Here is a 72,089-nt window from a genome sequence, read left to right as displayed (position 1 = left end):
ATGCTTTCAAAGGCGTTATGGCAAGCCTCATCCCATACGAAAGGTACATCCTTCTTCAAAAGTCGACTAAACGGCTGACAACGGCCTGCGAGGTTTGATATAAACCGTCTAATAAAAGCAAGCCGTCCTTGGAGACTTTTTAACTCGCGCAGATTTCTTGGCTCAGGCATGTCTTGAATGGCCTTAATCTTTGACTGGTCCACTTCAATGCCACGATGTTTCACAATGAATCCAAGAAACTTGCCTGAACTAACTCTGAAAGCACATTTGAGGGGGTTCATCTTGAGCTGATACTTGCGTAGTCTATCAAACACCCTTCTTAGGTCTTGGAAGTGATCCGTCCTCCTTTTTGATTTGACCACTAAATCGTCGACATAACATTCCACATACTTGTGAAGCATGTCTCCGAAGATTTTCTGCATAGCACGTTGATATGTTGCACCAGCATTTTTCAACCCGAATGGCATGACTTTGTAGCAATAAATGCCTTTGGGAGTACGGAACGCAGTAAGCTCTTCATCTTCTAAGGCCATCCTAATTTGATTGTACCCAGATGACCCATCCATGAAGGAAAAAGCTTCATGCCCTGTTGTTGCATCCACCATGAGTTCAATGATGGGCAAAGGGAAGTCATCTTTTGGACACGCCTCATTTAAGTCGCGGAAGTCCACGCAGACACGGAGTTGTCCGTTCTTCTTCTTGACAGGAACAATGTTTGCAATCCACTTAGGATATTGAACCTCTCTAATGAAACCTGCAGCAATCAACTTATCAACTTCAGCTTCAATTTGAGGAAGGAGTTCTGTCCGAAAGCGTCGTTGCGTTTGCTTAATCGGTCGAGCCTCAGGCTTAACTGCGAGTCGATGAACCGCTACTTTTGGGTCAAGGCCAGGCATTTCTTTGTACGTCCATGCAAAGACGTCTTTATACTCAAGCAGAAGTTCATAGTATTCCTTTTCTTCTTCGGGACTTAGCGAAGCGCTCACGAAGATAGGTCTTGGATCTTCCTCAGTTCCCAAATTGAGCTTTTTAAGCTCGTCGACAGTAGCTTGCCCCCCGTCTTCGAGTTCTGGAGGAGCTTCATCTACTTCATCCTCGGAATGATCATGGTCATCTTCTTCAAAAGCCTCTGCTTCTGCTACCGTGATATGATAGGCAGACTGAACAATCTCATCTTCATCATTGCCATCAACATTACTAGTTCCGACTTGGCCAGTGAGTACGATGGTGTGCTCTTTCACTTTGAGTTGTTCACTTGAGCTCACCTCTAACATAGAGCGTCGCTTCATGCGTGACGGAATGAGACTTCGGATCTCTTTGTTGTTTCCTTGGTCGTCAATCTCCTTTCTCTTTCGCCTTTGCTGCTCTTTAGGTGCTTGTATCCTCTCAAGTACTGACTTTCGAGGGACTGACTCAGATTTCTTATTTCCTTCATCGGAAGATGTCAACCTATTGAACACGGAAGCTCGAATGGTCGTTTGGGTGATGCGGTTGAAAACTGAGACTCGGCCTGTTGACGTATCAACACGATCAAATACAGAAACTCGAGGCGCCAACTCATCAACTTGTTCAGGCACCGCACCTTGAGAATTAGGACGAATACGATCAAGTGCAGAAACGCGAGAGGTAGATTTAGATTCCCGAGTCTCTTCTTCTATTACTTCGACACTAATGTGTTGAGTGCTTGCCTTTGCAACTTTTCTTCTTCCTGATATTTTGATCGGTTTGCTTGGTACAAAACCAAGACCTGCTTTAGCAGAGTCAGTTGTGCATCCTTGCTCTCTCAACCTCCTTTGAGATTCATTAAGCTCATGCACCTTCTTACCAGGGATGACTTGATCACCTTCCTTGCTTGACGATCCGAAGTCATATCCAGCCTTTGCTAGCAGCTTGTAAGCGTTAGGGTCAAATCCTTCCTTCGTCCTTTTCTCAGGAAGGGTACCATGTTCTGCCTTGCCTTGAATCGGTTTGACAAATCCCTTTAGCGGTTGCTTGGTGGGTGTTGCATTGCTCAACTTCGTCAACGGTATGGTTGATGTTTCTTTTAGCAATTCTATGTCCTTCTCATCTAGCTTTCGCGGACGTTCTTGCTCATTTGCCTCTACAAAAGGAGATTCCCCTTCTTTTCGCCTAGACCTTGGCACGTAACGAAGAACTGGAGCAGAGGAGCTGATTTTGTTCTTTGAAGCTGTCACTTTAGTTTCGGACGAAACTTTATGTGGTTCCTCAGCGGAACTTCTTGCCATGTTGGATTCCACTTCCTTATTAGGCACCTCTGCAGTCTTCCCTGTAAAGGGTACTCCAACTGGGAGAACTTCCTTTACTGTTTCATCATCCATGTAGAACTTAGAATCCGCAAAGTAAGATTCAGCTTCAGTGAATGGCTTAGTATCACCTGCTACCGTTTTTACTCCGCCATCGTAAAACTTGAAGCATTGATGAAGAGTGGAGGGGACGACACCATTTTCGTGAACCCACGGTCGTCCTAACAACAAATTGTAGGAGGTTTTCGCTTCGATCACATGGAACAAAGTGTTCGACTTCATTTCTCCAATTGTCATGTCTACTCTGATCATGCCTATGGCTCTTTGCCCCCCTTGGTTGAAGCCTTGAATCATGAGACGACTTCGAGATAACTCTTCTACATTGATGCCAAGCTGATTCATGATCGACCTAGGCATAATGTTTACAGCAGACCCTCCGTCTACAAGCATGCGGTTTATCTTTTGATCTCGCACATACCCTGACACGAAGAGAGGTCTATTATGCGGCTTAGAGCCTAACTGAAGGTCTTCATCCGTAAAGTGAATGGCATCACAATCTGCAACACACGTGACGTATTCCTTCGGTTTCACCTTGTTAATGTCTGTGGAGTTCTTGCCCATGTCAATCAACACCTGTACCAAAGCACCTCTTGTCGATTTTGGTAGTTGCAGTAGATCAGGGATGCTAAAGTGAAGTGGTAAGTTTTCTAGCTGCTTCAACACCTCATTCTCCTTTGACGTTTGGTTAGTATTGACTGTGCTTGACTCAGCCTTGGCAGAATCCTTCGAACCAGATTCGTAACTTGTGGTCATGTGGGCAGTTCTCACTTTTTCTTGTTTGTTGCCTTTCTTGGGAAAGGCTCTTGTGGACGAAGCCACACCATGGGGTCTTCGAACAAAAGGATTGCCCCTTTCCTTGACAAATCTTGTCTTACCTTTCTCAAGACATTGACAATTTCCTTGTGACTGCTTGTATTTTGTTTGAATGATAAGTACACATGGCAATGAGCTCTTGCGTGCCTTCTTCCGAGTGACAAGTATCCATCCCTCGTCATCAACAACTGAGTCAACTTTAGGAGTAGCAACAGGCGCGAGGCTCGCTTGCTGGATTGGCTTGACTTTCTCTAACTTTGACTTCGTGCATGGCTTCCTCGAGAGCTGATATGGTGCTTTCATTGGAAAAGAAGGCAATGGAGCAGGCTCGAATGACCCAAACACGATGGTAGTGCAGTTTACCTCAGCAACATCGTCGACGTCCAGCTCAATCCTTCCTTGCCTAGCGAGATTCATTATGACATCTTTCAGAACGAAGCATTTCTCCACTGGGTGACTAACGAGCCGATGGTACTTGCAGTATTTCGGATCTTTAACACGATGCATTTCTTCAGGCCGCTTGCATTCTGGGAGCTCTATCACCTTCTTCTCAAGTAGATCTTCCAACATGCCTGCCACGTCAGAATCTGGGAAAGGATATGTCTTTTGTTGCCATTCCTTCAACGAACGCTTTGTTCTGTCGTAGGTGCGAGTTGGCTCTACTTTCATAACCTCCTTATCTCGTGTAGAGATTTTGACTGGGGCAATGTTGACAGCCATTGATTCTTTTGTAGGTTTCTTCGGTGCCTTATCAAACTTGCTTCCGAAGACCTTGTCTTTTCTTTGGTCAACAATTGACTCCTTCTTCCCTTTATGGCTAGCTATACTCAACTCCATGTCGTGTGCTCGCGTAGCCAGCTCTTCAAACGTACGGGGCTTGATTCCCTGTAAAATATATAGCAAATCAAAGTGCATACCTTGGATGCACATTTCCACTGCAGATACTTCTGACAGTCGATCTTTGCAATCAAGACTCAACGAACGCCACCTGTTGATGTAATCAATTGCGCGTTCATCCTTCCATTGCTTGGCGCTAGTAAGTTCCATCATGCTCACTGTACGCCTAGTGCTATAGAAACGATTCAGGAACTCACGCTCCATCTGATCCCAACTGTCGATTGATTCAGGTTCCAGATCAGTGTACCATTCGAAGGCGTTGCCTTTTAATGAACGTACAAACTGCTTAACAAGATGATCTCCCTCCGTTCCTGCATTGTTGCAAGTCTCGACGAAATGAGCAATATGTTGTTTTGGATTGCCCTTCCCCTCGAATTGCTGAAACTTGGGCGGCTGGTACCCATAGGGCATCCTCAGGCTATCCACCCTTTTTGTGTATGGCTTGGAATACGTGAGAGAATCACGAGAGGTACCTCCATACTGAGCTCTAATGGAGTTGTTGATCATGTCTTGCAGCTGCTGGATGGACAAAGAACCAAGTTGGCCATCACTATCCTTGTCATTTGCCTTTGACGTTTCTTCTTGTTTGTCTTTGTCATCCTTGTACGGAATCCTAGCAGAATCCTCATCATTTTGTTTCTCAAGCCTACTCCAAAGTTGAGCAATCTGCATATCCTTTTCTTCGACGGTGTTGGTGAGCTTTTGAACCGCCTCCATCAGATTAGCTACTTGCTCTTCAAGCGTGGTTGCCCCAGTCATCATGACTTGCATTGCTAAGGGAAGAGACGCACTGTCTGACTGCATCTCAGAAGCGTTCTTTTCTTCAGCATTAGGACTTCCATGGTATGATCCGGTGCTTGAGTGATCATCTGAGGCAGGTGAGAATGATCGTTCCCTTGGTTTTGTGTTTGGAGCTTGTCTCTCTTCACTTCGAGGGACATGCTTCCCTGCCCCTAGACTTTCTAGGGTGATGATTGGTTGGCGAGGCTTAGATGGCAAAGCCACAAATGTTGTAGGCTGAATCTTTGCCATGCTTCGAGTGACGTGACCAGATGAGCTGCTGCTCGATTTCGAGGTCGTTGTCTTGGATTTGTTCTTCGGGATGACTTGAATGTTCTTGGAAGCCATTGCTCGAACGGATTTGTTTGAAATCGTCTTACGGAGAATGAGATGAGAGGCAAAGAGGTCCCACTGGGCGTGCCAATTTGTAAACACGAAAATCTGAAAGCAAACAAGATACAGACACGTGTACAAAAATAATATATTTTATTAATTCAAGTGCGGGTTACAATCTTTGGTAATCCTCTGATTCGATCTCCGACGATGAACTTCACTCAAGGGCTTGACGCTTGATCTTGAGTTGGAAGATGGTCACGAGAGTCGACACGTGACGAGTGCTTTGGCTTGAGGTTGGTGACGAACCGGCTATTTGGCAGCTTGAGGGTTCTTCACACGAGCTTGGGAGGCTTTAGGAATTTTGAGAGTATTTTCTTCTCTTTTCTGGCCGAAGTCCTTCTCTTGATTTGAGAGGGGGTATTTATAGTGTCGGCGTCTCTCTCAATTTGGAATGCCTTGATGACACGTAATTAATTGTATTTTCCTTAATTACGTAATCAAATTAATCAGCGTTAATTAACTGATTTAATCACTATCATTAAGGAATTAGCCAATCAATTTAATGGCTGATTTTAATCACATTTTCCTTAATAACATAATCAAATCAATCAGCGTTAATTAGCTTATTTAATCACGACTATTTAAGGAATCAGCAAATTAATTTGATGACTGATTGCCGTCTTGATTATAAATTGATATCTAATCAGCAGACGAGATTTAATACTTGATTTGACTTGGAATCAATTTATTTAATTTGATTGATCCGCTTTAATATCAATTGATTTAGCCGGAGCAAATTCATTTATTGCCGTCGGGCCTTTCATGTGTCGCCAAGTGTCATTCTCTGAGTCTGTGTGATTTTGCTGACTCACAAGCCACGTGGACATTTTGTGGGACCCACATGCAGACTAATATTTGTTCAGTCATAATTTTGAGTGTTGACCGAATTATTTAATGAATTTATTTTCATTAAATTTTTGGTGTCTACAGTGTCTCGGCCCAGCCTGGGTTTCCGGCCCTGTTTCTTCGGCACTCTTTTCATCTGGTAGTCGGAATCTGTGAAGTTCGGGTTTGGGTTCGGAGCTCCGTTCTTCTTCTTGCTAGAACCAAAAACATGTTTCTTGTCGTCATTGTACGAGCTGTGATCCTCTTCCTGCACGCCGGCAATGATGCCGATGTCAAAAATGGAGAAGTTCCGGTTGATGAACTCGAGCGGTCTTGTTTCCAGGTCGGGCTGATCCGACCCGAACAACGACTTGGCTTGCTGGATAAACCCCAAATTCTCTCTGATCAAACCGGAGGAACCCATTTCAAGAACACTGTCGGAAGTTGGGATGCAGATCAAGGTCTCGATCCAGTGAATTTGGGCCTCTTTGGCTCTCTCGCAGTTGTTGAACTGAAGCTCGGGGGCCCCACTCAGCCAGATTGAGGTCCCGGAGCCGAAGGCCTTGCAGGGAACAGAGCTGTCCCCGACGGCGAAAGATCGAGTGAGGGAGTGAGCCCGGAAGAAGGAAGAAGAAAGAGATAAAAACGAAGGAAAAAAAATAACAGAAAAAAAAATTATTAAAAAAAAAAAGAACTGAGGGTATAATTGATATTTTGGTGTCAAAAATTGACTTCGTGTACTGATAGTGGGTCGAGTTTCAGATTTCGTGTACCGAAATGTTTGGTTTGAAATTTTGTGTATAAGAATTATTAGTAGCCTTTACTTGGTGTACTGTTTGCAAAATTTTCCCTTATTTAAAATAAATTTTTCACAAAAATACACAATGGAAGCTCTTAAATTCTTTTGAGGTGAAAACTTTTCTAAAACTTTAAATTCAAATGTTCGTCCAGGACTCAACGTTGCAAACAATTGAGGAATAAAGGATTAAGCATGCAACAAACAACTTTCAACAAGTTCATGAAATACAACTTTTAGAATCAAGGATAAGATTTGAAAACCGTAACTTGGTTTCAGTAAAGATGTATTATCAAAATCCACACACCAAGCTCCATCCGCTCCAATCCTGTTACCAGTGCATAGTACTTACATCCACATTGTTGTAGGGGTGAGCTCTCGTCCTCGCTGCTCAATAGGGGCTTCACCCGACTAGGTTTGAAAACCGACACATAAAATAGAAATTTTGGATACCCAGTATGAAAAGTTGAAAATGTACTTAAATCATTTCATTTAAAGAACGACAAATTTAAAATATTTTTCGGACTCAAAATTCAATGCACAGAACTTAAATGAATATATAATCCCTTATGGCCAGTCTCGCAGACCAACTACACGACCTTACCTCAAATAAAGTCATAACTAGGTAAGCGTAGTGAGAGTGTCCACTCACGCGATATCACCTTGCCATACCTCAAAGGATGTTAGCCACTATTCCATCCGTATGGCCCCTTCGGAGGTTTAGGGGATCGAAGCCCAAGGAATCACTATGTTCTTCTCACTCTCAGGCCATCAACAATCTCTCATGGAATGGTTATCATATGATACATTTTAATAAACCAAACCATGCAACTCAGACATGCATTATCATTTAATTAAAAATAGAAAACAATTAATCGAGTGAGTCCCCAGTCCCCTACCTGAATTATGATGCTCTAACCTTTTACCATGTCCAAGATTCACGAACATTCTGTTTCTCGGGTAACTGGAGTCCCTAGATTCCGACATAACAATCGTTAGTAATCCATCGAATAAATATTTAGTGTCTCGACGATTAACTAATTATCCAACCGACATTTCCTGATTTGACAAGGATTGATCAAGTTTGACCAATCACAACCAACTTCTCATATGGTCCCGATTATTGAACATTTTTCGTGAACTTGGAATATAAATCAATTCGTGCCTTTAACATATCTCTTCTAATTTCATTAGTAATCATTTCGCGTAGTAATTTTGTCAAATTACTATGGGCACCAAACATAATTTTAAACCCTTTCTTAACCATACTTCACTTCTTAGTTCCAAACTAATCAACACCATTAAAGACCATAACAGAACATTCAATTTCCAACTCCAATACCAACACCAGCCTTGAACACAGGTTTGATAACAATTTTACTCAACAAACTGCCTTAGCAACATTGACAAAATGTCGAGCTTCCAAAACCCCAACGTAATCACAACATAAGTTTTCAATTGTCAATAGCCAACAACCGGCTTCAAATCTTCTGTCCCCAAAATCCTCTCTCTCTCTCTGTCTCCCTATAAAAACTTGACATTTGGCAATTAAACTGGACACCTGGCCATTTCATTGACGAGAGATTCTTAGGTGGGGAACCCATACCAACTAATTTCTTCAACCAACCACTCAAAATTTAACACCTCTGTAATTTTTTTCCACACTGGCATCTGATGGAAAAAGGCTCCAAAATTGAAAATTAAAATCAATCATCCCACCCAAAATTTTAGCTGAATTAGAATTTCTAGGTTGTTTAATGACTTTAATCTGGGAAGAGCAAACACAGTCTCTTTTCTCCCACCCAATTCATCGTCTTCCCTTCCATTTCCAAATTCACCAAAATCAACCTTTCTCGACTCTTTACTTCATTCTCATCGGTAAGGTAGAGCGCATGGCAAGGAATTGGGGGCCTTATGACTCGGGGAAGAAGCAGGTGGCAAAGGCGATGATGACGGAGATGGTGAGAGTTTTGGTGGATGAGAATAGGCTGAAGAGTGTTCCTGCGGAGATTGTTAGGGCCGCAAATGTTACTGGGCAGCTTTGCTTCTTAAAGACCCCAGGCCTAATTTCTGGTTCGGTTCAGATACCCATAATTGCTTGCTCAATTTGATCAATGCAAGATTCCTCTCAATAAATGCCGCTTGGCAATTTGATCCAGGGTTAGTTTTTCACTATTTCATTTTCATATTTCTCCTCTTTTTTATGAATATTTGGGTTCAATTTTGTTCTGGGTTGTCCTGATATTCTCTGCTGGTATGAACTTTATGCAAGGAATTGATGAGTTTGTTCATAATCTTGTAGACAAGGCTTAAGGTTACAATTTCTTCATTTTATGTCAATTGTGATTAATGAAGTTTCCCTTTTCGATTTGGTATAAGATGTTGTGTATAAACTGATATGACCATGACGTAAGTGATTCAATCTTTGTGATTGTGAATGATTTGGTGCTTGAATGAGTGGTTCTTGTAATCAAGTAGTTTTGATCATAGTAGTGTCCTTGGGATAAAGGCAAATAACAAGTAATGTTCTATGAAAGCCATGCCAAAATTTTCAATTTTGTTCATAGTTTGTCCTGATTTTCTATGCTGGTGTGAACTTGAGGCAGGGAAAGAAGAAGAGTAATTCAAAAACGTGGATAATTGTTGGGTCTGTACTCGGTGGACTACCACTATTGGCGTTCGTGCTACTCTAGGTACATAAATACAAGGAAATGAAGCATTTGGAAGAGATGGAGAAAGCCGCAGATTTAGAAGAAGCTCTACATATGACAACAGTTGGGCATACAAAAGCACATTGAGCATTGGTTACTCAAACACAACCGTCAATTGAGAGTGAATACGTGCCTTGACTTCGCCACCATCTGTACAAGCTACAAGTCCTTTCCAAACCACCATTCATATTCAAGTTTAACTATCTGAATGGCACAAATTTTTTTTGGTTGTGTCATCTCCTTTTCCACTTTGCTTTTTCTACCTAGATTCTCTGTTTCACTATGAGTACATTAGGATTTTTGTGTAAATGTTATCACTCACCAATAGTTTACTATGATTCATTGTGGTGAAGTTTAGCGCAAAGTGATTCTATATTGTGATAAATTTAGTTGTTTCATTGACAAGAAATCATAAGCTTCATTTGGCACCTTTTTTCATTCTCTTCCATTTAATTTTAATAGAATGTTCCTTTCAGATATCATTGAGTTACAATGATCAAAATCTGATCATGTCAAGCTTGGCTTGGCTTCTTGTTCTGGTTGCCAAATTCACCTTCCGTTTTCTCTTTGATTGATTTTTATTATTGATGTTGTTTGTGGCAAAGAATAAAGATTCGGGAGAGGAATAAGAAAGATATTCATTGATTGAGTGTAATAATATACATACAGCAATCTTGAGTTAATGACTCATTTAACTAAAAAGAATCTGGGAAGTTACATGGAACCTAACAACACAAACTTGCAGCACATGTTTGGTAAGAGAACCTTTACAAGATGAAATGTTGGATGCTACATGTCTCATGAACTAGGTTTCAAAAATGGTTTTCTACTACAGTATACCCATATCAGAATCAACAAAATTAATTTCATCTTCTCCAAACCATATCTCACAGAGATTAAATTACATGCAGCACAGATGGGGAAAAAGGTTCAATCAAAATCAGTTCTAAACATGTCTTCATCATCTCCAATAGTTTCCTCCATTCCTTTACAAGCCAATTGAACTCTCTGAAACAAAAAATTTACAACGTAAGAAACAATTACAGCCTTATCAAGTTGAATACCGTATGAAGTTGAAATCAATTTTTTTTTTTTTAGCTTACTGAACTCAAAAGGCAAGCACTTTTTATTGACAAGGGAAAATCACTACGACTAAGCAAGGAAGCCTTAAAGAGACATACAATTCCAATTCAAGTATTCAACCATCAAACCAAGCAACATCCCAGTGAAACCGAACAAGGAGTTGAAATGCCCAGATTGAATCCCAATTAAAGCCACCTGCCAAACCTTAAAATGATTTATATTCCAACAAAACCCACCTCCAAAACCTCAAGTATACTTCTTCCTTTCACAATACTCTTCTATTAGTACTTGCAGAGTTGTAAGAGTTCTGTACAAAATAGGGAACAAATTAGCTTCAAAGTTATAATGTAATCAATGTTTCATGACATCAACTTGAAGAATATAATATGAAAACACATACCTACCAAGATTGTATAAATATATAATTAAATGTTGAACAATACCTGATTTGAGGAAGGCATAACACCATAATTGAAACAGAAATTGGGATTCCCAAAAGTCCAACTTAAATTACCCTAAAAGAAAGATAAAATGTTACAGTGCTTATTTATATATCATAAAACTCTAACATGTACAGTCTAAAATGCATACCTGATTATGAAATGGGGTGTGAGGTACACCAAAGTGAGGATTAAATGCTGGCACATGAAGTGGAGCTCTTGGTATAAAAGAAGAATCAATCATGTTTTCTTGATTGTCTTGGCTTGCATCTATGGTCCATAATCCAATTATATCAGACACACAACAGCAACAAAATTTAAAGTTTCTAAAATGTAAGTATTAGATATGTAAGTGTACCTTTTGTTTTCTTATTCTTCCGTTGTTTTTTCTCCCTTATGTCTTTGATTCTTTCATTTGTCATTCCTTTAGTCTTGGCACATGGTGGATCTAAAACATGACCTGAGTTTACTGGAATGTCAAGATTGAAGGAAGGGATGGATTTCAAAACTTTTTAATTAGTGTGGAATTAGTTTAACCATTAAACTACTAACTAAACATAAAACTCATTCATTTAACCTATGATCTTGGCTTATTATGATATGTATATAAACAAAGCATGCTTAGTAAGCAAGAACAAAGAGTGAGTTTATGCTCTACTGACCCTTGGAGCGTGATCTCAATCCGATCCAAGTGAACCACCAAAGCTCATCTTCTTGATCTCTCTTTGTGTGTGTTTTCTCCACCTTGAAGCACCTTGGATTGAGAACTCCTTCTCGTGCTTGTAGACTCCTCCTTGATGTTGCAAGTAAAGCCACAAAAGGATGTGGCCTCTAAGGATCTTCACCAAGTGAATCAAGAGATGAAGAAGATGAAAGGAAAGGAAGAAGATATGCAAGTGTTCTTCCTTCCTTGTGATAACACCAACTTGTGCTTGGACAAAGGGAGAACTCTCTCTCTTTTTCAACTAAAAGATGATAGTGTGAAGACACAATCTTCTCACTTACTTGTGTTATTACACCCCTTGTCCATGCTTTCACCTTTTATAATAGGAAATAACTCCAACTACTAAAAGTGAAATATTGACTTTCATAAAGACAATATGTTGGCTGGTCTTTACATGCTATTGAGCACTAAAAATGTGTTTTGGGCTTTCATTCAAGTCTCACTTAGTGAATCCCGAGTCCACACCAAAATCCGACAATCGTTTAGGCTCAATAGATTCGGTTTTACCCGAAAGACCTAATTTTTTCCAAATAATAAATCTAATTAATTATTTGGTTATAATCAACTCTTGTTTAATCTTCTTCATATACAATCTCAATGATCCACTTATATGGTGTGCGATCTCTTAGGTTCTAATTAACAAGGCAGTGAAGTTTATAGAACGATTCTATTTCGTTTACGAATCAAAACTCCATTTTAGGGCTGGGCACGATCCCAGACCGGCACCGGTTTTACAGGGACCGGGACCGGGACCTATAATCTCACTTTGGGCCGGTTTTGCAGTTGCACAAAACAGGGACCGGGCTAAGCCCGGACAGGTAATTGTTTTATAGGGACCGGGACCGAAAATCTTACTTCGGTCCGGGATCATAGTTGCAGATAATAGGGACCGGGATAAACCCGGACAGGGACAAAACCAATCTATTTTTCGGGTTTCCGGGTTCCAGTCAATCTTTGATGCTTGACCTGCTTCTGTTTAGAGAGTATAAAGAGTAATGCAATATGATTCTATGAACTAGCAACAAGGCTGCAATGCTGAAAAAAAAAAACCAATAAACCATTCTGCAAAGTGCAGTCAACACTAGCAGTAAGGCTGCAAATAACCATTCAATGATTTCAATCAACACAATTACACAGCAAGTTCACCAACACATATTGTCTTAACAACATAACAAATTAAAAACCAAAACAACGTTCAACAAGACAACAAGTGAACAACCAAACTTCCATAAGTTCCATGCTATTGCTGCCATGCAGCTGCTCCTCCAGTCCTCCATCTTCAAATTTTTTTCCCTACACAATTCAGTTTAAAAAGACATTGTATTACACATTTATACATTATATAGTTATATACACATTTATACTTTGCACCAATGCAACATCATAGAAACAAAAACCAAAAAAAGGCAGCAAGGCAATAAATTGATATACCTTTAGCTTTTGTTGGTGGCAGCAGCCCTTGTTTTGGTGGTTTTGCAGATTTTGAGGTCCCAGCAGCGGCACTTGTTAAAGGAGTTGCAGCTGCAGCTCTTTTGGAGACTTTGAGCTTGAGGTTCCAGCTTTGGCAGTTGGTTCTTCTTCATCACTTTCAGCAGCTACTGCTTTTCCTTTTGCTACATCTGCAACAACTCAAGAAGTAATGACTGAGACACATAAAAATTAAAAGTGTAAACTGCAAACACCTCACCTAAAGCAAGAAACTACAACAAATCTGCAAATGCAAACATTAACACATGTACCTCTCTCCATTTTTTCATAAAACTCAAACTCTTCTAGGCTTGGATAATACTCCATGTCAGATTGATCTCGTTTTTTGATCCAGTTTTGCAAGCAAATCAATGCTCCCACCTGTGCTGAATGAGGACTCGGATGCAACTGTACTAACTTGGATTGCAAGTACATCCCTTGCAACAAGAGCAAGGTTTGGATATTTGCAGCCGTTTATCTTCCACCATTGAAGCAACTGCCAATCTTCATCTTTGGGATTCTCCATTGGATCTAATAGATACCTATCAACTTCACTCTCAACAACCACTTCGTCTGATTCAGCTAGGGCTCTTTGCCAACCTGCTAAGATCTCTACCATTTTTCCGGACATTTTCTTGCTCTTCTCCTTGGCCTTGGACTTGGACTTGGAAGATGTGGCTGTTGCTTTTGTGCTGCTAGAAACGATGCAGCTTGTACCAGTGCTTCTCCTAGAACTTTTACTCTTTGAAGAGGCATTGGTTGATGATCTATAGAGATCAGTTAAGCATACTAACAGCTCCTTCACATCATTGGCCTTGGCCTTTGCTTCGGTAGCATCAAACTAGAGGTGAGTTAGACATATGTGACTAATGTTTTTCAACTTGAACCTAGGATCCAAGACAAGGGCTACTAATAGCAGTTGGTTCATATCATCAACCGTTCCAAAATACTTCCTAAACTTTGCTCTCATCTTCACTGCCATCTCCATCATTAGCTTTTCAGTTTCACTTCCAAAACTCTCATTCGGAGGCACAAAGAGTGCATTAATCTCAGCCTCGATCGCTATAATGTTGTGAAAAGCTTTATGAGCAATGGGGTGTTTGGTTGCACTAATTATCATTGTCACATCGTAGAAAACCCTCAGCTTTTTCCCAATCTGCAGCATCTGGTGGCCCGACTCTTTTTCTTGGTTGAACTGATTTTTTTTGAACTTTTATTTCACCCTCATGTTCCTCTTCAACCTCTTCATCTTCATCAAAATAGTCTTTGTACTTATTGTCTTCTTCATCAGCCATCCGAGCAAAAGCTGGCTTCACCTCCAAAGCTATGTTAAGCATCAAAAATGTGGAATTCCATCGCGTTGGAACATCCAAAGCTGGAATTCTTTGAGAAACTATATGGCCTTCCTGCGTCTCCTTTTGAACACACTCTTTGAAGCAGTCCAATCTATTAGAACTACTTCTAATATATTTCACGGCATTTTGGATTGCAGCACAGCTTCTATCCATAATTGTCAAACCAGCCCTAACTATAATGTTCAAGATGTGAGCCAAACACCTCACATGCATGAACTTGCCACCAAGCACTGGGGGGTTCTTCCATCCAGCCATTTTCTTTTGTAGATACTCGATTGCCACCTTCTTTGCACTAGCATTATCAACAGACACTGTCAACACCTTGTGTATCCTCCATTGGAGCAAACATGTTTCTAACAGCTTCCCAATTGTGTTGCCTTTGTGATTGGGAATTACACCAAAGTTCAAGATTCTCTTGTGCAAATTCCAACTACAATCTATGAAATGCGCTGTCAACACCATATAATTGATGTTCTATACAGATGTCCAAGTATCTGTAGTTAAGCACACTCTATGGTCCCTTAAAACCATCTGAAGTTCCTCTTTCTTCTCCTCATACATCTCCAAGAAACACCTCACTATTTTTCTCCTAGAAGGCACCTCAAATCGAGGAATTGCTACTTTGCAAAACCACCTAAACCCTTCATTCTCAATGTGGCTAAATGGTAGTTCATCAATAACTATCATTTCAGTCGCAGCTTTGACACAAGCTTCCTGTGACCACCCTTTATTCACCTTCAAGCTAGCTTCAACTCCACCATCACTAATCAATACTTGCTGTGTGTCTTCTAAATTCTCCCTCCCAGGATACTTTTTTCACACCTTCTCGACATGTCTACGCAAAGTACTTGTACCATTAAATGAAGAACCAGTTGCGAGATCAGTGGAGAAATACTTGCATTTGGCCCTTTCTCAAATCCACATTCTTCTTTCTTCCCATGTTTTTCAATGTAGAGTGTTCTGTCATACTTCTCGTAATGATTCCACACATTTGACCTCGGGGCAGCCCTCTTTGTTTTACTTTCTCTTCTTCTCTTTTTCAAGTTTTTCGGCGAACCTCGGGATGCTTGAGTTGGTGCTTCATTTTCTGTTTGTAATGCAGCTTCTATTTCCCTGGCTGATTCCTTGTCCTCACCTTTCTGAGACACATCATTCCCAACAACAACCATTTCATCATTATCACCATCATAATGAGAACTGACTGTATGACTTGAATCTGATGAGGTTGCCATCAATTTTCAAGGTGTAGAATTTACTGAGATCTTCTTATTCACGTTTGAACTTTGATTTATTCATTCATAGCTCTACCTCAAACACAAAAACAAATATAGTATCATTATTCGAACTTTTATTCATCATCTACAATACAGTGACAAATGTAGACTACTAAACTCTTAATTAAAGACAAACAAACTCTATTAAGATGGAATAAGTGTCAGTATAAATAGGTTTTCATCAAGTCTGCTGTTCTTCAGTCCTAATGTCACTATGATGTTAAAGAATTTCTGAGTTATGAATTGCATATATCAATATGGGTGCCCCCAATATGTTATAAATTGCATGAACTCTGATCAAATATCAATGAAAGAGTAAAACTATAAAAACACATTTTGAAATCGATTACATAGGATCAAATGTTTTAATTACCTGGTTCAAGCTGAAGAACGATCGATGAAACCTTGAGGCCTCTGCAAACCCCAATCCAGTTTGAAACTCCCCTTGACAAATCGAAAAACCAGAAATCTGAACACCTGAAAAGAATGTATGAATTAAACCACAAATCGACAAAAACCAACTATATAAACCTTTACTCAATCTGACACCAAATTTTCTTGCTGATTTAGATGTACCACATTGAGTCATTGATATTTAACACAAAAAAAAAACATGACAAATTGACAGGTCATATAAATTTTGACCTGAAGCTAAAGATTAAGTGCCTCCGGAGAAAAACAATAAACATAACTTGAACATATAAGTATGATTACCTGCAATGTAAGTATGATTACCTTCAATTCAAAAGACTTAAGGTCCCGGGCAAGCTGCTCTGCGTTTAATCCCTCATGAGCAAGAAGCCTGCAATGAATTGATATGGATAAGTGAACACATATACTTTATAAAAGTTAATAGCAGAAACGACACTTCCAATATTTAAGACAGGTCTGAACCAAAGTTCCAATTTACTAGTTTTGTATGTTTTGTGAGCAACCCGATGAAGTAAAGTAAAATTATCAATAACATAAGAGCTTTATTTCGTAAAGTAAATTTGAGAAGCATAATATATTTTGAGACATTAATCATTCTGGTACCTCGTGGCAGCAATGGATTGTTGAGGAGCCTCATTTCGAAGAGTTTTCGCCTTGAGCTTCTTAGATAATGTTTCCAACTGGTTCAAATTTCTCTGAAACACCAAACAGAAAATGAATTCAGAGATGGCCTAGATCTCTGTTTGCATGGTGAAAGAATATCATACAACACTCTTTGATGTGTTTCATCGTTTTTGGGTTCTTGGGCTGAGGAGGAGGGGTGAAGAGGTACCCTGTTCTTCGGTTCACGAAGAAGATGAAATCCATGGAATTTCAAAGACAGAGAGGGTTTTTGAAAGAGGAAAGAGAGGAGGAGGTACCTCAGCGCTGGCGTCGGCCCAGGCTTGCTCGAAGGCGTATCGGACGTCGGCGATAGCCGGATCTTCGTCGAAGGTCAGGACTATCGTCGACTCGTAGTCATTGTTGAAGGCTTGAAGCTGCGATCTTTCTCTTTCTCTGTGCAGCCGGATTTTTCTCTCTCTCTTTCTTTGTGCAGCAGGATCTTTCTCTTCCTGCAGAAAAAAGGCAAAGAATGAGAGAAAGAGACTGAAGAAACCAAGAATGAGACACTGAGAGCTGAGAGGCCGGACCGCCGGGGGCGACGTCAAGGAGAAGACCAGAGGTGAGGAATACCGATTTCTGGGGGCTGAGGAAGACCGATTGTGAGGAACAGAGGGGCTGACCGGTTGACTGACTAAGGGCTAAGAAAGATCGATTTCTGGGAGAGACTGAGAGAGTTGGAGGCGGACTGGAGGAGTCGCAGAGATCTGAGGAAGATTGACTTGGGATTTTAGATTTTAGCTTTTTAGGTCTATTCACTAATCACATGTGATGGTGTCCATACTAACACAATATACTTCGAAAACAAACCTATAATTGGACTACACGTACATAAGCTCGGGTTTTCCTGTCCACGCAGTCACCTCTAGTCAAGAACCGAACCCGGACAGCCAAGTTCAGTTTAGGGACCGAACCAGCCCGAACACACTTATTTTCCTGAACCGGGACTGGACAGCCACGCTGTGTATAGGGACCGAACAGGCCCGAACCGGCCGGTCCGGATCAGTCCCTTCCGGCCTTTCGGTTTTTCGGTCATTTTTGCCCACCCCTACTCCATTTTGATTCTCCCTTGTTATTAGGATCATAATACTTTATCAATCCTTGGGGACTTCACAAGTCATGAGTGACGTCTTGCAACATATCATGACTACCCTAGTTAATATAGAATAACCAATTCAATTGGAATTACAATACAATACGGTCATTCTCTAACACGATGTTCTCAATCACATCATTGGGGTATGGAATTGATATGTCAACCCCCTAATGTGATTTCCTTTCTTATGTGATTCGTAGAATGTGATTAGAAACTCCTTTTTAATCTCATTCAATGCTTTGGCCAAAGACTCATTGAATCACATCTTTGAACATACACCTTATTTACTTAAGGTTAGAGATTCCTTATTGTACACTCACATGTCTCTATGACCGAATTGATTACACCAATGAATGCATCAATCATATCCATTAAGGGACATAATGTTATTGCATCATCAAGAGTTAATCTACTCACTCATAAGACAACCATGGTGTCTCAGGTCAAATGACTAATTTATATTATTGCAATTTAGAGTTCAAGTTTGACATGTAAGTAAAACTCCATACAAGAACTCTAACGATCTCATTCAGTGTACTCTTTTCAATAAGAGCACCCACATCCTTGTATTAGTGTCTCCACACGAATGACAAGAGACATATCATCCTCCATATTGAGCATACATAGTATGTGCTTGTCTTTCCGGATTATCAATGTCCAAATGATAATCCTATGACTAGGAACCTTTTAGGATAAGAGTGTAAAAGAGTAAAGGTCTCACACATCTAACTCTTTAGATTACTTTCTCTTTAACTCATATTCCTTGGACTTTGTTCATTCAAATATCAAATATAAGCAATGAACAATAAACTTGCCATTTTGATTTATAATCATTACAATAATAATTACATCAAAATGATTGTTTTATTAGGACACAACTCCTTCAAAGATTGGACTGATTACCAACTTTGTTCAAATTTTCCAACATGTCCTGAGTTTCCTTGTCTTTCTCAAGACGCTTCATTGCCTTTACTAACAGCTCCTTCACAATCTTAGTCCCTGAGCAACTCAATGAAGCTATGTCATAAACACTATTTCCTTCATGCATTAGCTCACTAAGGCGCAACAATCTAGCAGACTTTATATTCTCACTTGTACCTCCAGAAATGTTATTGCTTACCACAATCCCTTTCTTTGCTTCTCTAGTCCACCTCTTCAATATATATTGAGTGGGTAAAACAGTGACATTATTGATATCAGACACCTTCAAAGCATGACGACACAAGATTCCAAGTGATTCAAAAGACTTGCAAGAACAAGAAATGTCGAAGGATATAGAGTTATATTGAATCTTGTGTACACTTTGTTTACCATCTTCAATTGCTTCATATGAATGTGCTTCATCCCTCTTAAAAGCTTCTTTTAGTCTAACTCCCATACAGCCAACAAACTCTGTTTCAAATAGCTGAAACATTTTAATGGTATACACTTTAGCTGCTCTCCTTAACATTCTACTCCACACTTGGGGACGAGGTGTACCATTTTTGCATCGATAGTCATCTTCCAACTCCGCCAAACGCATCTCTTCAATTTTTTTCTCACAGTGATGCACAAATTTGATGAGCTCCATTGTGTGTGTAGAGATTTGATGGAACACATTGTTAGTACTTTCACTCCTTTGAGTTGATCTAATTTTTGCTGAAAAGGTATCCAAACTAAAAACTGGACACCATTTCTCCCGGAGCGAATACAACTTCTCAAGCCATGTATTACCACCAAGATTATATCTACTGATCATATCATCCCATGAAGGTTGAAATTCAGTTTCAGTACTACAGCTATGTAAGCTTGAATTGTTTCTTGAACTCAGGATTTGCAAGGTAACTACCAATTCTCTTTCCAGCATTCTTAGAAATATGCCAAGTGCATAACCGATGCTGTGTACCTGGAAAAACTTGCTCAATTGCTTTTGCCATTGCTTTATCTTCATCTGTAAAAATAGTTTTTAGTGCTTTATTTCCCATCGATTCCAAAAATGACTCAAACAACCAAACAAATGACTCGGTAGTCTCATCCAATAAAAAGGCATATCCAAACATCACATTTCTCCAATGATGATTGACTCCCACTATAGGAGCAAAAATCAAATTATACTTGTTTGTACGGAATGTGGTATCAAAGCAAATAACATCACCAAAACAATCATAATCAAATTTTGACCTATTATCTCTCCAAAAGAAATTTGTCATTTGACTATATTGGTCTAATTGCATTGAGTAGAAAAAGTTAGGATCCTCACCTTATTTGCGCTTAAAGTGATTGAGCAAACTCTGCCCATCCCCTGCTTCAAGTATTTCATTTTTCTTCCTCTGTAAAAAATTATGAACATCTTTTTTAGTGAACCCAACATTCTCAGGACCACCCATTTCATTTGCTAGGTAGAAGAATGATTTTGTTGGCGGTATACCAGCACCTAACATAGAAAGCATAACATTTCCATGAGCCTCCAATACTTTCGGCCTGATTTTAGAAATTGTCTTTCTTCAGGCCTAGCAAGGTCATGGTTATGCTCTGAATTGATATGAGAAATTGTCCATATTCCATCTGCGACAGTAAATACAATCATAGCCTTGCAACCGGTTCTTGTCTCTAACTTCTTATATCTTTTCTGTTCAAATGTATCTTGGTCTCTTGCAAACCCTTCTTTCGCACACATAAACTCTCTCAATCGAACATTACCTGATGCATCTCTTCTTATATGCCCTTTACGAATACTAAATCCTTTTCTCAAAGCATAATTATTATATAGATTATAAGCTTCATCATCAGAATATACTTGCATACCCGGCTTTAGTTCTCCATCTTCTCCAACAATCTCCTCCATCTCTCTTCATAATCCAATTAAAGTCTGTCAAAAGGAAAAACCAAATATTTAGTCAGCAAAAATACAACAACATAATAAACAATTAATTAGATTTAATCAAGAACTTGCTCCCATTGCAGACTATGATATTTTAAGAACTCAAACAATTAAATTATGAGGTGAAGAAGGGGAGGGGGGGGGGAACCCAACACCTAGAAACATAACAATTATTCATAGTCTCTCAGACTCATTCATACAAACACTCACAAACCTGGAACAAGATTGCACAAGTATTCAAATATATATATATATATATATATATATATATATATATCTCTCTCTCTCTCTTCAAGGGAGGAAAAAGACTAGCTAGTGATTCACATATAAGGATTAATCGTTGTAGAAGAAGGGGAAGAAAAAAAATGAAGAACAACCCCAGCAAGAGAAATCAATAAATATAAAGAAAAGTCATATGAAGAATATAACTGGATGATGAGGTTTAGCTTACTATGCACAAGAGAAAGAGTGATTTCTTTATTTTTGGAATGAAAATAGTAGGCTTTAGGTTCTTGCCCCCCCCCCCCCCAAACTAGAACAATAGAGTTTATGAACTATAGCCGTCGCTTTAATCTGACAGTCATAATAGTAGTAGCTAAAATTTAGGAGGAGGGAAAGATCAAATTTGACTAAAATTTTGGAGCCATTTTGGAGTCCTGCAAGCAAATGCCAGCGTGAAAAAAAATTGCAGAAGTGTCGAATGGTTGGTTGAAGAAATGAGCTGGTAAGGGTTCCCACCTAAGAATCTCTCTTTCATTGCACTACTACAATTATTGGCAATGGCCACATACACATTCGTGACATTTTTGGGCCAAAGGACACACATGTGCGTGGCAATTACCTATTGACACGCTGCAGCCACTTTTTTTTGGGTCAGTGCCCTGTAGAGGGGTTGCTTTCCCCTTAATTGTCTCAGTTTTGCTGAGCGTGGCTTCTTTGCAATTCTGACATGGTGGGACCAACGGGTAGGAATCAGAGTCAGAGTTTCAATTGCTTTTTTTTTTTTTTTTTCCAGTCAACAATTGCTTCTATTCATGGTCCAGTATCCAGTCCTATTGCTTCTTTGCAGTTCCGAAATTGAAATTGAAATTGATCAGATTCTTGATATTATTCATTTTATTTCAACTTTCTGGGGATCGATTGCTGAAATCAACTTAGGTTCAATCACTGCCATGGTTTCAACCTCCTACTCAGTGCTGAAATGAAATTGGGGATCTTGGATTAGAGATGATAGGCATAGATCCATACAAAATTCAATCAATAAGCCATAACCAGAAAACCATAGACAACAAAAATCATCCAATTTTTCTCCAGCATATATATCGAATAGAGCCATCAAAGAAAATAAAATAACAAACACTAAAATGGTACCTGATTGTGTTGTCGCTGGAGCGTCTCCATGGTCTCGGGTTGAAGCACGAGGAACGAGTTTTGATGGTCGATGGCTTCTTTCATCCGAGGTGATTCACAACCTCGCTCTCTACAAACTCAGTATGAAATCTCTTCAATCCTTTGCTGCAAAGAAAAACCACAATCGCATAAGAAATAAATAAATCACAATCCCTAATTCAAAAATAGAGGGAAGGTTATACATACTAACACACCCCGACGGAGGTGAGGAGGACGACGAAGACGCTGAAGATGACGAGGCCCATTAGGGTTTGGGTGTCGGAGAAAGTCCGGCCGAAGATAACGAGAGGCTAATCGGAGGGGCGGAAGAGGTAGAGGAAGAGCCAGGCGGCGAGGAGGCCGAGGGAGAAGGGGTGGGTGAAGAGGGAGACGGCGACGATGAGGGCGACGACGGCGAGGTAGTTGACGAGGACGCGGAGGGTGGCGTCGGAGAAGGACTCGGGCTTGGCGAAGGCGGAGAGGTCGGCAAGCTCGGCCCAGGGGCGGCGCTGGGAGAGGCCGTTGCGGACGGTGTCGGTGATGTGGTTGATGAAGGCGCGGAAGGCCAGGGTGGCGATCCGAGGCTGGGAGGCCTGGGACTCGATGGATCCGGCGGCGGCGACAGAGGTGGTGGAGATCGGGAGGACGGGGGGACGGTGGTTGACATTGTCGGTGGATCGGGATCTGAAATTGTATCAAGTATTTTTGTGAAGATCTGGAGAGAGCTTTTTGGGTTTATAAGGGAATTTGTGATTGAAGAATCGGAGGAAGGATGGAAATAGATGCAGTAAGACGAGAGAGAGAGAGAGATGGTTTATTTTTCCAGAAGAAGAGAAAGAGGAGAGAGAGAGAGAGAGAGAGATGGTTCCAGAAGAAGAGAAAGAGATAAGAGTCTGAGAGAGAAAAGAAAGAGATAAGGGGTACAGAAAAGAAGACCCAAAAAAATATTAAATAATTGGTTTAAATAAAAAAAATAAAAAAAAATATTAAATAATTAGGCACAATGTTTTGTGTTTGTCGGTTAAGGATACAGTTGAATATAAAGGTGGGTATGAGTTCCATATCCACAATTTTGTAATTGTGTGGCAATATGTGTGTGGCCTTTGCCCACATGTGTTGTGGTGTTGACAACACTTTGACAGCGTTAGTTCCCTTCCGTTTAGTCTTCAAATCTTCATTGCTTTACTTCGCAAGTTTCCAGACCAAATATATATACTCTTTGCAATTTTATTTTGTTTTAAACAGAATCAAAGCATGGGGCTCAAGTGCTCAATCATCGGCCAGGTTCGAAGATCCCTTGCTTGAAGATACTTGAGAAACATTCAATTAATTTTTTTGGTCTTGGGTTTTCATTTAATTCACTTGGTTGTAAACTAAATATAGATCATTGAATTGTGTCCTTGTGGTTCTTCCATTTCCCCTATCTGGGTATTGATGATAAATGTTTAAGGGAATCTATTCTCTTATATTTATCTTTAATTACGTACTTCAAGGATTTGGAATCTGCAATTGGTGCTGATAGTTTTTGTTTAAGGACTTTGACTCATGTTTTAAAGACAAAGTTTCTAGCTTTTGGATGCTAAAATGTTGCGACTCCGCCCTGGTTTTTCTGGGTTCTTCCTTTGATTCTTCTGGAATCAATCTGGAATTGGATAGAAATTTCCAAAGAGAGCTAGTCTGATTCCGGTCTCCACAAAATGAATTTCTGTTAAAAACCAAGTTATGGACTGATTTCACGATTTGTCTTGTTAATGATGATGATTTGAAGAACCAATTGGAGAGTATGAGTGGTGGTTTTTGAACAGAAATGGATGAAGACGGGAGACAGGAGGAGATGTTCTTTTTATTTTCAGAAACGATAGGTCTACGGCGTTAATTCTTGTCAGGTTAGTGTCCAAATGTCCAATTTCTATAGGAGTACAAGGAAGGAGACAGAGTATTAGGGACAGAAGATTTGGACCCCAACAACCAAGAATGAAATCACATCGATTCCATTCCTCATTCTAATAAGCACAGATTCACAGTAAGCATACAGACCAACGAATTCTAGAAACTAACTACACACACGGTACTGCTCAGAACTTTGAACTGAACCCACCTAACTTCGAATCAAAGAAAACTAGACAAGACGTCTGAGCTGCCAGGGTACTTTTCCGACTACAAACACAGCAACCAAGAATTTCCCACGTTTTTCGACTATTTCCAAACACTGCCAATTCTGCGTTTATGAACACGAGTGGGTATCAATACACAACTCACAACACAAATCAAAGCAGAGGATTTACCGGAAAGATCGAAACTGCCACCACGACCGGTGACATCGCTACTGCAGAACGTACCCGAGATCATCAATTTAGCCCGGCCAACAATTTAACAATGACCGAAGGAAGTTAGAACGGTCGCCAGAAATAGGAAACTCCGATGAAGGTCGAAACACCCAAAACAACAACTCGTTCAAACTAGACTAAAATTGAAAACCAATTACATAATCATGCAGAGCATAACGAGTGGATAAATTTTTGTACCACATGCAGCTCAATCCGTCGCCGGTGTCGCCGGAAAACTCACCAGAGCTGTCGAAGCTCCCGGCTGTCTATTCTCTCTCCACATTTGGCGAATGAAAAAATCAATACCAGAGAAAGGTTGGCGCCGGAAAGACCATTCAAACCCTACCAGTGCACCGCCGTATAGTGGCCGGACGGCAGAGTTAAGGTCGGACCCAGTCGCCGGGTCGTCCGGTCCTCGATCCGGATCGAGATCTCTGATAGTTTCTGGAACGATCTGGATCGTCGACTAGATCTCCACCCACTCTTGATTGAATTTCGACGGCTCCGATCAAGCAATGGCTAATTTTTTACGGCTCAGATTGTACCATGGCATTTTCTTCTTATTTTAAATGAATTTCCATAATTCGCTAAATTCAGAAATTAATAATAAATACTTTGGGTTTTCGAAAAATTCTCCGAAAATTTTCACAAACTCGTTGCATCGCGTACTTTATTAACAAACTCTTAAATTGAAGATTCCACTTCGTGAAAATTTTTAAATATTATTTCCAAGCCTTAAAATAATTACTGAGACCATAAACTCAATCTCGACTAATTACACTTCCATTCCTTAAATATTTTCGGGGTTCACAGTTGCTTACCATAAATGAAAGGGGAACATGTATTTATAGTGTAGGTTTGAGCTTGTCACCTTTTACTTACCCTATGGGCCAATGTATGCATTAGGCTTTGGGCCCGTTTTGTAAAGTTAGGTCCAACCCTCTTCTGGTGGCCAGTGGGCCGTGTTCTTTCGGTGTTTGTCTACCATATGTACAAGGTATCAACAATCGCATATTCTTATTTTCTCATCAAAAAAATTCCAACTTCTTTTTTTTGGATAATAAATAATGAATCATTCACACTTCTCGAACTAACTGAATTTGAATTTTACAATGCAAATATCTTTTTACGTTTTTTTCTTTAAGTTAGAAAACAAGAAAATTCACTTAAAAAAAAAATTGTTTAGGTTTCGATGTTCTACTAACTCTGACACGTGCTAAAAATCATGTTCTATGAAAGGTAATGTTATGGCCCGTATAAGAGAATTTCTATGAATGGTAATGTTATGGCCAGTACAAGAGAATTTCAAGAAAAAAAATAGTGTCAATAAGGTTCAACATATTTCGGCATACTATTACATTCCATGGCCGGTACAAGAGAATTTCAAGAAAAAAAAATAGTGTTAATAAAGTTCAACATATTTCGGCATACTATTACATTACATAGGTGTCCCTACAACATCTCTTAACTGTTTAACCTGTCAAACCAAGTAAAGTCTCATTTCTATTAACATGATCATATTTCTTAATTCACTACTACAAAAAGGCCATCAGACGACGGTGGATTTCTGTTGTGTGATGACCAAGCTCACCGTGGTCTAAGTGAGTGTTGTGTGATTGAAAATTCAGACAATGGTGATTTTACCGTTGTGTGATCATAATTTGCTCGACAGAATACCTATTTTCGTTGTGTGAATTCTGCGCAGGCATGTGCCTGGCATGGCATGCGCGGGGATGCCTCGGCACATTCACACAACAGAAAAAGAAATTTTGCCGTTGTGTGAGATTCATAACACACAACTGGTATAACTTATTATCCGTTGTGTGAGATTCATAACACACAACCGGTATAACTTATTCTCCGTTGTGTGAGATTCATAACACACAAGCGGTATAACTTACTCTCTGTTGTCTGAGATTCATAACAGACAATAGATATAACTCATTCTTTGTTGTATGAGGTAAGTAACACACAACCGAAGTGAAATTATCTCACTTGTCTGTTGATTACTCAAACAACAGAGATGATTTTATTTCCGTTGTGTGTTATGAATCTCACACAACAGAATTTTGTTTTCTTTTGTTGTTGGTTGTTAGTTCACACAACAAATTCTTTTTATCAACCATTATGTGAGCAACATTAGGTTTGTTGTCTGAGCTTGGTTCTCACAACATTGTTTTGAGCTGTTGTTTGTTCATTATGTATTCCATACCTGGAATATCTTTTCATAAATAATGCTCCATAATACCACATAAAACCACACTAATCCATATCATATAAGTTTTTCCAACTTCCAAACATTCAAGTTATTAGATAATGTACTAAACAAGAAAGCCTTCCTAGCTACTACCTACACATGAATTAAAAGCATTATTCCTAGCTGCTAGCTAGACCCATGAATCAAACTTGGTAACTCATATGCTGAAATGAGGTAATCCATATCACTTGCTTCTCGAGCTCTAAGATCCCACTCCAAAACTCATTTACGTTGCTGCTCGAGCTTTGGATCATTACCGCAGAGTAGGCATCCTTGTTATGGCCCTAATTTCAAAGAGGGAAAAAAATACAAACAGTACCCAACTTAAGGCCCATTCTAAATTTTTATACCCAAAGTTTTGAAACTATCACATTGGTACCCAGAATTTTCAATCTAACCCAACATACATACACGCCGTCCATAACGGCGTTAACTAACCAACCACGTGGCATATTTTGAGGGGTAATTCCGTCCCAACATCTTTTTTTTTTACTTGATTAATAACCACTCTGGTTACTCTCTCCTTCCCCTCCTTCCCCACTCTTGCCATAACTGCGATGATCATCTCAAACGATTGATCTTCAGAAATGCAAGACCCATTGGAATCAAACCCAGACTTCAAACTCAGGCAGCGAGTCCACTCCACGGGTGACCCCTGTTGAATCAAGACAGTGAGGTACTTGGGACACGTTGATGGCTATTCGGCAGAGATGGGTCGGAGTATGGCAACAGAGATGGCAAGCATGATGGGTCGATAAATGAGGTCGAGTATTTCTAGGAAAGCTTTGAAAGATTTGGCTCTTTTGTTCGAGCCCACAATCTAAGCTCTGGAATTTCATTGCTGCAAGCTCTTGAGCTCGTGTAAAATGTTCAACTTGTTGGTAAAGAATAGAGACAAAATTCAAGACAAGCTAAGTTGCTTCGAAGAGAGAAAGAGGTGCTGTTGTGCCAAATTTGAAGATTAGAATGAGATTCCCCTCTACCAAGAAAGCTATGGCTTTAGAACCACCAATTTTTTAAGAAGACGATCAGGATTGGATAAAGCCTTCCAATTAAAGGTAGTTACTTGGATTCTTTATGATGGATCTCTATACTTTGAGAAACGACACAATTGAGAGGTTGGAGGAGGTGGATGCAATATAAACGACAATTGAGTTTGTTGTTTGGGTTTGGGTTTTGGTCATTCTTTTTCTGTCTTTAGATTAAGGTTGGTTTGCTTCTGCATTTCCTACCCAGTTGCTGGGTTTTGCTGCCAAAACCGGATATTGAGGCCAGAAGAAGAAGAAAGGAACAAATTTTGGTGGTCAAAGTCTAGATTAATTAAAACGTATGAGCTTGAACAGGGATTCATTGAATTTGACTTTTTTGGTTGGGATTCATTGAAGCTGGAAAAACTACCAATCCATATGATCCAAATTCCAAATTCCACAAACATCTAATCCAAAGATTAATCCAAATTCTTTGCACCAACTAAGAAGAAACAAGGAGAAGAATTGGGAAAACCCCAAATTGAGCCTAGAAAAAAAAAAAAAAACACTAGCAAAACTGCCTTCTTCTTTTCCGATGACCTTGCTGCCGTCTCCTCCCTCTTTCAGCCGACCTTTTTACACCATTCTCTTCCTCTCTTCAATAGGAACATACTCATATAAGTTTTCTAATCTATCACCCACTGTATACAACAAATCGGGAAGAGAGGCAGAGACACAACAAATCGGAGAGAGAGAGAAAGAGAGAAAATGGACTCAAGAATAGGGCTGGGTAAGTAAATGACACAAATACCCATCAAATACGCTACGTGGCACACGAGTTAACGTTGTTATGGACGGCAGGTACATATGTTGGGTCGGGCAAGGTATTTGGGGTACCATTGTGATAGTTTCAAAAACTTAGGTATAGAAATTCATAGTGGGCCTTAAGTTGGGTACTGTTTGTATTTTTTTCCCTTTCAAAGAAAGCAGAACTTATTAGAATTGCTATAAGAACCATAGCAAAAAGAAGAGAAGAAGAACAAGCAATGAAATTATGCAACACTAAAACAGAGACCCATTTTGATGTTAGTGAAGATGCAAATGCATTAAAAAAGGTAGCCACTGATTCTGAAGCAACTGCCTAGAAAGCATGGTTTTTCTATTATCAGTAGAGTTCCATTACTATGAAGGCTTGTACAACAATTTCAAAGAATAATAAAAGAAATTACTAACCTCTGGAAAAATGGAACTTTTTCACGAGGTGCATAAGGCTCATAGATAAATTCTGGACTTGTCATGGAAACTCTAAGAGCTCCCTGCATATATCATAAGGACAGCTTATCAAAGAAGAGAAGATGGTGATCAGTTTACCTGCTTTGACAGAAACTCAAGTGTAAGCTGTATAAACACCTTTTCGAGATCTTTTGGATCACCACCAATATATGTAATGAGGAGAGAAGGGATAAGGCAAAGAAGTTAGCTGGGAATGCAGAGAAGGCCAAAAGAACTGCAACCATAAGGAACATAACTCAAGTTCATACTCTAGAAGTCAACATTAAGAATTCATTCATTTTGGAAGATTGAGTATATCTAGATGCTAACAATATACATGTAGATAAGTAAGCCATCCCAGCATTTTGAGTCTTCCTTTCTGTTTTATTAAACTTTAAGTGCTTAGATAGAATAGAAAATATAATAAGTTTGATAGAAACTTGTCACTCGTGCTCGCAAGGTGCGTATTTTTACAATTGGCTCAACCATTTCCCAATAAACTTCACTCCATATGGATTATTTCTGTTTTATTTCATTCTTTAGTTCCTGAAATGGAAAGATATAGATAATGTCTCAAAAATTTTACATCAAGAAAGCAGTGAAACAGCAGATAGTATAATAAAATTTCGAACAGAAAGCTTAAGAGTAATACAAAAGAACAGAAGCATACAGAGTACATTTTCTCGGTAACTGCTTTCCTTAAAAGTGTTTTTGTCTCCAGTTGCCAATAGAGTATTTATCTGGATAAGAAGGTTAACTAATGAGTGAAAGGAAGTAAGAGTACAACCCACATACACTTCTAGTGAACCATCTGTTACATAAAACATCAGGTGTTATGTATAACAAAAGAAAGGAACAATAAAGAGCAAAATGCCGAGTAATCAAATTTGACAGTTGCGTAGAGAAACTGAAGCTAAGAGAATTCAATAAAATTCTACAACCATATTCTTTAAAAAGAAAGCAAATTGAACAACAAAAGTGTGTGTGAGCGCATGAGTATACATATAGCATAAAGAAATAAGCCACATCAAGATAACAAAAACTGGTTTCCATTATCTAAATAAGCACAGGAGGAAGATAGTATACAACAAGTTTTGGTACTACAACTAAATTTTGATGGTTACTAAATAAATGAGATTCTATCTATGACCTAGTGAAAACTGAAAATGCATAGATAAAACTGCAACTAACTCTCAGTAGAGTTCCATTACTATGAAGGCTTGTTCTAATTAATTACAACAATTTCAAAGAGTAATAAAAGAAATTACTAACCTCAGGAAAAATGAAACTTTTTCACTAGGTGCATAAGGCTCATAGATAAATCCTGAACTTGTCATGGAAACTCTAAGTGCTCCCTACATATATCATAAGTAATGCTTGAAAAGAAAGCAATTAGTTCCAGCACAAAGCAATGCAAACCAAAAGTAATGCTTGAGTCTGTCAGAAATAAAAGGACAAACAAAATGTACTAAAAATTCTTCACCGAGGGCAGAAAACCAACTTTGTTAGTTTTCTTTACGGGACAAGATCCATTAGTGGTAACATGTATCTGTCCACTCTGATTTCTATTCCACTAGGGTTCTTGAAACACATAGGTTTCGCACATTGCAGCCAAAATATGTTAACTTTCAGCTATGCATTATGCCTAAGAAACAAATCAACCAAACTTATGAGATCACGCGAAGTCTTCAAACCAAATGTACTAAAAATTATATGTTTGAAACATTGACTACAAAGTTCACTACATATCAAGTGAATGTATATGGAAGATCGATGACCTAATTTCCAAAGTTCACTACATATTCAACGTTTTAAGTGATCAATTTGAACAAGACATATGCAATAGCAGTATACCAGGTGCCCAAGAAGAACAATGGATATAATGAATGTAAGTAGTCCAGCTTCCAACTTTCCATAGCAAAGACCTGAGATAAGTTCAATACCCAATTTAAAGGTTACTCTGTATGCACAAAAGTTTAACAAGATATAGGTGTTTCAAGAAAAAAATTACCAATGTAACACAATACCAAATATTCTAGTATCCCAATATTAGTCCAGTCACTCACAGAATGTGGTAAGACAATTACCTAGCATTTTTTTTTTTTGTACGTAATGCATATTAAAGTACTTAAAATATCAGAAATTTTTTTAGTCAAGAACCAGTTTAGATGCTCCCACATTCAGTGATTTCCTGTCATGACATCTCAAACAAGTACCAATATATATATAGTGTACGTGGTTTTCTATGCTATATATGATGCATAGACGCACATTTATTAGAGCAACATGCCACATGCAATATATTTGTGCCACATCTAGTAAGATGTAATATAACTAAATGTATACTTGACACAGACACACACAAAACGGACATCTTATGCCTCCAAGTTCTGTCAAGCAAATGAGAACAGCAACAGTTCATATGGCAAAACTACTCGAGTATATCTTCTCATTATGTATCAATGCCATGATATGGAACTTAACCGATGGAAATTGGAAGAAAAAAAAAAGATTAGAAGAGGCACAACTAGCTGAGGAAGTTGCACATTGGCACTTGTAAAGAGAGAAAAAGCGAATCATAGGGCAGTCATTAAGACAGTAGAAGCAGCTCTTCAGATATTTCAACTACTATCCTCGTATATCCAAATCGCTCTTCAGATATTTAGCAAATAACTAAAAGAATCAATGGAAAGTACTACCACTAAATTCCTATCTTGAATATGATTTTGAATGAAGATACTACATAGTTATAAAGTGGGGGTAATGTTATATTGTTTGAAGAAAAGGCAACTGATTCAAGTGATTTTCTTGCAATAGTAAAGAGAAAAATATGGCAGTATTTACAGAATTAAAGATAAAAAGAGAAGACGTTCACTTGTATAAGTGATAGGAGCATTTTAATGCGGTATTTTAATAGTTAATTCCTCACATTTTGCTTAGTTAATTCCTTAACGAATCGATTTTTAACTCAATTTCTATTTTTTAGGTACATTGGAGTAGATGATGATGAAATGAGCTGTTTGGCCCTAAAATGAGCATTTTGGCCTGAGAAAGCGTGTCTTGGATAAATTGAGCCAATGAGAAAGCGAGCTAGACAAGAAATGAGGAGTGGCAGACTAACCATCCGAACTTCAAATGAGTTGAAACTTTCCAGATTCATTCTAGAAAGCCCAAGGATCATTTCTTATGAAGAGTGCCAGAGCAAACTATGAGTGGAAGGCCTTCAAACAATCAGCCCAATTTTCTACAGAAGCAAAACTGAAAAACTGGACCTATAAGAGGTCCAGCAGAATTTCCGGCCCAACCACATGGAAATACATTCTGAAATTTTACCACAGTAATCTACATTCATGGGGGAATATTTGTTATGAAGAAGTCTTGGGCAGAATCTAAACTTTCGGTGGAGATAAAATTGAAGTAAATGAGTAGGAAATCCATCATCATCATCACCCAAAAACATTCCATGTTTTAGGGTGTAATCATCATGTTTTCTCCATCATTTCTCACACTAATCCACTATCATCATCACCCAAAAACATTCCATGTTTTAGGGTGTAATCATCATGTTTTCTCCATCATTTCTCACACTAATCCACCATCATCATCACCCAAAAACATTCCATGTTTTAGGGTGTAATCATCATGTTTTCTCCATCATTACTCACACTAATTTACTCCATCTTTTCCAATTTCACTCTTCTTTTCTTCCCTATATAAACACATTCTCCTCTCATTCTAAAAAACATTCCTTCATCCATTTCATCTCCTTGTCTCTCCATTTCCTTTCCATTTTCCCACCAACATTCCTTCATCCATTCCATCTTCTTTGTCTCTCCATTTCCTTTCCATTTTCCCACATATTCCTTCATCCATTCCATCTTCTTTGTCTCTCCATTTCCTCTCCATTTTCCCACCAACATTCCTTCATCCATTTCATCTTCTTGTCTCTCCATTTCCTTTCCATTTTTCTATACACATTCCTTCATCCATTTCATCTCCTTGTCTCTCCATTTCCTTTCCATTTTTCTATACACATTCCTTCATCCATTTCATCTCCTTGTCTCACCATTTCCTCTCCATTTTCCTTAGTCACCATTTCCCATATATTCCTTCATCCATTTCATCTTCTTGTCTCACCATTTCCTCTCCATTTTCCTTAGTCACCATTTCCCATATATTCCTTCATCCATCTCATCTTCTTTGTCTCTCCATTTCCTTTCCATTTTTCTCTCCATTCTCTAGTTTTAAGTTTCTGCATTTTTAAGCAAAGAGAAGAAGAGAAGAAGAAGCCATGAAGCCTCCTAGCCGTCATCATCCACCTTGTGTCGTGATAGTGAAGTCTTGCTTTAAAGATTCAAGATCAACGTCTCAAGCTCTTCATCATCCACTCCCTTCATGGTGTAATTCTATCTTTTTCCTTGTAATTTCTTTTGGTTTTCTTTGTTTAGATTTGTAGAACTATGAATTCTAGTTAACAAATAATGTTAAGGGCAAAGTTTAAAGTCCGTTTATATGTTTTGAGATAAGGTTGTGATTTCTATATGTTGATTTTTATGTTGCTTATGTGGGTTTGTTTAATTAAATTTGCATGATAGAAAACTTTTGTATTTTAATCTTATGTGGTTGCAAACACTTAGGGTTTTGATATAATTGGTGCTAGGTTTAAGAACATGAAATCGACTTTTCGTTTTGTGTAAACTTGAATCAAAGTAGTAAAGGTTTTGTGCAAAGACCGAATTTAATTAAAGATGATTGCAATTAGGTGGACTTTTCCATACTAAGTTGTACACTTGAGTTGATAGCCTTTCTCTATGTCTAATGCGTTGAACATGTCATGATTGACTAGCTTTCTAGGGCTTGATTGCATGTTTGATAGGATTAATCTAGGTGCTTTCGCTTAGGTTAATTAGCATTGAAAAGTAAAATATGGGAAATCATTTGCTTTCGAATGTTTCACATGATCAACTCCTCTCTCATGACATTTAAAATCAACTATATGAATTGTAATTGGATTTCTTGCATATGGATGTGGTTTTGATCCACCCTTGTATATATGTTTTTTACATTTTCTTTATTTTATTTATCTTAATTTTCAATTCTATAATTCTTAAACCCCCCTCCCTTTTTATTTTGTTACTTGTATATATTTCTATTCTTTATTTTATTTTGTAAATAATACTTTATTATTTTAATTCTTTATTTGTTTATACAATTGTATATATTTATATTCTTTATTTTATTTTTGTAAATAATACTTTTCTTTATTTGTTTCACAATTGCAAGTGTACCCTCAATCACCGGATAGAACGATCCCTATTTGCTTATACTACTAACGATATTTTCAGGGTTAAATTATGCGCTTGCTTTGAGCGCATCAATTTTTGGCGCCGTTGCCGGGGATTGAAAAATCACTTGCTAAATTGTGTCATTTATTGTATATATTTGTTGTAAATAAATTGTTTAAAACTTAGTTTAAATATTATTTATATTATTGAACACGAATTTTAATTGTAGGTTGTAAATTGAGAGGAATAGGTGAAGTCTCTTTTGTTAATATTGGCCTAAACCCCTTACTGGTACCTAGCTCAGGTCCCTTAAGGTTGAGGGCGGCCTTTATTAACACTTGTTGAACTGTCTTCACACTTATGAACTTTCTCATCTTAGTAAGAAAGCCTATGTGAAATGGTGTCTAGGAAGGGGACAACGTTCATGACGGGTTTTTGAATCCAGAAGTGCTTGCAAATGGGCATAAACCACAATGTGGGAGTAGCTCATGCTAAAATGGATTTTTCCTCTCGTGTTCACCCTCCCCCACCTGGCCATTTCAGTAAGGTTGCCCAAAAGATTTGAAAGGGAGTTTGTGTCTAGGCGACTATACTTGGGCCGCACGTCCACTTGATTTACCGCTTGGAATTTGATTCGATATCAATAATGTTTATAATAAAAGAAATACTTGTGAATACTCTATACTAAACCATGTCTGCATCTCCGTAGGAGTTGAGGCTGAGCTCAAGGGAAATGCGAGAGTCACCGCCATAGCCGCTACCTCCCTCGGAAGTAGTCTTCATGTTGCCAAAGATGTCCTCACCATGCATGGGGAATAGTGGAAGGGTTTCAATCTCCTGGTGATCTCCTCCTCGTTGTTCCATGAAAGATTGTCCTCCTGTTGTGCCAAAGGAGGTAGTACTGGTATTAGTGTTGAAGGGTGAGGAAGAATATGGGTCAACACCATAGCCGACACGTGACCCAAAGTTTAGATCAATGGATCTACCATCATCAGTAGAACTAGTGGATCCAAAATTGAGATCGAGAGATCCACCAACCGGAACGTTCCGAAATTCCTTCAACTTCTGCCTTTCACGAGCCTTGAGGTTCTGGAACCAAAAGAAGACGTTTTTGTCCTCGATCTGCCCATACTGTTTCAGATGGAGGCAGATCTCTTGAATCTGCTCTGGAGTTGGGTACTTAAAACCCTTATCATAGTAAAGGCCCTTGAGGATTCTTAGTTGAGGCGGTGTGGGAGCCCACCGGTTATTAGTCCCGGCTGCTTGGTTGTTTCCTCCATCCTCGATTTGTTGCTGGGTCTGTTGCTCCATTAGTTGCAGAGTTTGTGGTTCCATGTTGATGAAGAAAGGATTTGAGTTTCGAAAGAAAGGCTGAAGGGTTGAGAGAGAAAGACTGGAACTCGGAAGAATTTTCTTTTGGAGTGAACAGTCGCTCAGAATGCACCTATTTATAGAACGAGTGAGCAGATCTCCACCGTTGGATCGACGATCTCTGAGATTAAATCTACGCGTTGGATTAAAGTCACCCGAAAACACGGAAAAGCTGTTGGCTCGTGAAGGACACGTGGGGGAACCAAACTGATCTCGAGGAGCTGTGACAGATAAGCTACAGCCGAAAGCAGGTTTAATTGCCGTGAATCAAGGAAAAGAAAGGACGCGTGGGGGAATCAAACGAATCTCGAGGATCCGTGACAGACAAGCAATAGCCGAAAGCATGCCATAAATCCAGGAAAAGAAAGGAATATTTACACGTGGGGGAGTTTCTTGGGCCGTGAACTATCATAACTCTTCTCCTTCCCGGAGAAGCTTTGTTAAAACCGTGTGCCTGTTGAGATTTCTACCCTATTTTGTGCTTTACATATACATCCTTTTTTGTCTCCTCCAGATTTTACTAAGGTTTGTCTAAGCGTGCAGTTTCAAATTCCTTCTACTTCCTCATGGCTCAAACCAAGGTTACTCCTCGCAGGGGCGTCAATCAACACCGTGTTCTCTCTTTGGAGGAAGAAGGTCGTCAAGCGGCCACTAGAGCTGGGCTTACTCGTCCATGGGACCATCGTCCTATCCGTGAGCGTACCCGCAGTCCCCCTCCTCTGCCTCGTCGCTCTCCCAGACTGCATCCCGGAGAGTCTTCTTCCTCACCAGCTGCTCGTGCTCCTCGGCCTATGGCCACCCTGGAAAGCTTGTCGGATTCGATTGATGATTTGCGCTCCTCTCTCCGCGATGGTATTATGGTGACAGATTGGAGAGTCAATTGCATGATCGATTACATCTCTGAGATGAACTGCTCTTTGATCCGCTGTCACACTGCAATAAACAAGCTTGCTCAGGAAGTCAATAACTTGCAGAGTTATCCTCCTGGGTTTCCTCGCAAGGACGCTACTGCATCACACCATGAGGACCCTCCTCAGGAAGCTGAAACCAGCAAGAGGGCTGCCACTCGCCCGTATACCGCTCCTCCAAAGGAGTAAATGGAGGAACAAGTCTAGGCTGAAAGACTTTAAACATTAAGCGCTGCATGGGAGGCAACCCATTTCAACTGTAGCTGTGGAGGAGACATCAAACGCAGATTTGCTTTCTTGAACTCTTCCTTCTATTTTATTTTCATGAATTTTAGGTTGTTTTAGGTTTCGTTGTGTTAACTTTCTCTTCTATGCTTGATTTATGCTTTGCATGATTTATATTTGTTTATACATTGAGGACAATGCATGAATTAAGTATGGGGGAAGGATTATTGCTTTATTGTGTTTTTAGTAGTTAGTATATAAAAAAAAAATGAAAAATAGTTGATGTTGGATTGTGTTTTTATTGTGTTTTTAATTGATGTTGTGATACACTAAGGTATATTGGATTAAACATAGTCTTGAAAAAGGGTAGCTGTTTCAGTCCCATTGCACATCGAGACTCCCTGTTCCCGTACCTAAGTGTTGAAATTAAATTAAATTGTAAAAAAAAAAAAAAATGTTGGTTTTAGAGTGTTTTTGTTTGTTTGAGTCTTAGGATGCTCCTAACGTCTAGGATGAACATGTCTCTGAATTCATGGCTGAAGGTTTTCACAATCAAAATATGACTTAATTGAATTCTGTGGTTAATCGACATTGTGATGCTTGTATGAAGATTTGAGATAGGATTGTAACTTGGTTCATTAAGCATGCTAGGATTAAGTCTGATTCATTTGACGCAAGTGAGCTGTTGAGCTAAAATACTTTCTTTTTTAGTGCTTATTGATAATTTCAGAATTTCATGGCTGTATTTGCAAAACCTCATCTTTCTTTGAAAATCCAATGATCATGTGCCATAGATTTTAATGGACTAGAGAGTACTAGAACTCGGCTGTTGTGACTGTCAAAACTTGTATGCCATAATATGCACTGATCCTGGATAGGATAGAAGGCATTAGGGTAACCACCAAAGCCAAACAAGCATGTGTCCCCAATTGTGCCCGTCGTGGGACTCCTTAGAATGAACCCCTTTGAGCCTACGTTGAAAACCTTTGTTTCATCACCCTCACTACCCTACCATGAGCTTAGTACAGGATATCTCTACCCTTGTCTTAAGGACTTAGTAGAGCATGACATAGTATGTAGGGGTGACGATGAAAGACAAGTGTGGGGTGGGGAAAATCCAAGAAAAAAAAAAATTTTGCCGTGAAAAAAAAAGAAGAAAGAAAAGCGGCAAAAGAGAAGAAAAATTGAAAAGAAAACTCTTGGGAAAATGTTGAAGTGTGGTTTTGGACTTGCAAATTTGTAGAAGGCTCAAAGTTGAAAATTATGCCTTTGTCCATTCCCATGTTGGTTAGAGTGAAGGTTTGGCCCAAAACAATGATATTTGGTCTACAAAAATGATGACATAAGGTGGTCCTTATATGCTCTGCTAGGTCCTTAGGATTTTTTTGTATCCTTAATCTTCATTTCGAAAACCCTAGCTTAGCCCCATTACAACCTGTTTTAAGTGCTGACTTGATCCTTGAGATGGGCAGTCTTTGGTTAGTGGAGTCAGTTACGCAGTCGAGCTTATGGTTTAGGTCCATTTGTGCACTTAGTCATTTCATGAGGTCTTTAAAAATTCTTCACAAAATGTGTTTATTGATGAAATATGCAAGCTGTTTGTTGCCTTACAATTTGTTCTCTTGCATATACTTGAGTGTGAAGCTTTTAAGCATAGCCATTTCTGAGAGAAAAATCGAGAGTATGCCCTGTGAGTTTGGATTGGACTTGTTCGAAACATGCTATCATTCACTGTATAACTTAAGTTCTCCATATCTTGCTTAGTCATATGAATGTCACAGGTTTATTAACCATGGAATTATCTTTGTGATTTTGATTAAGTGTTTAACGTGAAAGCCATGAGTTTGGAGTCTCTGAGACAACAGTTAGGAGCAATAGAGTCATTTACTTGCTTTTTGTCAAGTCTTTGTTCTGTTTTGGATTTTTTTTTTTTTTGTTTTGTTTTGCTAAGGGACTAGCAAAAGCTAAGTGTGGGGGAATTTGATAGGAGCATTTTAATGCGGTATTTTAATAGTTAATTCCTCACATTTTGCTTAGTTAATTCCTTAACGAATCGATTTTTAACTCAATTTCTATTTTTTAGGTACATTGGAGTAGATGATGATGAAATGAGCTGTTTGGCCCTAAAATGAGCATTTTGGCCTGAGAAAGCGTGTCTTGGATAAATTGAGCCAATGAGAAAGCGAGCTAGACAAGAAATGAGGAGTGGCAGACTAACCATCCGAACTTCAAATGAGTTGAAACTTTCCAGATTCATTCTAGAAAGCCCAAGGATCATTTCTTATGAAGAGTGCCAGAGCAAACTATGAGTGGAAGGCCTTCAAACAATCAGCCCAATTTTCTACAGAAGCAAAACTGAAAAACTGGACCTATAAGAGGTCCAGCAGAATTTCCGGCCCAACCACATGGAAATACATTCTGAAATTTTACCACAGTAATCTACATTCATGGGGGAATATTTGTTATGAAGAAGTCTTGGGCAGAATCTAAACTTTCGGTGGAGATAAAATTGAAGTAAATGAGTAGGAAATCCATCATCATCATCACCCAAAAACATTCCATGTTTTAGGGTGTAATCATCATGTTTTCTCCATCATTTCTCACACTAATCCACTATCATCATCACCCAAAAACATTCCATGTTTTAGGGTGTAATCATCATGTTTTCTCCATCATTTCTCACACTAATCCACCATCATCATCACCCAAAAACATTCCATGTTTTAGGGTGTAATCATCATGTTTTCTCCATCATTACTCACACTAATTTACTCCATCTTTTCCAATTTCACTCTTCTTTTTCTTCCCTATATAAACACCTTCTCCTCTCATTCTAAAAAACATTCCTTCATCCATTTCATCTCCTTGTCTCTCCATTTCCTTTCCATTTTCCCACCAACATTCCTTCATCCATTCCATCTTCTTTGTCTCTCCATTTCCTTTCCATTTTCCCACATATTCCTTCATCCATTCCATCTTCTTTGTCTCTCCATTTCCTCTCCATTTTCCCACCAACATTCCTTCATCCATTTCATCTTCTTGTCTCTCCATTTCCTTTCCATTTTTCTATACACATTCCTTCATCCATTTCATCTCCTTGTCTCTCCATTTCCTTTCCATTTTTCTATACACATTCCTTCATCCATTTCATCTCATTGTCTCACCATTTCCTCTCCATTTTCCTTAGTCACCATTTCCCATATATTCCTTCATCCATTTCATCTTCTTGTCTCACCATTTCCTCTCCATTTTCCTTAGTCACCATTTCCCATATATTCCTTCATCCATCTCATCTTCTTTGTCTCTCCATTTCCTTTCCATTTTTCTCTCCATTCTCTAGTTTTAAGTTTCTGCATTTTTAAGCAAAGAGAAGAAGAGAAGAAGAAGCCATGAAGCCTCCTAGCCGTCATCATCCACCTTGTGCCGTGATAGTGAAGTCTTGCTTTAAAGATTCAAGATCAACGTCTCAAGCTCTTCATCATCCACTCCCTTCATGGTGTAATTCTATCTTTTTCCTTGTAATTTCTTTTGGTTTTCTTTGTTTAGATTTGTAGAACTATGAATTCTAGTTAACAAATAATGTTAAGGGCAAAGTTTAAAGTCCGTTTATATGTTTTGAGATAAGGTTGTGATTTCTATATGTTGATTTTTATGTTGCTTATGTGGGTTTGTTTAATTAAATTTGCATGATAGAAAACTTTTGTATTTTAATCTTATGTGGTTGCAAACACTTAGGGTTTTGATATAATTGGTGCTAGGTTTAAGAACATGAAATCGACTTTTCGTTTTGTGTAAACTTGAATCAAAGTAGTAAAGGTTTTGTGCAAAGACCGAATTTAATTAAAGAGGATTGCAATTAGGTGGACTTTTCCATACTAAGTTGTACACTTGAGTTGATAGCCTTTCTCTATGTCTAATGCGTTGAACATGTCATGATTGACTAGCTTTCTAGGGCTTGATTGCATGTTTGATAGGATTAATCTAGGTGCTTTCGCTTAGGTTAATTAGCATTGAAAAGTAAAATATGGGAAATCATTTGCTTTCGAATGTTTCACATGATCAACTCCTCTCTCATGACATTTAAAATCAACTATATGAATTGTAATTGGATTTCTTGCATATGGATGTGGTTTTGATCCACCCTTGTATATATGTTTTTTACATTTTCTTTATTTTATTTATCTTAATTTTCAATTCTATAATTCTTAAACCCCCCTCCCTTTTTATTTTGTTACTTGTATATATTTCTATTCTTTATTTTATTTTTGTAAATAATACTTTATTATTTTAATTCTTTATTTGTTTATACAATTGTATATATTTATATTCTTTATTTTATTTTTGTAAATAATACTTTTCTTTATTTGTTTCACAATTGCAAGTGTACCCTCAATCCCCGGATAGAACGATCCCTATTTGCTTATACTACTAACGATATTTTCAGGGTTAAATTATGCGCTTGCTTTGAGCGCATCAATAAGTCATTCATATATATAACTATTAGCCTATAGATGCTTATATAATTTTGAACTAGCAGCCCAAGGACTTGAGACATACTTCAGATTTAAAGAAGCTCAGACCAAGCAAATTGGAGCTATTAAATTGCAAAATGAACTTGAACTTTCCAAATAAATTGAAATACTAGTAAGATGTATGCTAACCTTCAATCCTTGTGTGAAAGTCCTGTCACCAGGGCCATGGTTCTTAAGCCATTCTGCTGCAATTACATCATTTCCTAGAGCATCCTTGGCAACTTGACCACCACTTCCAACACCAGAGCTATAATTGTTCTCCAATAGTAGTCAAAGAGCTAATGATAAAATGACAATCTATTCAATGCCAAAATACCAGTTTGAGCATGATATTGTCTAGAAATTAGAACCATAAAAATAATCCTTGGTATCCGATAACTTATTACTAGCTTGTTCATCAAATTGGAATCTCTCCAACATTTGATTAGGGGATTCAACATGTAATTCAACATGCAAGATAGGCTTTCCTATTTTATCTTCACAAATCACAACAAATGCCAACTTTAATTTGACCCAAAAAGCACAAAACTTATGACAAACCCAGAAAACCCAAATTAGTAAAGTTTTCACAAAATCAAACCCAGACAACTGTCACACAAAACTAAAACCAAATCACACAAAAACCCTACTGCTACATTCTACAATTGAGTGACAACAACAACAAACTGTGAACTGTGCTAAAGGGTGAAAAAGGCACCTGAACTGGCCTGTTCATAAATTAGAAAGAAACTGAAAAATGGATAGACGAAAACCTAGCGAAGATTTGTAGAGGAAAACAAGAATCTAACCTTTTCTTTGTTGCTTATCTTCCAATCGGAGAATTGAATTAGATTCTGAATTAGATTCAATCGGTGACTCAAACTCTCAAACTCACAACAATCTGAATTAGATTCTCACCAATCGGTGACTCAAGCTTCCAGCTAAAGCTTTGACGGCGGAAGGGAGAGAGAGATGGAGCGGGTGGCGGAGAAAGACCAAGGTTTTGAGGACATACAGTGACAGCGAAAGAGAAAAGGGTGAAGGTGATGAAGCAGAAGGTAGAGATGGGTGGTACTGCGAGATGGGTTTGTTAATTACGGGATATGCAGTCAAGAGAAAGCTGACTGTCGAGTGTCGAGAGAGGCCTATGTTTTTTTTTTTTGTTCTTTCTTTCTTTTAGATATGATATGGCAATCAAAACCTAGCTAAAAATTCTCCATGTTATTCACACAGCAGAAATCTCACCAACTGTTGTCTGAGTGCAGCACTAAAAATCAAAATGTGAAATCATGGAGGGAAACATGGCGCCTTCAGCATTTTGGCTCAAAATGCTGCCGCCTAGTTCCATCTTCACACAACAGAAAATCTTAAATCTGTTGTACAATTACAACAGCTTACACTAGGCCTATATAGGGGAATATTTTCAAGAAAGCTTCCTCAAACTTTGATGCTTAGTTTTTCAATCACACAACAGAAATAGTAAAACCCGTTGTCCTAGTAGCCCAAATTTTAGTGTTACAAGAGCCAACCAAGACTCCAAAGTGGAGGGAAATCTGCCGCTAAATATTTTAAGTCTCAGACGACAGACATTACTTCATTTCCGTTGTGCAATGTGGTTCTGATAAAAAAGTTTTCACTTTGTTGGCATTCACACAACAGAATATAACAAGTACCGTTGTGTAATAAAGCTAGCTTAAACACACAACAAATGATTTGTGTTCCGTTGTGTGATTAACTTTTTGTAGTAGTGATCTTACCATTGGTGGAACATGATCTATAGAATGTCTTTAGATTTACTGAAATCTCTAACATAGTTTTGTTAACTATTTTTCAAAGTCAAAAAGCAAGAATATTGATAAAAGAAAAATCTCATTATTACTCATCGTAAATGTTGATGTTTCCCTTGTCAAGTAACGATTTGACACATATACAATAGACGTGAGAATCATACTGATGGTTATTATAAAGTAGGAAGAAGATATAGAGAGAATAGTTGGGAGGAAGTAGAAGTTGTTCTCATTCAGTCTCATTAGTCTCATTTATATAAAGATAGAGTTTACATCAAAATACATAACTAATGAATATTTACGTGGACAGCCACATAGATAATAATATTTAGGATTAATTTCAGTTTACCCCCCTGAGGTTTGGGGGTGTCATCATTTCACCCCCTCTACTTTCAATTTTGAATTTTTACCCCCTAAACTTTCCAATTTCAATCAACCGTATCCAATTTCACTTATTCCATCCAAAGTCAACGTTAACTTTGACTTTTGAAGGGTAAAATGGTATTTTCAAGATAAAAAAATATATATAAAAATAAATAAATAAAATTCGTTTTTTTTTTTTTTTTCTATTTCTTCATTTTTTTTTGTCTTCAACCTATACACCAAAAGTTATAATAGGTTTATAAAAACAAAAAAATATTCTAGGTGGTTGAAAGCCGCTTGCTGGTCTTATAATGACACTTTACTTTTGAGATTTTGCTTTTAGCAATGTGTCTTTAAGATCTTCATAATATATGATGACAACATGCCATAAATCTCTCGTCAATATAACAGCTATATGTAACACTGTATTTATAGAAAATTATCATTCGTATAAGGGAAGATATTTACAATCTCGTGTCTCTATAAATAGACATTGTGTCATAGTGATTTATTTTCACTTTTGACAAAACTTTTGTATCATGTAGCTAGGGTTAAATGTCAAAGTATTTCATCACGTTTCAAATATTCATTTTCATTGGAATTGTCTCTTTCCAATTTGGCCAATAATATACTTTGTCAACATTCATAATGAAACGTGGTATAGCATCAATACAGCCCTTAATGATTTTTGGTAGCTACCAAATGTAAATTATCATCGATGATCTACAATAATAGATCTCACACATTCTTATATGCATGCATTAGCTATAATAAGCTTATTGATATTGGGTACCCATGCCACTTCTGGGGCATACATTTTCGCTTTTAGGACAATCATCTCTCATAGATGAATCACGTAGAGAATGTGGATCTTTGTACTTATAATCTCGTGTATGAGCCTTATAGGGCTTATATAATCTTCCCTGTTTTGGGAGCTTAAAACTTTAGACCTAGTGGATATAATCGACACAAATTCACGCTGTTATTCAAATGACAGTAGTCTTTCCTCCCCCTAACGGAGGGAAGACTGTCTTATTTTGACCATGCTCAAAAGATACATTCAAAAATCTATCACTTTCCTTGGAGTGAAGATGTTCATTGGCTGGTGGCGAACCCAAACCAAGTTTTAGGTCAAAAATGTTTTGTCCATTAGCATCAACCATATTGATTTATTATTCTATCACTAAGACATCATTTTCTAATGGCATACTTACAGCATTTGTATGTATAGCCATATTAGGAGATGTGATGTTGTTTAATGACATTCTCTTCAGGAGAACCATGTCAATTGGATACACTTGCATCCCACAAATCAAACAGAGTCTATATTATTTGTATTAATATGGTTGGTCTCAGGGACTTTAACCCAAGCAGATGGTTTTGGCATTTAGCATATAATTTTGTCACTCTCTTTAATCAAATCACTTGCTTAGATATTTCCGAAAATCAAAATGAGACAGTGGATAAATATCTCACACCAATTCATGTTGTTCTTTAGGAACAATATTTCTCCCCCTCATGGCAGGAGGATTGTCTCATTAAAGTGACAACTCACAAATATGCGGTAAATAAACAATTTGCTTGTAAGTAAGGTTAGTAGTCATCAAAACTTGTAAGTGATTCCATGAAACATGGTACACAAAGATGACGTAACTGGTCAAGCCAAAATAGTGTGTTTGGTTCAATGAACTTTTGGTTTGTAACACTATATGCCTCAATTTAGTGTAGAAATTTAACACAGTATATATGAGATGACAAAAAGTCTTCTCCAACAAAATAGGAGGCACTTAATGCAACAATATTTCAAATCGGTAATCATGACAATAGCTCATTTGGAGCCATAAATCAAGATCTACAACTCTTAATATGAGTGTTACCATAGCTTTAGTAAACATCACTTGTGAAATACTGATAATTGGAATGGACCAAATTCATTTTGAACTGCTGGCCAAAATGATATACTCAAAATTTCAAGTTAAAGATTACAATCCATAATAAAAAGTAACTTTATCACGTGGAGAATCTCAAGTTCTGTGTCACATATAAATGTGTAGTCATAAAGAGGAAGGACTTTAGGACCTCATATAATTGGATATCCAAGAAACTGAAGGTTTCAATTTTTTCAATTTATAACAACCTCTTAAGGAACATCAGGTTCCTAGATAATCTGATTTAGAAACATTTAGTTTCAATGAAAACTCAAGAGGTTACAATAAATCTGTGGAATAACACAATAGTGCTTTCAAGTTGCTTATTGTAAGCAAAAGTCGTCAGGCATGTGAGATGAATCTCAATGTTCTTATTAGTCAATGCAATTTAATTTGACCAGTGCCCTTTCTAAATTGGCTTGATAATCATGCACCATATAGTATACCATAGGCGACACACACCCAATTTACAATTTTCTCACATATGTGGATGTTAGGATAGTATTTACATGGACTCCTGATTTTCTCTTGCCATAATCCACTTCTAGTGGCATTTCATGGTATGACCATGTCAATCGGCTTTCATATCAATAAGATCCATGAGAGGGAGAGGTTATACATCTCTGGTAATATTGGAGGCACAAGATGCAAAGAGATAATAATATGTGCTCTTCTGGAGCCATCAATTAGATATGTAAGATCTAAGATGTTGTTATATTAGCCTCTTAAGCATAAGCCTTAATAATGTTTTCTGGACACCATGGATAAAATTGCATTACCTGAAAGTCACTCAAAACATAAGTTTGAAGATGACACAAATTAAATTTGTAAGAATTGAATGGTGGATCTCATGGGATATACACGAAGCTTCTGGTCCGTGTTATACAATTAAAACATGACTTATTGTTGTTTGATGTAGATTAACATCAAATGCATTTTGAACTTCTGGCCAAAATGATATATTCGAAATGTCGAGTTTAAACTTCATAATCATAACTTATGAGTGAAGGACTTTAGATGGTCATCTAGTTAGTTTGATCATTGAGGAACTTCAAGTCCTCATGTAATTAAGGATCAAGGAACTGTAGGTTTTGATCTCTTTTAATTACAAAATCCACGATCACAAATTTGGGGTGTACTCAAACTCATTCGTCATAAAGCAACGGTTAAATATGTGCTTACTTTTAAATTGGTGTCAAAATAATCCCCTCAAAGCTTCAGGTTTGAGGTTGATCCAGATTAAAAACTTTATGATGCATATATTCACTTGAAACTTATGGCTCGAGTCTCACAATTAGAACTCCAAGTTCTAAGGAGGAGTGAACTTCTTGAACACTCATAAGATAACGTACAGTAACAAAGTTTTAGTTAAGCATAAGAAAAAAATGTATTAATTGTCATACGAAAAATCACTCAAAACTTCTGGTTTGAATTTTTTTACTATTAGAATTGCAGGTTCTAAGATTTCATATGTTCAACTTCAAGTTGAAATAAATTTGGTGCTCGAAACTTCAGGCTCGAGGAAATTAAAGTGAAGTTTTGATACTAATTTTTATTTTATACTCTAAGCTTCGAATTCGAGTTTTTACTATTAGAACTTCAGGTTCTACTGTGAAATTTTGAACTTCTGGTTCAAAAATATAACATTCAAAATTCATATGTTTGAGATATAGAGTTGCTGGCCCAAATGAATAACAAAAAAAATTAAAAGATACGTACTGCAATGAAAGCACATAACAAAATAGGAAAATTGTAGGGAAGAAAAATAAATAGATTAACTATGCAATAAAATTAGGGCTAAATACTGGTTACTACCTTGTGATTTAGGTCCAAAATCAATTCAGTCCCTAGACTTCTAATTTCATCAAAAACACTCATGTACTTTCAATTTTGATCTAATAGGTCCAATTCGTTAATATTCTGCTACAGGTTTAACTTATAGTTGGATTATTTGATGAAAAAACTTTTTATTTGATAGATTTGTAATAGTGAGACCCACTCTTAAATTGACTATGCACGCCACCTTAACACCACATCATAAAACATAGACCATATATGAGCCACATCAACAAGTTAAATTACTCAATTATCGGAAGACTAACAGATTGGATCTATTAGATCAAAATTGAAACTGTAGAGATGTTTTTGATAAAATTTAGGGCTGCCACTTGGTTTAGTAATTATCAAACCGACCGAATACCAACCGATACTTTAGGTTTAATAAACCGACTTTTTGGTAACCGAAACCGATAAAACTGAAATCGAAAATTACAGAAAAAGTTGGTTTGGTTTTGGTAAAGATCGAATCTACCGATTATCTAAATATTAGCTTTATATACTATGGTTTTCAATACACATACATGTATATTAAGAAATAAACATAAAAATTTTCATAATAGTATGAACATTACTCAATATACTACATAATTAATAGTACATGTATTTTGAGTAGCCTAGTCCAAGATGGTTAAATAACCTAGTTTTATTGAAAATAGATAAAATTTGATGTCATATATACAAAAGAAAGCTATGATTAGTAGATGAATACGAAGTTTACGGTTATAAAATTGAAAAACCTAATTTTGTTCATTCTAATTTATATTACAAAGAATTAGTTGTTCTAAAGTTGGTAAACCGAAATACCAAATTTGGTAGATATGATTAAAAACCGAAAATTTTGGTTGGTAATTGGTAGCTCAATTTTGAAACCGAAAGCTTTGGTTTTGAAGTTGGTAATACCTATAACCGATTAGAACCGACCGAGTGACAGCCTAATAAAATTAGAAGTCCATGAACTAAATTGATTTTGGACCTAAACTACAAGTAGTAACCAGTATTTAGCCCATAAAATTAACTATGGAAACTTCTGGTTCCATTAATAAAGAAAATACACAGAACTTCTGGTCTGCTTAACTTCACAAAATGATAATCTTTCTTCACTCCTCTAATCACACAAGAACATAATTTTATCTTGTGGAGAATGTAGCTTCTACCTTTGGTCAAGTGTTCAAAATTGAACTTCAAATTTACATTATCATACGGAGGAGGGAACCCTAATACCAAAAAAGAATTTGAGGAACTTCCGGCCATCTTATAATTATTGGGGATCACAAATATGTGACTTTATATACTTGATTGTATAGCTCTGAGGATCTTCTGGCCCTCGTAATTGTATGAAATCTAAGAAATTGCAACGTTATCATTATGCAAGTCTAGGGGAACTTCAGGCCCTTTGTAATCGGATCAAGAGACTTCAGGTCTCGATCTATTTTGATCAATTCACTATCACAAATATAAATTTTACCACATCTATTTGTCAAGTATGGTGAGAGCGAGTTATATCAAAGTAATCAAACTAATAAAGAAAAACTTACCTGAATTCAAAGGAACACAGAACTATCGGTTTTCCTTAACATGTATCGTGAAAGAAACAATAATTTACATAGAACCATACCTCCAAAATAAAATTGGATAAACAATAAGACTCAATACCCAATACCCAATAGCCAATGGGGAGGAAAAAAACCATGGATTGCAGAAGCACATGGCAGATGAAAAATGAAAACAAAGAAAAACCCCAATAAACAACTTGATAAAGTGATACTTATAACATCAATGTTGATGATTAAATGTCTGGGAAATAGGAATTAAACCATCATGTAGTGTACTGCAACAAGACGGCATACATAATTGATTATAACATTTGTGGGCTACGATTCCTATATATCAATATCTCATAATGGACTTTAGCGAAAGCAATCGCATAACATATATCAGTAACAGTGCCCTGTGCCATTGAGTAATTAACGAACATCGATATGATGCCGTATATATTTATAAACCCTAATATGCATAATTGATATAGATTAAATAAATTCATAGATCATGAGTTATAGTTAAAAACAACAATGTTGCACCATAAAACTAGTAGATCATCATAGAGTTATAAAAAAAAATGAATAAGTGCTGATAACGTGTTATAAAGAAGGAAAAGATATAGAGAGAATAGTTGGGAGGAAATAGAAGTGGTTCTCATTCAGTCATTAGCCTCCTTTATATAGAGATAGAGTTTATATCAAAGTACATAACTAATGAATATTTACGTGGACAGCTACATAAATAATAATATTTACAACAATGGTTACATTTTAATTTTTTGTTGAATAATTATTAATTACATATTGATGTTTTCCCAACTAAGCAAGAATTTGACAGACATACAACAAAACCTGAGAATCATATTTGTAAATTATTATTTTTTATTGAAAACAATCATTAATTGTGTTTTATAATTAAACTATGTACAGTGTTTAACAATTTTTTTATAATAATAATTATTTTATTTAAAATTAAATTAAAGGTATATTTTGCATCTTCCTCTGTTGGTATGGTTGGAGGCTTGCGCAAAGGAGCTTTCTTCAAAATATCTTGGGGAGTTGATGTATTTGTTAGTAGGGCTGTCAATTCTGACACAACCCGATAACATGACTCGAAATCAGCACAAAATAAAGCGGGTTGAACCCGCACGATTAAAAAGCGGGTCAGCCGTGGGTCAACCCGCCATGACCCATTTAATAAATGGGTTGGCCAGGGTCAACCGGCCAACACGAAATGAACTCATATAATCCGATTATGCTATACTTCATCTTGAAATTTTGGACGTTGGGAGTATTTGATCATAAAATTAGACAATTTGAAATATTTTGCTTTATAATCATTGGATTTAATTATTTACGAATTATTTATAATTATTTATGTTATTCTTCTTGTGGAGTATTTAGTGAATTTAATCCATTTATGTTTCTTTTTTAGTTAAATGGGTTGCATTGTTGGCCCTTAAATGAGTCATTTTGTCTAACACGACACGATCTATTTATTAAATGGGTTAAGCGGGTTGGAAACGAGTAACCAGTTTAATAAATAAGTTGGGTTTGGATTTAAATTTTTGACACGATTATTAAATTAGTTAGATTTGGGTTTGTCTCCTGCGACACGATAAATACCTTAACCCGACCCGACACGACCCATTGACAACCCTATTTATTATGGGGAGTCTGGAAAGAACGTGATAGTAGATTTGGGAGAATAAGAGTTGCCAGGTTGATGAAGTGCTAATTAAGTCAGGCTCCAGGCTTCATGAGTTCTATATTCACAACTCGACGGCGAGTTCTTTTAGAGTAAGGAGGGTTTTAAGTTGGACAGCTCCTCCAATGGGGTGGTTTAAAGTGAATGTAGATGGTTCATTTAATCATAGTACAAGAAATGGTGCTGGCTATGTTATTCGGGATTTTAGGGGTTCTATGCTAGCTGGAGGTGGTAAGGCTTTAGTTGGTCTACTCTCACCAGAACATGCGGAGACTATAGCGTGTACATTGGCTGTTCATTTTATACTGGACAATGGTTTTCTTCCTGCTATCTTGGAAACAGACTCACAAGTTGTGCAGGGACAGTTGGTCAATAGGGATGGCCACAACACCTCGACTCTAGGACTGCTTTTTGATGACCTGGGATCCATACTTGATTTCCATCCCAACGTGAAAGTTACTCACACTAAGAGAAACGTAAATACAGCTGCCCATCTTATGGTAGCATTCCAGTTCGAGTTCTGAAGAACTTTTTTACTTTTCGGCACCTTCTTTTCTTCAAGCTGCATTAGCAGTTGATAGTAGTAATGTGTAATTGCTTCTTTCTTCAAGATTTGACCTCCTTTCCCTTAATAAAAAAAAAAGGTATAATGTTCGAAGTACCTTAAAATGATATGTGGATTCACTTAAAACACTAAAGCTGTTTTCATATTTCAAACTTAAAAGAAAAGATTAACTACCAGACCCCATTGTGTGCCCCTCCAAAATAATAATTTGGTAGTAAAAAGTGTTTTTTTTTTTCTGTGAGAAACAAAATTAGGTTCGATTAATAATATCGATCTCATTTACAAATATATAGGTAAACTCATCTGCAGGAAAGCATAATAAAGCAGTTATTGCTTAAGATTAATGTCTTTACTGCTAGCAGTAGACTTGGGGTTTCAGTGATTCGGAATTAAAGTTGCACAATATATATATATATATATATATATATATATCATTGTGATTCAATGTACAAATCACATTATCAATAATTGGTTGCCGCAGAATCTTGATGTGGGCTCTCAAAAAAGGTTGGGCTGCTCTTGGAGGAATAGTATCTTCCACGCTTCCGAATATCGTGTTTAGTCCAACATGCCAAACATTCAGGGCCGATAGGATTGTTTGATCGAGACCCAACAGAAATTGTAATGGGTTTTCTTCTGAGTATTGAAAGTGACATTAAGGCCTCTGCCGTGGTTCTCTGGCTTTCCTTTTTGTGCTATATGGCCCAGTCCACTTCAGAGTCCAATCTCCAGGGCTCCACCCCTGGGTTTAAGGACGGGGTCTGGTGTCAATAATACATTTAACAATTTAACAATGTGATAATTGCAAACATGTTCAAATTAACGATTATATGAGTCAAAAAGAAATCAGATGAATTACCGCTTACAATTGTCTTTTTTATTTTATTTATTTTCAAACAAGAGTTTGCCGATGAAAATGATTCCATTAATTTTATTTATTCTTACATGTGTTTCGCTGTTAAATTTAAACAAAGAAAATTCATCGACATGCATGTACTTCTTTTTGTTTTCACATCAAAATGACCCAAATTGCAAGTGTTGTTAAATAGATGAACAAATTCTGCAAAATTGAAACACATGAATCAAATGAGCAATCATCTTAGAACGCAGGACAAATCAAGATGCAATTATATACCCCCAATTTACAGGATTATCTACTAAAGATTTAGATGCATGAAACAATACATTATCAAATTGTTTTCCTAGCTTATACATACATGATAGATAGAACTATAAACAATATGCACTAGTTCTGAAGTTCCAACTCAATTTCTAATTAACATGCTCAGCATTAGAGCACTTCACGAGGACCTAGCATGAAATATTGGTACAACTGTCAAACCACAATGTCAGGATATTGACAAGAGTTTCTTTTGAGTTGATGTGTTTGTACTTTAGTAATGAGCTATCATATCATAAAATACATAGATAGAACCCATTTCAAGTTTTCTTCTCAAATGATAATAATGTCACCATATATTCTATATGTAAGCTTTACAGTCCTTACTGGTTCATGAACAATATGCTTATTTTAATGTATATGTACAAAACCCTTTAGCCAACTTTAGGGACATGATTGTGGGACTGTTCGAAAAGCTAGGTCCATGACTTCTCAAATTAGTCGTATTGTGACTACTGTCTAATTCCACAAACTTAGTTCTCTCTCCATCTCTGTGTCCCTCAAAACCCAGATTAGAAACCAATTACAATCCAGAAACAAAGCTCAATTCCCAACTCAGTTCCATAATAAGTCATGTTTTATTTCAATAAAAGCAAAATATGAAAATGCAGCTTCCCCTTTGAAGCTTCTGCATCTGATGATACCTTGCTTGTGCATATAGTACTGCTACTGGTCATCAAATAATTACCTGCAGCCCATAATTTCAAGGGATGAAGAAGATTCGTTGCTGGTTTAATTGGGTTTGGGCTAGAAGATAGATATATAGACACACGGGTTGCACCATTTAAGCTGACATATTGTGATTTGTACGGTACAACTGGGAAACTGGGAACAGTGTGAAGATCACTGATAACAAAGTTATATAGAAATAAATACGCATTGGGTTCTGTTATGCAAAAGACACAAACAGTTGTGCTCAAATTGAAACATCACGCTCTCCATCCATCTATCTATGGCCACGGGATTAATTATCATAGATCTAGGAATCCATGGCGTAACTGCTGATGTTGACTCGACTTTCATAATGGCAAAATGTGATTCAGAATTCTGATCAAGAGTCAGAGGCAGCCATTAAAGGCATTTAGTGTTGCTTATACCACCACCTTTTGGCTCCTAGCTTCTGAAATTGATGACACACAACAGAATGCATGAGTTCATTACCAAAGCTTCTCTAAGAAAGTAACAGTGATTAAAAGCAAACACAAACCCATACTAGAAATCATACAATGCCGACCAATTTGAATTAACCCCAAGCTCGCCACTAATTGCACAGACTTTGAGGCGTTTGAGTTACAGCAATGACTGCAGTAGTTCTTTACTACCATCATGAAATCTTATGCAAAATATTCAGAGAAGTCTAATCTATCTATTATATCTTCTTCGTTTTAATTACTGGAAATTATTCTATGCACCGACGGTGTAAGTGACCCAACCCTTATAAAATAATCTCAACCCTTAATATTTATTATCAACTTTATTTTTAATAAACAAAAAGTGTATTTAATGCAATCTAACCATTCAATTACTTGTTCGACTTACATTTCACACAAGAATTTTTACCCAACCTTTGAAAGCACATTCACAAGCCTTCAAGTTTTGTGAGGGTTGTTTCAACAATTGTTTGCAACTGAGTTAGTGCTTGCTTCTTGGATAGTCATATGCATCTGTCAGTCTTGAATGAATTGAAAGAGTTGAAAGATTATTCCCTTTTCAAGTTTTTCATTATAATTTTATGAGGTAAGAGCATAAGATCGTATCAGTCTGATCAGAGCACTGCAGAACAAGTTCAGATCACATCTTTCAAAATCGAAGAGGTTGTATTAACATCAAAACAAACTGAATACATATACAGAGGCAAATAATTTGATCTGTACAAGACATCCCAAATCTGATATCATACAACAAAGAACAATATTTTTACTGCTGAGTTGTCCCAGATCTAGGAGGCGGAGAATACACAGCTACCTTCACGTTGAATCCACCCACTTGATCACTAACAACCAAAACAAGGTAATTAAAAACCAAGAGAAAAGATGAAGCCCATGCAATTCCAGCATTTAAATCTGTAACTGAAACAGCAGATATTCAGTCAAGAAAAACTTAAGGTTATTTAACAGAGAGCGTAGCACTGTGGAAACTGAAAACCCTATGCTATTGTGCACAAGGGGAAATAGGGTTTCGGGGGGTGTCGTAAGTAAAAGGAACCGAGCCAATTAAAAGTCTTTAGAGTTGCAGAGGTTGACAGAGAAGGATTCTTGAAAGCCAACATTAAGGAAAAGAAAGAGAAAAAACCATCATAACCCAATGATATGAAGGACCTGAAGAAAGAGAGTTAAGGAGGGACTGAGACTGACAAGGAAGCCCAAAAACTCCTGCAAATATTCATGGAATTTAGAGATAAAAATAAAAGTGTAATGATGGTCTTTCCCCACATCCGTCAGAGTTAAAATTGAAAAAAAAAAAAAAACCACAGTCAAAACCCTTCATCATTACCCCAATCAGCTTCTGTTCTGTCCAACAACCACGAAAAGAAAAACCGTCACAAAAACAAAAACAAAAAATCACAACAGGCTAAAGTTCATAAAAAAAAAAAAAACCACAAATCCACAAAAGGGCTCACCTTTGGAGGTAAAACCAACCCATGGGTGGTTTTGTATAGATCAAGATCTGTGTCATCGGAAGCGAGTAATTGGGGGGAATGAAGCCTGGTCCGACGTCGCTAAATGTAGATTCAATGATCTGCATCTCAATTGGATCAAATCTATGATATCATAGACCGATGACCAAATTTTGTCAATTGAGATGAGTTAGATCATAGATCTGGTTATAGGGGCCTCGAGCCAGACAACATTCCCCTCAAAAAACACAAGACTCCCTTGTTTTCTTTGATCCTCTCCATCTCACAAAACCAACCCTAGACTGAAGAAACGAAGAGAGACCGAGACTCAGAGAGAGAGAGAGAGGGAGAGAGGGAGAGGTCTCTCTAATCTGTGAATGAATGGGAGAAATGGGTGTAGGAGAGGAGAGAAGGGAAGGATTATATGGAGATAAAAAGGAGGAGAGGGGAAGGTGAAAAGGACAAAGTAATTAAAGTAGGAGACCCGCTATGGACCCTACCAACCGGGTCGTCTTCCAAAAATATGACCACGACTCTCTCTCTCTCTCTCTCTCTCTCTCTAACTCAGTCACTCTGACTCAGTACCATCTCTCTCTCTCTCACTCACTTGTCTAATTCTCTCTACCATGCAAATCTAACACAGAAACACAAGCACCACTTTACACGTTAATATCAAATCCTTATCATCATGACCTAATGATACCATCAGCTACACTAATTGCATCAAACTCAAGAAACCCTAAAAGCCAAACCCTATTCTAGGATCGTACGATGGGAATATGGAAATTGGAAGGGTGACGACGACTGTGATAAGGATGAGAGACCAAGAAAGGAGTCCACAGTGGTTTGGTTGAGCTAATTCAGCCACCCATTTATAGGAAATTTTGGGTTTGAGTTTAGTTTGCTGCTTTACCGATTGTGAATTAATTTATCTGGAAATTTCTCGGTAAACTAATGCGGAGGAGGAAAAGGGGAATCAAACCCTCGTGGAGTGCGTTTTTTCACTTGTTTTTACTAAGACTACGGTCGCGGGGGATTCAAGATGACGACAGAGACTCACTGACAAATAGAAAGTTACTCAGCAATACATACAGATATACAACAGCTCACTTATTTTTCAGGTGCTTGCTGGTCCACTCTTCAATAGTATGGTCCTCCATCTTCATTTAAACTCCACCTACACCAAAGTCCTTTGCACCACTTTCCTATGTGCATTATAAGCATACCAATCTACCTTGCAATGCAATTTTTTGTTACTAAATAAACCATATGGAAAATATAGTGGTGCAATAATCGCTAGTGTAGACTATTTTGTGCCCTTTAGTGATTTTGAACCATTCAGGAACGTAAACTTTGTATGTATCAAGTGTCACTAAGTCTGTAATGCATGCATATAGTGATAAATTTGAATAGATAACTGTGTTTAACTAACACGTATCAAACATTTTGACTTTACTGTGTACGTTTCAATAGTTTTGAATCATTGACAATTGTGAAAGCTACAAGTATCAAGCGTTACCGAGTTCGCCTACATGAATTAACGATTCTCATCTTTAATGATTGTGGAAGCCACACGTATCAGTAATATATTGTCCGTCATTTCAAGAATGCTTGGACCACTAACATTAGCATAATAATACTTTTCTTGATTGTTTTGACGTACAAGTAATTTATCTCTAAAGATTGGTTGATTAAAAGTAGAATCTACTATAAAACGGGATCCTCGATAAGAACTTTCTAACTAAACTTCAATTCCATATATTTTTCTAACCAAATTAAGAGCTAATGAACTTATGACATGCTTAGAATAAGTATGAGAAACTGACCCAACATCAGAATTTTGAATAATATGGAGTTCATCAATATGGAGGGGGGGGGGGGGGGGGGGGGGGTGGTGTGTGAATATATATATTAGCAATCAATTATTCAAGATTGCTTATAAAACAATATGGGAATCAATTCAATCTCTCCTCTTCTCCATTAAATTGTCTCCAAGTAGGTAAATGTTTCGTCTGTTCAGTGCATCAATTGAGGGCATAAATTAAAATTATTTCCACAGTTCAGAGTGAACATAATATCAATGGACAAATTTCCGTTTTTTCCTTCTGTGAATATCATTGAAAGTAATATTTACATGAATCTGACCAAAGTAAGTTGTAGATGGAGGCCGTATAGACAGAAGTCATGATTCATGAGTTGTCAAATCCATGCCAACCACAAATTGACGTAAATTTATCATACAAGTAGCCATTTGACAAAAACCTAGCAAGATAGATACAAGCTTTGTCAAACAAGCCCCAACAACCACACACAACTGTTAGTTTTGCAATTTCATTTGAAATTGGTGCATGTTTAGGTTAATTTTCATGTCTTTGCGAGTAATAAACTATGTTGGGAACTTGGGATACATGACCATAATTAAAACTGGAAATTCTTTTTATCAGAATCAGCAATCTAATTAAGAACATAAAACGGGGAGAAACAATTAATAGCTAGGGAATTAAGCAGGCCAAACATTTTAGTTGGAATCAGGTCCATATTATTAAGGCGTCCATTGACCTGCAGTCACCTCTTTGACCCCAAAATCTCATAAACAAAGAAAAGTATTTGGTATGATTTGCATTTCTCTTTTCCCGAGCTCCCTAATTTCATGGTGATTGACCTATATAGCTTAGCTAAAAGCATCTTTAGACGGGTACCAAACTTTTACCTAGATTTTTGTTCTTTCTCAATTCCCACCACACATATTAACGGCATTGTCTCCTCCCCTATCTTAATCCAATTTTTAAAACTCAACATTGTTCGAACAGTTCTTTTCCACAGCTCACAACCTGCTGTGACCAATTTGCAGTTACATCCCCGTAAATCGATTTGGTTAAAAAATGTTATGTAAATAGATTTCAACTCGGGATTTCAAATACGTATGGATAGATGTTATGAACTAAGCTAGCTAGAAGGTACTTCTTTCTTACCGTGTGGAGAGAAAGATTTGAACTCAACTGGGTTAAAGATTAAGATAATTCTTTGTATTTCTCTTTGCATGTTGTGGCATTGGGGGTCATTTTTGCGCATTTCCAGTATTGTCATCGAATCATAGATTTTGGATCGTCCATAACACAACTCCATATGACACTTTTTTTTTCCAAACCAATCCTTGATCATAAGCTGATGATTTTAAAACCTTGCATTTTGTTGCAGCAGATGTCCCCTTAAACGGATGTTTAACAGCATAGAATTAAGTATCTCGCATTGTGCTAATTAAACAATCTTGTTGCTTAAAAAAATGAAGCTCTTTGGCCTCGTTCTCATAAAAACAAACATTAAGAAAATGAATTGTGCGAGAGTAGTTGTGAAAAGTGAAAAAGGTGACGGCCCTTTTTTGGACTCAAAAAACCTTTCTTCCCACCGAACCCAAGTAGGCCTTGATTGAGCAAAGAAGATTCTTTCACAAACTACGCAACGTAGAAAATAAACCAAGACTTTGGTTTTGGTAGCTATTCTTCTTCTTTTTTATATGATTCAAAAGTTTGAAACACAAACATAGATACATACATACCACGACGTATTAAATTTCGCTCTATTTTTTGTGTAATGGTCCAATGGAACACCTGAGAGAGTGCAGGTGCTGGAGTCAGTTTACTGGTAAATGCAGTATGCACGTATATTAATCAAAGCTACCAGTACCAAATATGTCGGCTTTTGGACCATTTTCTTTTAATTTCCTTCAAGATTTTGATTTTCTGGCTTGTTCGAAAAATTTTCAGTTTGATTGGACTGTAATCTATTAGTTTTTGTTTCCAATTTGGGTAGAGCCATCAATAATAAAAGGCCGAATAATAATTGAATACGTCAAGTGTGGTAGAGGGTTTTTAAGCCTAATTAATCAGTTTTCTCCATGTTTTTTTTAGCAACTTTGTGATGTTCAAGTATGGAAGTTCTATTTCGACCAAAAAAACAGTATGGAAGTTCTAAATGAACTTAACTGCTCGAATGAGAAATCTAGTCCCACACAATGTTTGGTTGCTTAACCTTGATTTCGAACAAGTGTATAAATCTTAACAATCTCTGGTTTGAAGTAAATTTTTATTGTTTGTTGTGTTGAGCACTATCAAAATAGTTACAACAGACCTTGCGTTGAGAGTTTAGTTATGATATTGTAGCTTCTTATTGGGAAAACAAGAGAACGAGTAATTTTAGGAAGAGAAAGATACGTTATGATATTCAAGCAATTTTTGGCGAAAAGTGTGATATATCTGCTCATTTTCAAGCCAAACCCATACTGGAAGGTTAGTAGTTCTTTCTACATCAGGTCAAACTAAATCCCTAGCTATTAGTTCATCATGCGACCTAATCGGTTATGCATAATTAAGTTTCCAATCTCTCTCTTATCATATAGCAGTTAACATGTATTTAGAGAGATTCAATATCATCCGCAATTTTATACCATTGAATGCACGCTACATGTCGTGTACAACCAAGTCCCTTCTTTTTATGTCTTAATGATGAAAGGAAAAGAGAGTGTGAATGCAATTTTGAAGGAAAAAGTTATTGTGATACGTATTTTATAGGTTTTTTAGTACTCGGTTAAGGTGTGTCTATATATATATATATATGCTTGCTCTAAGGAATGGATTTCCATATTTTGACAACTTTTCGATTATATATTTACATCTTAACGGTTCAGTTTTTAGGTCCTAATGTATAAATCACTTATGCAAATTTTCAGCCAAATTGTTGATCGTTAAGGTATCGAACTCGATTAAATCAATGAACGAACCGAATCTGTCCAACCTGAACCATTCGTGTTCATAATTGTAAATTCCAATTTTAGATGTCTTAACGATCATCAATTTGGCTGAAAATTTGCAAAGATAATCTATACATTAGGACTTAAAAATTGAACGGTTAAGATGTGAATATGTGATTGAAAAGTGGTCAAAATATGGAAATCCGTTTCTTAGCTAAGGAACGGACCTTCTTAGCATAGAAGACCTGAACCGTTGGTGTAAATTGCAGTTTTTGATGCCTTAACGATTATCAATTTGGCTGAAAATTTGCAGAAATGATCTACTCATATATACTGAATGGTTAAGATGTGAATATGCGATCGAAAAGTGATTAAAATATGAAAATCCGTTCCTTAAGCTAAGTTAAGGACCTCTTTAGCATAGAAGGCCTATATATATATATATATATATATATATATATATATATATATATCAGATCTTATCCAGAACGAGGCCTCGCACTGAAATTAAAGTGCGATGTTGGAGTTTAGGGTCACTTTTCGGTCGCATATCCACATCTCGACCGTTCAGTTTTTAGGTACTAATATATAGATCATCACTGCAAAATTTCAGCCAAACTGATGATCTTTAAGGTATCTAACTCGCTTAAACCAATTGACGAACTGAATCTGTCAAACTTGAACCGTACTAGCTTTAAGGCAGTTATCAATTTGGCTGAAATTTTGCAGAGATAATCTATATATTAGTACCTAAAAACTGAACGGTCGAGATGTGGATATGCGACCGAAAAGTGACCTTAAACTCCAACCTCGCACTTTAATTTCAGAGCGAGGCCTCGCTCTGGATAGGATCTGAATATACATATATATATATATATATATATATATATATATTCATATTCCTATGGTTTGCCTACTACAAAAAATACATATATATATATATATATATATATATATATATATATATATACACAGATCCTATCCAGCGAGGCCTCGCTTTGAAATTTCAGAGCGAGGTTAGGGTTTAGGGTCACTTTTTGGTCGCATATCCACATTTCAACCATTCAGTTTCTAGATACTAATGTACAGATCATCTCAGCAAAATTTCAGCCAAATTGATGGTCGTTAAAGCATTGATAATTGCCTTAAAGTTAGTACAGTTCAGGTTGAACAAATTCAGTTCGTCAATTGGTTTAAGCGAGTTAGATACCTTAAAGATCATCAATTTAGCAGAAATTTTGCAGAGATAATTTATACATTAGTACCTAGAAACTGAATGGTTGAGATGTTGATATGCGACCGAAAAGTGACCATAAACCCTAACCTCGCTCTGGATATGATATATTTATATATATTCATATTCCTATGGTTTGCCTACTACAAAAAAAATACATCAATAGGTGTGTCTTGTTTTATGATATTTTTTTATGGGAGCATTTTGTCAATGAAAAATTTATCCGGGCGGATGTGTTTTTTTTATATATTTTGAATGTGTCCCTTTCAATTTAAACCCACCGGCAGACTCCATGTCCAATTCCTATTCTCTACTACTATAAAATAAATGGATGTGCTCTTTATTATTATTATTATTATTTTTTTTTTTGAATAGGAATGATTGCATTAGTAATCAAGCCATGAAAACAGGCCAGAGTCTAACATAACTTACATAAGAAATCTCGGGATAATCCAGGTAACCTATCTAAGCCACAACTAAACCCATTAAAGTCTAAAGGGACGCTCGCTGAATAGCAAGACTAATCTATGCAAGAATAATCTCGCTCTCTAAGGAAAAAATGTTCATATACTCTCATCTGCCAAACACGCAATTGTGGTACAAATATCAACTAGAAACGTCTTAGAAAAGCATGTAGAAATCACCACTACTTCAAAAGGTTTGAGTCCAGAATGTCTAAAAGCTGAGAGGACTTAAGAAAGAGCGAGTCCCTTCCCTACAGGGTTGGAACCAGCACCATATGCAGCCTCCTCCGTAGCCGACAACCTTGGCATCAGGTTGCTCCTCGGGCTCTTCTGGAGAGTTTGCAGCATATAGCCTCCATTTTCAGATTTGAGCCAAATAGGCCCAGTCCCTGCCTTCAGCCCAGTTCGTGCCCTTGGCCCAGTCATCATCGGCCCAGAAAGCAGCCCAGTCAACCCTAATTCAAAACTAGGGTCTCCCGACGATTTTTCTAGACAGTCTTCTTGCCCGTGACCTGCCGCCACACTGATCTCCAGCATACCAGTTCAAGCCACCGGCCTGGTCATCGTCGACCCTCCTGTCGCCTCCATGAAGCGCAGCACAGCCCCATAGCCCGACGGCACCGGAGCCATCGTCTCCAGCAGCCCCGACTTGAGCCCAACCTTGGTCAGTGGAAGCCGCCACAACGATGCAGATCCTAGTCGCCCTTAAACCTGATAGCGTCGGCAGCAACACCTCGGCTCCGACCCAATCCAGCACCCCATGTTCATAGAACCACCCTCAGCAGAGCATTGACTCAACCGGAGCCTTCGAAAAACCAGGTCGAGATCCCGACGTCGTTGCAAAGAGATCACGGCCTCTCCAAGTCCACGCCGCCCTTCACTCGCCTCTGTCTGGTTTGGAAACCACGACGCTCCGCGCCGCCATCATGAAACCTAGGTTTCGCTCTTCCGGGTTGCTCCTCAAAAACCGGAGGCCCTCTCATCCTCCCTTGTATAGTCTATCTTGTTCTATTGGATGTGCTCTTTATTGTCAAAGGACTACACCAAAATATCAAATGCCTAAAATATATTTCTGAAATGCTAGTTTAATAAAAAAATAATAACTACGTTCTTCATTTTTTCGATAACAAGACGTGCATTACACATATATAAAGCTAGTTAAAATAAATTAAACCTTTACCGGCTGATCGAATTTTTGATTTCAAAGAAACAATCGTTAGCTAACTTAAATGTCGGTGGTTACCTGATGAAAGTTGATTGCTGCGGTCAAGGCGTACGACAACACCGTTTTAGAGTTCACCAATTTTTTTTTGCATGTCAAAGAGAAACCCAACCCAATTGGGCCCAGTAGAAGCCCAACAGAACATTATTAAGGATGCACCGTTCTTACGTTCCTCAGTAGGTAAGTGAGATATGATCAATGTCATCGTGTTGTTGGTTGTTACTTCTTTATGCAATCAAATGCAATTTGCCCAAAAAAAAAAAAATTCAATCAAATGCAGCAAGCCTTAAAGAGTACAATATTATAAACAGATTCTAATAACATGAGTTTGGAATGAGCCTCCCAGCTTGATTAAGTTGCGGATCTCATTTAAAAAAAAAAAAATTTACTGTAGTTTATAAATGGATTCTAAGAATCTGATACAAAATAAATCAGATACTTAAGGCTAAGGTTTTACTTCATGCTTCACATCTCCATTTGGCAATGTGCTTTGTCCTTCTGCAAGCTTCGTTTCCTGTATCAGATGGAACGGTATTAAAGCCTAGAAAGAAAACAACTAAAACACTCGTGTAAAATTTCGAGGATGGGTGCAAAGTCCAGATTGGGCGATCAATGCAATGCAACTTACAGCATATCGAAGCAGCAGCACGTATTTCTCTATATGATTCAACTTCATAGGAAATGCCTGGTCAAGTTCTTCCAGTTGATGCTCTCGTAAACTCTGAAGAAAACATTACAGCAAGTTGAATCAAGTAACTTGGCAAATTGAAGTGGAATATAAAAAAAATGATTACTAAATGGGTTCAAAACTAAAAGGTAAAATGAAACTTGCCTTGAAGAGTTGAAGGTATCAGTTTTGCCTTTAGTGATCTGATTTTTGGCAATGCAGCTGTTCATGAGATCCCTTGTAATTAAGTAAATTAGGATTATTTCCATCGTCGATCAACCTATGCAAACTCGGCAAATTTTTTGTGGTCAAAATGGGCCATAAAACAGAAATCTTTAGTTACAGAAAAACGTAAAATTACAGAATAAGACTCACTTAACAACCTCCATAGGAACCTGGAAGTTGTATTTGTCTGACAACTTAGCCGTATTGTCCAGCTCCATGGCAAGAGCATTTCTGAGAGGTCAATTCCAATTAATGTGAGAAATCTCCGATAAACAATCATATATACTGGGAAAGACATATTGAACTGATCTTGAATAAACTGAGCATGAGTAGATATGTAGAATTACAGGCGCTCGAGGAGGGGGAGCTGAGAACCTGTAGTGAATGAAGAGACAGTGAGGTAGAGCTGGTGAATGAGGGCTAATGTTTTCTCGGTAGACTTAATGACCTCGTTCAGGTTTTGGTTTTGCTCGTCCACCCCTGTTTCTCCTGCTGTATCATTTGTTTGAGGGACTAACTTCCCATTGTCGCCATTCCCACTACTCCCAGCATTGGAATTCAGCAATATTTGCATCTCTAAGGCTTTCCAAAGCATACATATATAGGCATGTCAAGATATATATATGAAGTCAATCATTTTACTGTAAAATATTTATGAGTAATAGTTTTCTTTCTGAACCGGGAATTTATTACTTCCAAAACAGAATACTAAAAGTCCAGCTGATGAAAACAGCAAATATCTTACGATCACTACTCATTACTACACTTTTCAGTTTTCACCGATTGTGCGGATATGACATTGTGATAAACTTGCGATCACTACTCATTAATAAGCACAATGACTGTAATTTTTCTTTTCTTTATAAAGGAAAGAGAAAGTGCATAAAAATTAAGCCCAGTGAACTACAACAAGCCCACAAAGAACCAGCCTAGTGGCGTACCATTGCATAAAGTGCTAAAACAATTGATCCATACAAGGAATCCCAACCAATTAACAAAGAAAATAACATACGGTCCAAGCCTGACCAGAAGACATAGATCCCCACGAAAGAACCAACCATTTTCCATTGCAAACTCGCCGTCACTCGATGGGGTGGTTCCTCCTTCGGCCACTTCCAATTTCTCGCCAATCAGTAGCTTGACGGAATTTTGAATCGGCACCGAGAAATGTGTTGAGAATCTGACAAAAATCTCACACTGAAAAACTATAACTTTCCCAATTGGTTTATAAGGATTTGTTCCTCTCTAATTAATTATTGTTATTTGGTATTAGTTGTGAAATCTAAATATATGAGAATAAGTCACCCACATGTGAATGTTTCACCGCCACACTAACATCCACACGTGCTTCACGTGATCCAATAGAAATTATTCATGTGTTTAGAATTTTGGTCTCTCGAACCATCACCCAATATACCTTATCCAGATGTATGACTTGGGCAAACTTTGTGTGAGAAAAATCTCACATCATATAGGGATTTAAGGATATACGCATTCATGATATTTTCAGGGACTTTTGACTAAAAGTATCAAAGAAAATATGAGCTGAGATTCGCTAGTCATTACAAAGAGTCAGTTTTGGTATAGCATGGGGTAGAGGTGTCAAACATATTGGCCTGACCCATTTTAAGTGGGTCAATTCATGCTTCGTGCCATGCTCGAGCCAGCCCATTTATTATCATGCTCGTGCTCTTGTTCGGATAGACCCATTTGCTCAAAAGTAGGCATTGTTCAACCTATGACCCAAGCTTATATCATGTCAGGCCGTACTCGTGTCGGACCAATAAATGAGCCGTGCTTTGCAGTGTTGAATTTAATCATGATTTTGAAATTTTATTGGAACTATTGATTTTATTTCATTTAAAATTAAAAGCTTAAATTACCTAATTGTTTGAACCCAAAATGAGCATTTTTGGCCTGACAAGGTGTGTCTTGGAGAAATTGAGCCAATGTCAGTGGCTCAAGCTATATATTGTCGATAAGTTCGAAATATAATATTTAGAGGCTAAATAAAGCTTACATGCAAAATTATGGAAGATTATGCAAGCTGCAAGAAAAGGCACGCCCATACGAATATTCATACTCAATTCAATTAAGGAATATGAAATGCACGTGGGCAAGCATTTAACTACATTTCATGGTAGCCTTAATTGGAAAACCTACCATAATTCAATTAGTGCTCCATCATGATTTGTTTAAGGCCAACCACTTTGGCCTGGCAGCCTATATATAGAGGCTACGACGAAGTAACAAGACACACAATTCATCAATTAATCTCTACGATTATCTAAGCCTCTCCAGAGCAACCCTCTTCTTCTCTTACCGGTGACCACACTCCAGTCCCAGAATCCTCAGGAGTCGACTGTCAGTGCCACCAAACCCTCTGTCAATGTGCTTCGGTCCTAGTCTCCTCCGGAGCCGACTGTAGTACCGCGACCACAACGATTACCGAACCAGCCAAGCAAGGGTAATGCCATCGCAAACCAGCCAAGCTAAAATCACGCTTTAGCAAGTTCTCCCCACTTCCCAGTGATTTTCTCTCTACTCGATCTACGACGTCGAGTATCGATTGTGTGATTTTGAAGAAGCTTAGAAAAAGTCCTCTGACTTGGTTCATAAACTTTCGCAAGCGTACGAATCGTTGTCAAGTAAGGGAAGTATTAAAACCTTGATTATCGTACCTCAGGGATTAGGTGTTGGACCTAATCGAGGTAATTGGAGCTAGAATAACTCAAAAGTATACAATGAAAAATAAAAATAAAAAGTAAAATAATATTCACAAGACACCAAGCCTCGACAATGCTCGGCTTAGCTCACACTAAGCCTAATCAAAGTCACTAACTTGTAGCCTAAATGAGCTATGCACAATGGAAGGTAGAATTTTGTTTGAGAGTTTTGAATTGAGAATTAACTAAATTAAATGCAAACTAAAATAAAAGCAAACAACTAATTATCAAGCAAGAAATTAAATTTGGATTTTCAAATTAATAGGAACATGGGAGTGTCGGGTGATTCACACTAACTCTCTTGCAAATATCGATGTCAATTTCACAAATGCATGCATTTCGTATGTGTTAAGTCCCGTATCTAGTACCGGTTAAGGCTACTAAACCAATTATCCTTTCGGTATATTGATTATGCCGGTTAAGGCCACAATCAACTCTCTAATTTGGACATTACGCCGGTTAAGGCCACAAAATCCAAAATTAGAGGCCTAGAGAGCAAGATAATAGAGACCAAAGCAAGCTTAGCTACAATTAAGCTAGCTAATGGTTACCACACTTAAATCATAGATGCAACAAGACCAATAAGTTGTCAATTAATCAATCTACTCATCACAATTGCCCACAACATAATTTCAAATGGTGACAAAGCCTAAAAACATGCTTCTAAGGACCAATAAATTCCGATTTAAAGTATACACAATAGAAATTGCATTTATTAAAATTAAAGCATCAATATTTATACAAGATGAGTTAGGGCTTCACAACCCTAACTCCCAAAATTGAACTACTCACTCATAATTAAAACAAGATTTAACATCAAAACCATGTACAATTAAAATAGATGAGAAGAGAGAGGATAAGCTTTGCTTAATTTCAACACTGCTAGAAAGCAAAGAAAACTAAGCTAGCTTGAATACTCCTAACTACCCAAGATGAAATTAAGGTCTTGATGATCTTCCTTGATGAAATTTGAGAAGAGCCCAATAATTTAATGTGGAAGAGTGAGTGAAATGGGAGAGTGGGTGAGAGAGTTATGGAAGAGTAGTAATTGGGGGTGGTGTGCGGCTGTAGAGAAGAATAAAGAGAAAATGGATATGGGAGAGGATTGGGGTGTGCTGCGGCTGTTCGTTTTCTCTTCAGAGGAGAGGATTGGGGTAAATATATATTAGGGCTGGCCTGGAGAACCATAAAACAGAAGGAACAGCACCGAAAAACCCGGTTCGGTTCGGTTTGGTTTTGCAGCATATGTATTTATAGTTTTTACGGTTCGGTCCCAGATGAAGTATTTTCGGTTTTTGTTCCGGTTCTTGTTTTAAAACTCCCTTGGAACTGAAATACAGATGTCAGTGTATAAGTGGATATTAGGGTCGAGCTTATTTCTGTAAAATAGATCCCTTCCCATGTGATTAGACGCCAAATCCGATCAGAATAACTCATATCCATTCGATCAAAACCCTAAAACATCGCGTTAGTCTTCTGACTCTTCTCCAGTTCTCTCTAATGCAGAAACGCTCACTCTCTGTGCCTCCATTCTCCAATCCCAATTCTTATGATCAAAACCCAGACGAGCAAGACGATCGCCCTCAAAGTTTGGAACCCAGAAACATTGCATCTTCGATTTGTGTTGGGCTGTTAGCCATCTGCGATATGGTTGATGACTTGATGTAGCCCCGTCTTCGACCTCTGTCAATGTAAGCTTTCTGCGATTTGGTTAGCCATCTGCGATTTGGTTGCTTAATTTCAACTGATTGATTGCAAAATTCAATTTTGGAGATCCAAAACTTGTAGATCCAAAGCATTGTTAAGAATAACCTCATACGCTGTCTGCTGAAATATATTGATCTATTGCACCCTGTGATCTATTTTGTCCTTGCGTTATGATGCCAAAAGAAAAACAAGGAAACGCATCACCCTGTAACAAAATAAAGTTAGTCGATCTGTAGATTATATAACCTTTTTCTTCCTTTTACCTGTCCAGTTTTCCTTTCATGTTAGTATGGCTAGGTTAACATGCATTGATATATCTTCAAATTAATGTAAAGCAACTTTGGGGTTAATTGGTCTGAGAATGTGCATTACATATGGATGACATAGAGACACATCATTGGAAAATATAAAACGTCAAAAGGAGGGAAGAATAGGTTATATATGAACGCATTAGTTCCATTTGACTTCAGTTTTTCATTACTCATCTTCTTTTTTATTTCATAAAGTAAATAGGAGAAATGCCAGTTTTAACAACAGGTAAGCATATACAAGTAATTATTTCTTTAACTGAAAAATTTAACTTCTTCCTTGCCATTTTTCTTAGGATCCTGCATATTACTGCTTAAATAAGATGATTCCCCTTGCATCTTTGGGTCTATTGAGAAGCAGAGATGGTCATATGCATGTGCAAAGCAATTGATCGAGAGGCTGATATATGGTTAGTCATCCCTTTGTTTTCTTTTACCTCTCTTTCTATGAGGTCTCTGTTATATAAGGTTGTTATAGAAGAACCTAATCTTTTTTCTTTTAGATTCTGTGCAGCCAAAACTCTGAGACACTTGACTTTCATTCTTCCGCCATGGCTTCAACAAGAAGAAGCCTGTACCTAGAGCAGTAAACCCATATGTTTTTTAAAGGTAGTTTTCTGATTTTCTCTCTATTGGAGTCAGCTGGTTGTGTTTCATCACTGCTTTCTTTCTAAATGTTCTGATTTTGTTCAGTGCATTGCAAATTTGCAATATCATTCTATTCTTCTTTATGTACTGTATTGCTATAGAGGGGAGCCAATCCATGATGATGCATTTTATCTACCACAATAGAATTTGATATTCATTTTGTGTGGGATTGATGGTTTGAGAATTAGGAACTGGGCATTTTTGTATTTACTATGCATTTGAGGTGAATTGGTAAATGGGTTTTGTTTTGCTGTGTCTGTTTTGCTCAATTTTGTTGTTTGTTAACTGTTAATGAAAAAAAGATATTGCATCTGTTTTGAGGCCAGGAAATATTGCTTAACAAAATTGCTTGGTGTCTTCATTTCAGGCCAGAAAGTATTGAGGTTGTACATATGCTTGTAGCTTGCTGCCTTTGAGATCTACTTCCATGTCCGAAACATCTGCTAGCTCCTCTAACCGATCCAGTTTCAGACTTTCAGCATTTTAGTTTGCTGCAAATTGATGCAGTTTCAATATTGTGTGTTTGATGGTTTAATGCTTTCATCAGTTTCATGCTTTGAGAGTTTGGGAGTTTGCTGGAAATTTCTAATTTGTGATGTTGATGTTGATTGTTGAATATGTAGATTGTAGATAATGTTGAGTTTTATGAGTGAATGGTATTTGTAATATTGAATCAGGAAAACTAGAAGGTGGAGACTAGAAAAACCGAGGAACCGATAGTGGAACCGAACTAATCTTGGAACTGAAAAACCGAGTGTGAAACCGAACTGAGATTGGAACCGAAAAACCGAGGAACCGACCCGAGAATGGTCGGTTCGGTTCTATATCGGTTCTTGATTCAAAAATCAACGTACCCGAACCGATTATCTCTTCTCGGTTCCGGTTCCGGGTTTTGGATTTAAAACCGTAGAACAGACTCAGGCCAGCCCTAATATATATGGCTGGCCTCAATTGTTGTGGCTGACGTCTAGACAAAGAGATAGTAGGATAAGCTTGCACGTGCAGGGTGCATGAGGAAGAGAGAGAAATCTCTTGTGATTGCTGCCACGTGTGAGCATGTAATTGGCTCAAAGCAATTAAGCAAATATCACAATTGCTGCACGTCATGGCTAGATATTAATTAATCAAATCATGGGATTAATTAATTAATCTAATGATTAATTAATTAAGCCACTCATTAATCAATTAATAGTTTCTTCTCTTCATTCTTTTTCTTCCTTCTCCGGCCTTATAGCATATCAGAAGGCATCATCTTGAAATACTCAAATTCGGCTTCCTCACTCATGTTGACCATAGTTGACCTACATTGATAATTTTGTCCTTTTGTCGGAAACTCCATTTTGCTCCAATTTCGCGCCATTTTCTTTCGATTTCCACAACTCCGTTTATTTGCTACAAGATAAATAAAAATAGATTAGTTACATAATAATTGACATGAGGATTAACTCAATTCTAGTGTTTTAGATATAATTACACGTATATAAATGCGTGTAATCATCCTCTCAACGAGGCACAAAGAATCCCGCGACGAGATTGGTGCTCTCCTCGTCCACAATCGCTCAAAAGAAGTCAGGTCAAGGGACACCCTCGACGACCCCACCCTAACGGTGCTGGCATGCCTGCGCAGATAAGAGACTGTTGACCAACTACAACAAAACTGGAGCCAAACATTTTGGCACGCCCAGTGGGACATACTGCATAGCGTTTCTTCACGATCGCAGCCATTGGGAAGTCAAGCGCAAACCCTTATCAAAAGGTTTACGACAACTGCCCAAAACACAGGACCTCTAGTTACAACCGACACCGTTGTGTGGATTGTCGTGGTCTTTCTGAAGAGCAAATAATTCGAAGATGTCAACTGCCATCATCCGAGATGTCAACTGAACAAGGAGGAAGTCCTCAGCCCCCCACTGAGGGCTAAAATATTTTCATCATCCAGCCAGATGAGGGAGAAGACATGTCTGATACCACTAGCTTGGTTGAAGACGAGATAATAACATATGGCTATGTGCCTATCCCCATCCCAGAGAATGCAAGCATAGAAGAACAGCTTGAGATCTTTCAAAAGAATAATGCCTCATTCTATGAAAAGTTCAACAAAGTCCTCGCGGTGCAAAGAGAGAGCTTCGAGGACGCTATGAGCACGTTCTGGAAATCCGAGCGTGATTCATGGCAAACACATGGGCGCTTGGGGCGTCTGACGAGACAAACCCAGGAGAACCGTGAGCAACTCGTGGGTACGATAGCTGCCAAGGCCGTCCAGACCTCAAATATTGCTTCAGAGTAGATGGCTATTCACAAGGAATGTTCCAGCTTGGCTACTCAAGTCAGTTCGCAGCAAGGCGAATTGGAAAATCAGGAAGCTTCAAGCAAAGATGGCGTTTCTGAGATTGAATTGCCTGAAGGAGGCGATCAATCTAAGGACGAAAACCTTCATCTAGGCCAGCCCATTGAAGAAAAAATCAGCTTGCCCATTGGAGAATCACAGCCCTACATAGAGGCTGCATATGGAGAAGAGGATCAACAAGATTGTTCTTCTGACAAGAAAATTGTCTCTGAACAGATAGCTGATTTCTCCACTCATCAAGCTAAATATGTGGATATTGGTCAGATGCATGGGGGGCAAGGCACTGCCCATGTTCAGACCCTTGATAACTAGAAGCAGATGTGTGATCAATTTAATTATGATTTGGCTGCTGGACGTCATCTTGGTCAAAGAGATGGTCAAAGTCTTAGTCCATTCAATTATCCACTAAAGTATGGCTCACTTGATTATTAATCTAACTTTGGCTATGGTACTGGACGTCGCGGTGGAAACGATCAAAGTCTTGGCCAACGTGTGGCTTTATTGATCAATTCAAGCTGAGGTTTTTCATCAGTGCTTCAAGGCCAGGTGGTGGCTTTGATATATGTGGAGGGGACATCTACAACCCACGTTGCATGAATGGCCAGAACAATTATTTTACTGGCCAAGTTGTCCTTCGTGACTATAAATTTGAGTATCATCAATACAAGTTAACTCTTGTTTACAATTATCTAGCTCCAAATTTCTTGCAAAAGAAATTTGTCTATGATACTAAATAGTCCATAGAGGCGGTGTCTCAATATGATGCCTGGAAAGAATATAGAGGCAAACAAATATTTGATATTCCTATTTTCGAAGAAGAGAT

At 37.7% G+C, this 72,089-nt stretch overlaps 1 protein-coding gene, 2 long non-coding RNA genes and 2 pseudogenes across 8 annotated transcripts; 1 reads left to right on the top strand and 4 right to left on the bottom strand.

Annotated features, from left to right (window-relative positions):
- Positions 1 to 12,883: 12,883 nt before the first annotated feature.
- On the bottom strand, positions 12,884 to 22,678 carry LOC112180068 (protein FAR1-RELATED SEQUENCE 9). 6 transcript variants are annotated; one of them, XM_040511179.1, is made up of 10 exons: positions 22,305 to 22,518; positions 20,858 to 20,921; positions 20,313 to 20,382; positions 17,238 to 17,429; positions 16,921 to 17,012; positions 16,600 to 16,687; positions 16,259 to 16,362; positions 13,529 to 15,915; positions 13,221 to 13,408; positions 12,884 to 13,082 (listed from the first exon to the last, which is right to left on the bottom strand). In XM_040511179.1, the coding sequence occupies exons 2-7, from the start codon at positions 20,905 to 20,907 to the stop codon at positions 16,264 to 16,266; spliced, it is 591 nt and encodes a 196-aa protein (XP_040367113.1). In that variant the 5' UTR covers positions 20,908 to 20,921; positions 22,305 to 22,518; the 3' UTR covers positions 12,884 to 13,082; positions 13,221 to 13,408; positions 13,529 to 15,915; positions 16,259 to 16,263. The 6 variants fall into 6 exon arrangements, 5 of the variants coding, with proteins under 5 accessions (XP_040367113.1, XP_040367110.1, XP_040367109.1 ...); XM_040511176.1 differs by lacking the exons at positions 12,884 to 13,082; positions 13,221 to 13,408; positions 13,529 to 15,915; ... (2 more) ...; positions 16,921 to 17,012; positions 17,238 to 17,429 and adding exons at positions 18,866 to 20,003; positions 22,538 to 22,678 and having other exon boundaries at positions 20,313 to 20,921; positions 22,305 to 22,448; XM_040511175.1 differs by lacking the exons at positions 12,884 to 13,082; positions 13,221 to 13,408; positions 13,529 to 15,915; ... (2 more) ...; positions 16,921 to 17,012; positions 17,238 to 17,429 and adding exons at positions 18,866 to 20,003; positions 22,530 to 22,671 and having other exon boundaries at positions 20,313 to 20,921; positions 22,305 to 22,448.
- On the bottom strand, positions 22,529 to 23,011 carry LOC112177314 (annotated as a pseudogene).
- Positions 23,012 to 23,404: 393 nt separating this feature from the next.
- Positions 23,405 to 23,700, top strand: LOC112180266. The gene is made up of 2 exons (XR_002928177.2): positions 23,405 to 23,465; positions 23,568 to 23,700. It is a non-coding gene; the product is annotated as an uncharacterized LOC112180266 (long non-coding RNA).
- Positions 23,701 to 54,150: 30,450 nt separating this feature from the next.
- LOC112179370 lies at positions 54,151 to 55,383 on the bottom strand. The gene is made up of 2 exons (XR_002927729.2): positions 54,975 to 55,383; positions 54,151 to 54,864 (listed from the first exon to the last, which is right to left on the bottom strand). It is a non-coding gene; the product is annotated as an uncharacterized LOC112179370 (long non-coding RNA).
- Positions 55,384 to 63,083: 7,700 nt separating this feature from the next.
- On the bottom strand, positions 63,084 to 64,104 carry LOC112177313 (annotated as a pseudogene).
- Positions 64,105 to 72,089: the final 7,985 nt, after the last annotated feature.

Source organism: Rosa chinensis, chromosome 7 (assembly GCF_002994745.2).
Source record: "Rosa chinensis cultivar Old Blush chromosome 7, RchiOBHm-V2, whole genome shotgun sequence".
Lineage (NCBI taxonomy): Eukaryota > Viridiplantae > Streptophyta > Magnoliopsida > Rosales > Rosaceae > Rosa > Rosa chinensis.
This window is presented reverse-complemented; position numbering and strand designations above follow the sequence as displayed.

Coding starts and splice junctions, on each gene's coding strand:
- LOC112180068 (XM_040511176.1), bottom strand. CDS start 20,444: ATGAAATGGGTGGTCCTGAGAATGTTGGGTTCACTAAAAAAGATGTTC. Junction 20,004..20,312: donor TCACTTTAAGCGCAAATAAG/GTGAGGATCCTA, acceptor CTATTTTTACAG/ATGAAGATAAAGCAATGGCA.